Source organism: Hypanus sabinus, unplaced genomic scaffold, assembly GCF_030144855.1.
Source record: "Hypanus sabinus isolate sHypSab1 unplaced genomic scaffold, sHypSab1.hap1 scaffold_47, whole genome shotgun sequence".
In the NCBI taxonomy this organism is placed as follows: domain Eukaryota; kingdom Metazoa; phylum Chordata; class Chondrichthyes; order Myliobatiformes; family Dasyatidae; genus Hypanus; species Hypanus sabinus.
This window is the reverse complement of record NW_026781341.1, coordinates 730,827-802,915: the sequence shown is the minus strand read 5'-3', so window position 1 is coordinate 802,915 and position 72,089 is coordinate 730,827. Positions and strand designations below refer to the sequence as shown.

Sequence of the window (72,089 nt, the reverse complement as noted above, 5' to 3'; positions counted from 1 at the left end):
GAAGGACAAAAAAATTCAAGGGGCGTATAGTCCGATGGGAGTTCGGGGAGCTGGGTTAAGCACAATAGGGAGCGATTTAAACAGAGAGAGGAGAAATGGACGGAAAATTCTATATCTGAATGCACGGTGTCAGAAATCAGGCGGATGAGCTTGAAGCTCAGGTGCAAATGGGTAACTATGATGTTGTTGGGATAACGGAGACATGGCTGCAGGGGGATCAAACCTGGGAAATGAATGTACAAGGGTATACGTGCTATCGTCGGGACAGAAATGTGGGCAGAGGGGGTGGGGTGGCCCTGTTGGTGAGGACTGAGATTCAGTCCTTTGCAAGGGGGGACATAGGATCAGGAGAAGTAGAGTCTGTGCGGATTGAACTGAGGAACAGTAAGGGCAAGAAGACCCTTATGGGTGTTGTCTACAGGCCCCCAAACAGTAGCATGGATATTGGGTGCAAGTTGAATATGGAGTTAACATTGGCATGCGGCAAAGGTAATGTCGCAGTAGTTATGGGGGATTTCAACATGCAGGTGAACTGGGAGAATCAGGTTGGTGCTGGACCACAGGATAGGGAGTTTGTAGAGTGCCTAAGGGATGCATTCTTGGAACAGCTTGTACGAGAGCAGACCAGGCACGAGGCTATTCTGGATTTAGTGTTATGTAATGAATAGGATTTAATAAACGATCTTAAAATAAATGAGCCCTCAGGAGGTAGTGACCATGACATGATAAGTTTTTATCTGCAATTTGAGAGGTGTCAGTGTTGCAGTTGATCAAAGGAGACTATGGAGCCACGAGGGAGGAGCTGGCCAAAGTTAAATGGACATATATCCTAGCAGAAAAGACAGTGGAAGAGCAATGGCAGGTATTCTTGGGAATAATGCACAAGGTGCAAAATCAGTTCATCCCCCGGAGAAGGAAGGATTCAAAGGGGGGAAAGGGGCCACAGTGGTTGACAACGGAAGTCAGAGACTGCATAGCATTAAAAAAAAGAAGTATGATAGAGCTAAGTTGAGTGGGAAGACAGAGGATTGGGATTTTTTTAAGAAACAACAGAACTTAACTAAAAAGGCAATACGGGGGGAAAACATGAGATACGAACGCAAGCTAGCCAGAAATATAAAGGAAGATAGCAAAAGCATTTTTAGGTATGTGAGGAGAAAGAAGATAGTTAAGAACAATGTTGGGCCCTTGAAGAATGAATTGGGTGAAATTGTTATGGGAAGCAGAGAAATGGCAGAAAAAATTAATGAGTACTTTAGATCTGTCTTCACAAGGGAAGACACAAGCAATCTCCCAGATGTATGGATGGGCCAAGGACATAGGGTAACAGAGGAACTGAAACAGATTGACATTAGAAAGGAAACGGTGATGAGTAGACTGGTAGGACTGAAGGCTAACAAATCCCGAGGTCCAGATGGTCTGTATTCTAGTGTACTAAAGGAGGTAGCTCTGGAAATTGCGGATGCATTGATAATCATTTCCCAATGTTCCTTAGATTCAGGATCAGTTCATAAGGATTGGAGAATGGCTAATGTTATCCCACTTTTTAAGGTAGGAGGGAGGGAAAAAACAGAGAACTAACTAACTATGTTAGTCTAACATCAGTAGTGGGGAAGATGCTAGAGTCCACTATTAAAGATGAAATAGTGGCATATGTAGATAGCATTGATAGGACTGGGCCGAACCAGCATGGATTTACCAAGGGTAAATTATGCTTGACTAATATATTGGAGTTTTTCGAGGATGTAACCAGGAAGTTAGACAAGGGAGATCCAGTGGATGTAGTGTACCGCGATTTTCAGAAGGCATTTGATAAAGTCACTCAGAGGAGATTGGTGGGTAAAATCAGAGCTCATGGCTTTGGGGAGAAGACATTGACATGGATAGAAAACTGGTTGGCACATAGAAAGCAAAAGCTTGCGGTGAATGGGTGTTTCTCGGAATGGCAAGTGGTGACTAGCGGGGGGCCTTAGGGCTCGGTATTGGGACCACAGCTGTTTACGATTTACATCAACAATTTAGATGAAGGCATGGAGAATAACATCAGCAATCACAGCTGGGTGGCAGTGTGACATGCGATGAAGATGCTAGGAGAATTCAGGGTGACTTGGATAGGCTGGGTGAGTGGGCAGATAATTTGCAGATGACATTTAATGTGAAGAAGTGTGAGGTTATCCACTTTGGGATATTATTATCCCAAGGCAGATTATTATCTGAACAGTGTAGAGTTAGGTAAGGGAGAAATACAAAGAGATCTAGGAGTCCTTGTTCATCAGTCACTGAAGGTGAATGAGCAAGTGCAGCAGGCAGTGAAGAAGACTGATGGAAAGTTGGCCTTTATTACAAATGGAATGCAGGACAAGAGCAAGGAAATCCTTTTGCATTTGTACAGGGCCCTGGTGAGACCACACCTGGAATATTGTGTACAGTTTTGGTTTCCAGGTTTACGGAAGGACATCCTGGCTGTAGAGGATGTGCAGTGTAGATTCACAAGGTTAATTCATGGGATGTCCGGACTGTCTTACTCAGAGTGGTTAGAGAGACTGGGCTTGTACACGCTGGAATTAAGGAGATTGAGAGGGGATATGATTGCAACATATAAGATTATTAAGGGACTGGACAAGATAGAGGCAGGAAATATGTTCCAGATGCTGGGAGAGTCCAGTACCAGAGGGCACGGTTTAAGAATAAGGGGTAGGTCAGTTAGGACAGAGTTAAGGAAAAACTTCTTCTCCCATAGAGTTGTGGAGGTGTGGAATGCACTGCGTCAGAAAGCAGTGGAGGCCAACTCTCTGGATGCTTTCAAGAAGGAGCTAGATAAGTGTCTTATGAATAGTGAAATCAAGGGATATGGGGACAAGGCAGGAACTGGGTATTGATAGTAGATGATCAGCCATGGTCTCAGCATGGCGGTGTAGGCTAGAAGAGCCGAATGGTCTTCTTCTGCACCTATTATCTATTGTCTATTGTCCATTGAAAATAACCTATAATCTACATTAAGAATGGATATTGTTCTAAATGACCTGCATTCTATTTTATCCTTGCCCTCTTTCGGTATAGTTGAGATTATCGCTTACTTCCAACTGGGTGGCATTTGTGCCTTTCTTAGAGCCCAGTTCAGTGTGTGGAGTAAAACAGGAATTAACTCATTTTTAAATTCTTTGTACCGCTCTGCCATATACCCATCTAATCCTGGTGACTTGCTTAATTTAAGCCTACTAATTGGAGCTTTTAATTCAACTTCAGTTATTTTAGCAGTCATCGTTCTATTTTGTTCTTCGCTTAAGTGGGTAACTCTAGAGAATTCAAGAAGGTGTAAATTTGGGTTATGCATCCCCCTGGAACTTTGTAACATAAGAGATTTGTAAAACACTTCAAGAGCTTCTTGAATTTCGCTTAGCTTTTTTTTTATCATTTTCGTTGTTGGGTCCCTAATTCTATGAATTGTATTTTCTGCTATTTTTTTTTCAGTTTCCACGCCAGTATTTTCAAAGGCTTTGATCCACTTTCATAATGTTTCTGTTTCAGAAACATTAAATTTTTCCTGATTTCTTGCGTAGCCAAACTATTAATTCCATTCCTATTTTTTAAAATTTCCACTAATGTATCCTGTGCCAAATTCTATTTGTGTTTTTTCTCTAGTTCCTTCAGCCTATTTTGTAATTCCTCTAATGTTTTATTCCTTATTTTTTCTCCTATGAAGATATCGCTACAAATTTCCTTCTTAAGGCAGACTTCAGTATCCCATAAAATGAGAGACGAAACCTCTCCATTATCATTAAATTCTAAGTAGACACCAATTTCTTTTTTAATTTGTTTCTTAAAGTACAGATCATTGAGTAGTCTTGAATTTAGTTTCCAAATAGTATTCTTTAGTTGTAGGTCAAAATCTACAGATAAATATGTAGGTGCATGGTCACTTACATCTATTGCCCCAATTTCTCATGTGTTTACCTTGTCTTTGTCTTTTACAAATGTTATAAAATTATCTATTCTTGTATATACAGAATGGGGAGCAGAAAAATGAGTGTAATCCCTTCTGTCAGGGAAAAGGTCCCTCCATATATCAATTAAACCAACATCCTCAGAAGGTGTTTTAACTTTCTTATGTAAGGATTTTATTTCGAAGGGTTTTCTATTAAAGGAGTCTAAATTAGTCTGTAATTATAAATTTAAGTCTCCCCCACATATGAGGAGACCTTCTGTTTCTGCTACCATAATATCAGTAATTTTCTGAAAGAAACCGATATCACTTCCCAGGGGTAAATGTATGTTCAATAGAGTAACTTAATATCCGTCTATATTCCCCCTTACCAGAATATATCTGCCCTCTTTATCTCTGTTATGCCCGCAGCCCCCTCCTTTGTGAGAATCGCAAGAGCATTAGCTGGGGGGGGGGGGGGTCAGTAGACCCAGGAAATGGGAGAGAGACGTGCCGGATGCCTCGTTCCCCAGCGATGCAAAATAATGCGACATTGACCATTGTCTCCTGGAGACCACGTTTGTGGATTGGGGACTATGCTACGTGCAAGCCCTCGGGCAAAGTGGGCTGGTTGAGAGAGAGATTGCATCATCCCAGCCTGATTGACATCTGAGACCCCGTGAGGAAGTATAAAAGAGGGTCTGGGGGAACAACCCCTTTAAACGCACCAGAAGAAACGCTAACAATCCCGTAGTAACGGGAAGCCATTTGAAGGAAGCCACGTGCGTTCGATTCCGTGGCTGGAATCGGTGGCTGGAACCACGGCAAACAGCGTTTAGCTAACAACGGGGAAGCCCGCTCCCCTGACTCAACGGATTTGCTTCATAAAAAAACCCGGGCAAGTTTCTTTTCTCACAAATTTCTCTCTCTCTTCAACAAGTGAATCCCCAGCAGTCCCCAAAGGGTGAAGCGTGCAGGAACTGAGTGCCTTTTATATTTCCATCGGACAATATATTATCCCCTAGTCAAAAGATCGAGCTGTTTCTTATTGATGGGTATTATTAGACCCGCGCTTTTAGATTGAGTAGTGACGACGTATGTTATCTAAATGTTTATATTAATCTTATTTTTGTGCCCCTTTATAAATAAAGACTTTTAAAAATAGTACCATCAGACTTCAACGGACCTCTCTATCTTTGCTGGTAAATGACCTAGTTACGGGGTACGTAACAACTTGAGGATCCCGTCTCGTGATTTGATACCAAATTGTAGGGCCAGTGAATCGGGATTGTAAGTCCAAACTTGGATCTGGTACGCGGGTAGCCAGACGGGAAACCAGCAAAAATGTATGTGGATGAATTTATAGGAAACCCGACTCTGGGGGCGCTAGAGGCGGCCACCAAATCAGACGGTACATTTGTCGAAGGGATTAAACCTCGCAGAGGTGAGGTCGTCAATGAAAAAGCGGGATGTGCGAAGGGCAATAACTCAGTATTACATTGAGAAGGAGCTGTTTGCACCTGAGGTATTGGAAAATATCCCTAAAAAGGTACCAGCTAGAGGGGCGGCTCAGTTAGAGTTGGAGAAATTAAGGTGGGAACATGAAATTAATTTAAAACAGCTGGAAATAGAGAAGGAAAGGGCCGCGTGAGAGAGAGAGAGAGGGCCGAGAAAGAAAGAGAGCATGAATTTCAGCTAAAAGAGCTGGAAGCAGCTGAGAAGGAGAAGGAAAGGGCCGAGAAGGAGAAGGAAAGGGTCGAGAAGGAGAAGGAGGCAGAGAGACACAGGAAACATGACTTGGAGATGGAGAAATTAAAGCAAGAGCAACGAAGTCAGTGTTCGGACCGAGAGGAGCGGTTTGATGTCAGTCGGGTGTTGAGGTTAGTACCCCCGTTCGAGGAGACGGATGTTGATAGTTATTTCTTGCTTTTTGAAAAGGTGGCAGTGAATCAGAAGTGGCCCAGACAGCAGTGGGTGGCGTTGTTACAAAGTGTGTTAAGAGTGAAGGCCCAGCGGGCATATGCGGCGTTGTCCACGGAGGGGGAAGGGGAAGAGAAATATGACCAAGTAAAGGCGGCCATTCTCCGGGGTTACGAGCTAGTAGCTGAAGCACATAGACAAAAGTTCAGAAATCTACGAAAAGGGTGGAATCAGACGTATACCGAGTTTGCCCCTGAGAAGGGTGTGCTCTTGGACCAAAGGTGCACCGCGGAAAAAGTGGACGAGGATTATGGGCATCTCAGGGAGTTACTTTTGATTGAGGAATTTAAAGGTTGTGTTTCGGAGGACATCTGGATGTATTTGAATGAGACGCCGAATTTAAGAATTTAAGAATTTAAGACCCATTTAAGAATTTGCTAGGTTCGCGGATGAATATGCCCTAACCCACAAGACAAACTTTTCCTCGAATAAAAGTTCCCAGAGAGACAGTGGGAACGATCGAGAAAGACCGACGAGTAAGGCAGAGGTCCCACCAGGAGCTAGCGGTAAGGTTGAGGGGGAAAGGTAAGACGGCCTGAGGTTTCCGGGCTTGACCTGTTTTAATTGTGGAAAGGGAGGGCATATTGCATCTCGATGCTTTGCTCCGAGGAAAGAGATAGGAAAAGGGAAAGCTGCAGTCCCTATCGGGTGTGCCGTGGTAATCAGTAAATCGACAAGAGAGCACCGGGTAGACAGAGTACGAGAAGGATCTGAGACATGTCTGACACACGGAAGCGTGACTTTGAGGAAGGGGGAACCACCAATTCCCGTAGGAATCTGGAGAGACTCGGGGGCTGAGCTGTCGTTGATCAGCAGTAAGGTACTAGAATTTGGTTGAAAAACGGGCATGGTAGCGGTGAAGGGAATCAGTAAAAAGATAGAAATGGTGCCTTTACATGAGGTCATTATGGATTGTGAGCTGGTGTCTGGACCCTTTGAAATAGGGGTGCCATCAGAGTTCCCGAGAACTGACGCGGACGTCCTTCTCGGTAACGATTTAGCCGGTGGTAAGGTTTGGGCAGCCACGATACCGACCCGTCGACCGGCGAGTGCGGTGGCCCCGCCCCTAGAGTCCCAGATCTATCCCGCATGCGCTGTCACTCGCAGCCTGTCGAGAAAGGCAGCTGAGAACAAGAGCAGTTTAAATCTGGCCAGTTTTGATTTGTCCGAGATGTTTCTACCGACCCTGTACCACGAGGGTTTAGAGCGTGGTAAAACGAAGAGTAGTAAAGTGAAAGAGGGTAAGGGAGCAGAGGTAGATCTGCCGTTAGTGAGGAGAAAGTTCCTAGAGGCAGAAAATAAAGATGAGGAACCGATGGAGCGGTTAAGAGGTCCAGAGTTGGACAAGGATGATCTGTCTGGTGTGGCAGAACTGTTTGAGGAAGTTAAAACATCTAAAGGTGTTCCCGATAATGAAATGAGGGCAGCCCTATATGAAAAGTGTGCCCTTACCTCGAAGAAGTCTGCTGGGTTGGCAGATGAGTTTGTTTCAGCCCGCAGGGTTGAGTTTACTCCGGAAGGGAGTTGCCCAGAGAGTACCTGGGAGAAACGGGGGAACTTAGAATTTTAAAAGGGTACGGGTATTGAAAGCCTGGAAGAGGCCAATGTCCCGTTTGAGTGTGTCTAAGATGGGGATGCACGTGGTACTGAACCGAGTAACGGAGCTCAGAAGAAGTCTGAGCAATTTGATTCAGTGGAACGGGGCTGCCGTCCTTGTGGGTCAGATAGACTTGGTTCAGTGCAAAAAGGGTTAACCTTGGTAACCGTGGGAAGTATGAGTCCCCGCTGTTTGTACTCGAAGGTGGGTTCAAAGTTAATGCAGAATTTAAGAATAGGGAGATGAGGATTATTATTGAAGGAAACTGAAATTCTGTAGTTCCCAAGTCGAATGAAGAAATTTTAAACCCGGCAGAACGCTTACAGAGTGAGCCTGGAGATAGCGGGACCCCCCACTCTATTTTTATGCCAGGATGGAGTGTGAAGAGGCCGATTTCGAAATGCTACTTGAACGAAGAGTTCGAATTAAAAATCAATAGCCTGAAGGGTCCTGACAGAAGGGCTAGCCACCTGGGTAAAATTAAAGAATTGGGTGGAAATGGTCTAAGTTTGGGAACCGGTGTTGATGAAATAACTCCTATGAAAGAGGTGGGCGGGAGTTTACCACGCCAAATTACTCAAGTCGGGGGAACTCACCGGAAAAGAGGCGACGGTTAATGGCGATGCCGTTTTAAACAGCAAAGCAGGTTGTACGGTATTGCGCCAAAGCCTGTGAATAATAAAGACAGCCCCCTTGGAAACCTGCTGGTTAAGTGAAACGACCGAAACGATTAGTATTCACATAAACTTTTGTAGATGCACATAAGCGAAGATCACAACTCCTTAGTTTTGTTGCTGAAAAAAAAAGGTGGTTATTAAGTTGAAGTCTGATGCTACGAGACTTTAGTGAGGTACAAGTTGTTACAATATTAAAGGAAATGCCACTGCAATCGTTAACCGTTTGGATGTTGAATTAAATGCATACCTGTATTGCTCTGTAGTGAAAAGAAAAGCTTGTGTATTGTGTTAGATTCTAAAATCCTGTAAGACTCTGTACGACTCCGTTTTTAACCGCTGGTAAAAAATGCTGTTAAGAGGGGAGGTGTTATGCCCGCAGCCCCCTCCTTTGTGAGAATCGCAAGAGCACTAGTTGGGGAGGAGGGTCAGTAGACCCAGGAAATGGGAGAGAGACGTGCCGGACGCCTCGTTCCCCAGCGATGCAAAATAATGCGACATTGACCATTGTCTCCTGGAGACCACGTTTGTGGATTGGGGACTATGCTACGTGCAAGCCCTCGGGCAAAGTGGGCTGGTTGAGAGAGAGATTGCATCATCCCAGCCTGATTGACATCTGAGACCCCGTGAGGAAGTATAAAAGAGGGTCTGGGGGAACAACCCCTTTAAACGCACCAGAAGAAACGCTAACAATCCCGTAGTAACGGGAAGCCATTTGAAGGAAGTCACGTGCGTTCGATTCCGTGGCTGCAATCGGTGGCTGGAACCACGGAAAACAGCTTTTAGCTAACAACAGGGAAGCCCGCTCCACTGATTCAACGGATTTGCTTCATAAAAGACCCAGGCAAGTTTCTTTCCTCAGCACTTTCTCTCTCTCCAACAAGTGAAAACCCAGCAGTCCCCAAAGGGTGAAGCCTGCAGGAACTGAGTGACTTTTATATTTCCATTGGACAATATATTATCCCCTAGACAAACGATCGAGCTGTTTCTTATTGATGGTTATTATTAGACCCGCGTATTTAGATTGAGTAGTGACGACGTATGTTATCTGAATGTTTATATTAATCTTAGTTTTGTGCCCCTTTATAAATAGACTTTTAAAAATATTACCATCAGACTTCAACGGACCTCTCTATCTTTGCTGGTAAATGACCTAGTTACAGGGTACGTAACAATCTCCAACTTCGAATTTTTTTTTCAAAATTTAGCTTACTCGAGATAAGAATAGCAACTCCTCTCCTATGTCCTGATTTATATGAGGAGAAAAATAAACTAGTGAAACCCATTCTCTTTAGTTTTTCTTTATGCTCATTATCACTTAAATGAGTTTCCTGTAAATATACTAGATGGGCTTGTTCATTTTTTTTTATTTCAGATAAAATTCCCTTATGTTTGATTGGATATAATAGCCCACTGACATGAAAAGAAATGTATTTTACTTTGTCCTTAGACATCTGTATTTCTCTGTCAATGTATCATTGAAATTAGCAGAATAAAACTTGATCGATCTACTCCCTGAACAAATAAGAACCAAGAAATGCAAATATTAACAAAAATGGCAACGAATGTGTCACTCCAAGGCTGAGGTCTCTGGTAAGTGACCCTGCGTTGAGCTAACGAGCGAATAAAAAAGAATAACTGAGTAATATGAAATCCACATTATAATATGTATTTCTCGAGATAGGGATATCACCGTCTAATTTTGCTTCCGTTTAGCTTCTCAGCATTTTAAAAGTTAGCCAAACGTTATGGCTCTTCTGGAGGGGGTGAGGGCTGTCTTTGCAAAACTCCCAGTCTCTTCCTGATCCTCTTCTCTTGGCCTCCTCCCGTCTCCTGCCTTCTCGATTCTCGCACTATTTCCCAAGCGGAGCAGAATAATTCCTCTGCCAGGCTTTCCCTCGGTTTGATCACTCTGACGGACAGCCCTCTGGTCTTCATCTCTGTAGTCGCCTCTTCCACTGTCTGATATAGTCGGATCCCATCTTGATAAAACACTCGGAAGTTTAGCAGTTTACGGAGTTTGAAATCTAATCGTTTCTTGCTGTAGTATTCGGTCTGCTTCAGAGCATTCTTTATGTTTCTGCAGGACCCCGGGGGGCGGGGGTAACCTTAGTGGAAATATATTAATTTATCATCTGAAAACACCCTCTTCTTACCTCAGGCCCTTTATAGAATCTCCGCCTTGGTACTGTATCGAAGGAATTTAATTATTATTGAGCGTGGCTTATCTGCTCTATCGCGGGTAGGTTTCGGGACAAGCGCACGATGCGCTCTCTCAAATTCCAGCTCCATTTCAATCTCCAGTTCGAGAACATTCCCGAACGTTCTCCTTCGGGAACGTTGTAGATTCAGATATTTTTCCGCCGTGATCTTCCCTCCAGGTCAAGCATTTTACCTTCTCGTTGATTTAATATTTTTATCATACTACTTAGTATCCGTGCCACGTTTTGAACGCGATCTTCCACCTTCTCAATTCGAATCTCTGACACTGCTAATTTTTGATTGACGTTGGCGAGCTTTGACTTAATATCATGTAGTTGCTGTTTTATATCTTTCTGTAACTCCCGTATCTCTTTCAGAATTTCGATCATATTCGCCACTTCGCTTGAACGAGGCCCAGCGTCTGCCTCGCTAGCACGCGGTCGAGTTGGAGAGCTGCTCGCTGCACTCCTCTCGGGCGCAGGCTCCACAGGGTCGTTTTTTTAAATTTCTATTATTTTTCCCCATTCTTTCCCCCTTATCAGTTCAAATACATCCGAGAAACACTATTTTTTGTGTTAACGGGGCTTCATACGCATTTTCCGGAGCAGATAGTGACTTAAGCTGCCATTCTCGATGATGACATTACTGGAACCACAATATCTGCAAATTTACTTCCCTTTTTGTTATCAGTACTGTATCATCTGCATTGCAGAGGTTGGTGAAATTGTATCCTCCTATACTTATTCCACGTAGGTCTTGTATGGTTCTCATCATGTTTTCACCGTACAGGGAGAACAGGTCTGGTGATAGAACACAACCCTGTCTGACTCTTCGCTTTATTGCCTGATATTTACCAATCTCGTCTACCCGTATGGCTGAACTTTGTTGCCAGCAGAGATCCCTGCTTATTCTTGGATCTTTTCCGTCGATATTAATTTCTCTAAGCATTTCCAAGATTACCTGGTGTTTCACTGTGTCAAAGGCTTTTGTGTCATCAAAGAAGCAGAAGTATAAATCTTGTTGTACTTCTATTGGTATTTCGATAATATTCCTGAGAATATAAGTGGCGTTTGATTTTCCTTTGTCTTCGACAAAGCTGCTCAGTTCTTTTTTGATCTCTGGTATAATTTTGTTTCTTATTCTTTGCATGATGATTCTAAGTAGAATTTTTGTGAGTTGGCTCATTAAACTAATTTTTCTGTATTGCCCACACTCCATTGCACCTGTTTTTTTTGGCAGTGTAATGAACATTGTCTTTAAAAGATCTGGTACTTTGCCACTGTTGTATATTCTATTCAATAAGGTTTTTAATTACTCTGCACCAAAATCCTTCAGCGCTTCATACAGTTCAACCAGAATGTGATCTGGTCCGGATGATTGACCCTTTCGCATTTTGTTCATAGCATGTTCCGCTTCTTCTTTCAGTACTGGCAACAACGGTGATGTGTATTCGATTCTTTATTAGCAATTAGCAAGCATACAAACGCGAAACAATTAAACTGAAGTGTAGCCAACATTTAGTTCAACGTATTTGAATGGATAATAATAAAAGATACGACATCCGTCAATCCCCAGCTGTGTACCGCACAGAACAAAGCACAAATATGTAACTCACATAGTTTACCAAACACCGACTGATGCGACTTGTTACCATAAAAAAGCATCATAAATACACAATGCAGAAGACAATGCTGATAGAGAACAGATACATGCACACAGGCACAGCTCTGATACAGGTTCGTCCACCTGAAATATTAACATACTCTCTGTCTTGTTGAATAATTTCAGCACTTTTATTATTTTAAAGATTTTTTACCAGATGCTGCTTTGGATGTGTGGCGCCTACATTGTGTTTAACAAGGGACCATGTAACTATCCGATAATAGCCAGGTGATATGCTCAAAAACATCTTGACACATCACTCCCAGACCAAGACACAAAATTGATTCCTAAAAGTGAACTTCCTGCCATATAGCGAGTAGATACCCTGGAAATTCCTGGTCCAGTGTACAATCCATGGAGAGATCGGAAATGGACATTGTGTGACTGTGGGTGGATGGGTGCAGGTGGATCCGGCCATGTCAAGGCTTCAGTGGACAGGCCCAAGATGTTTGGAAGTGTTTGCCTCAGTTTAAAAACAAAACAGTGTTTTACTTTATACCCAATGAATGTTTGACCCTCCTGTTATTTTTTTTTTTGTTACAGAACTACAAAAACTAATTTCACCTGTCCTCAAAATGGGTCAATGTTTCAGCAGTGGAAAAGTTCCAGTGGCGTCAACATCAAGAAAGGACCCGGGTATGTTGGCGATGTATTTTAATTTATAAATACTCTGCTGACTCTGCGTCTGGGTTTAACTCAATACCGGCAATTCACAAAATATTTGTGAAAAATAAGCAGAGAGATCAGAGAGAGAGTTAACACCTCTGGGGGAAACACAGTCACATGTGGAAGGAGAATATTTACTGTCTGCTCCTGCTCCTCGAGCAGATTGTGATGCACATTAAAATAGAAAGTTACTCCAGAAGACAAGACCTTCTGCAGATGCTGAAAGTTTTGGGCAACAAAAAGACACAGAAAATATTGGCAGAACTCAGCAGGTCAGGCAGCATCCAAGGAGAGGAATAAACATTTGACGTTTTGGATCAGGACCACACAGCATAGAAAGTAATGTAACAATATCTAGAATTTCTGTCCCCTCATTTTCAGTCCGATGAAGGGCCTTGGCCCCAGTCGTTGATTGTTTATTCTCTTCCATAGATGCTGCCTGACCTGCTGAGTACCTCCAGCATTTTGTGAGATATCCCAGAGATTTGCCGAGGAAGGGGTTGACCAGGCAGGCAGACCGTAACCCAGAGCAAAGCGGAGGTGATGGGCAGTACCAGGAGAGTGATGGGTTACTATATTCTCAGGTCCTTTCCAAACACAGAGGTATATTCTTCAGGGTAAAAAAGAGCCCCCTTCAGCAGATGGAACTATAACCCCTCCCACACACCTCCCCCACCCCCCAGCCCAAGCACATTTCTCTCCTCCCCCCATGTTGTGACCCCAGGCCGGGAATTCATCTCCGATCCCCGTCCAGACAAAGCTTCCTCTGGTTACTGATCTGTCACGGGTTGGTTCAAAAGTGTTAATTTTTAAACTGGGAATAGCTGAGACTCTGAAGTTCATCCGTGGCAGCGATGAGTCCTGGGCCATGGGTTATAATCCTGTGGTGGGGATCCAGGAATATAGTATGTGTGGTGTTTGGCGTTCGTCTGAGCTTATTACAACTACAGATGGCACTGGACGTCCCTCCTTCCCCAATAAAGTAAACGTTTTGGACATATAGGAATGGGTCGCGTGGAATTCTATGTGAGACGTGCGAAGATGTGCGAATCTCTCGGGGTAGATTGGTACCCCGTGAATTCGGGTCCCGGGCTATCACATGGGTTTTGACCCAGATATAATGGACTATTGATCAAGCTGTCCGGGCGTATGAAGTGATGAGTTAGTATTTATGTTCTGTGGTCAGATGTTTGGTTCTGCAGTTCCTTTGGAAGCAAAGAAGAAAGTGAGTTGCCTTTCCTTCCCTCAGCGTGAGAGGCTGTGAGTTAGTGGGCTGTTCCGAGTTTGCAGCAGTAAATATGGACTGGGGTTTAGTGTTCAATCCGTGTTTGGAAAGCCTCTCTCACTGCCCCCTGTCTGTCAGATAGTGGGAGTCAAATAGTAATTGCAGAAGGAGAAGCTAAAGACAGACGTATCGATATTACAGTGGTGTAAGGTGAACTATAGAAGCATGAGAGAGGAATTAGCCAGAAGTGACTGGAAAAGAGATCACAGTGGAGCAACAATTTGTGGTAAGATGGAGGATTGGTAAGGTTGTAAAAACGAACAGAAGGCAACAAAAAGTCATTAAAAATGTAAAGGTGAAATACCAAGGGGAATGAATCAATAATATTACAGATGTTACTAAACATTTCTTCATATATATAAAGTCCAAAAGAGCGGCACGACTGGATATCAGAACATTGGAAAAAGACACTGGAGAGGTAGTAAAGTGGGACATGTAATGGCGGCCGAACTGAATCAATATTTTACACCAGTCTTTATTGAGGAAGGCACTAGCAGTATACTGGAAGTTCCAGGTGTCAGCGTGCATGAAGTGTGTGAAGTTACGATAACTAGAGAGAGATTTCTTTAGTATCTGAAAGGTCTGAAGTTCGCTATGTCACCTGGACTGGATGGCGTGTACCCCAGAATTCTAAAAGTGGTCGCTAAAGAGCTTGTGAGACATTAATAATGTTCTTTCAAGAATTCTTAGCTTCTGTAATGGTTCCGGGAGACTGGAAAATTTCGAATGTCACTTCATTCTTCAAGAAAGGAATGGGGCAGAAGAAAACCCATATGCCAGTTTGTCTGACCTCAGTGTTTGGGAAGATACAGGAGTTGATAATTAAGGATGTCATCCCAGGGCACTTGAAGAGTCTTGCCTGACAAATCTGATGGAGTTTCTGGATGAAGAAATTACAAGCATAATAGACAAAGGAGAAACTGTTGATATTGTGTATTTGGATTTTCAGAAGGTCTTTGTTACGCTGCAACACATAAGGTTGCTAAACAAGCTACGAAATCATGGTATTACAAGAAAGAATATGTCAAGGATAATGTGGTAGTTGATTTATAAAGGGGTAAAGCGTGGGGATACAAGAAACCTTTTCTGTATTGCTCCCAGTTACAAGTGATATTACACAGGGATCTGTGTTGGGACCGATTCCATTTTACGCTCTATGTTCAAGATTTGGGAGATGGAGTTGATGGATTTGTTGCAAGGTTTGCAGACGGAGTGAAGATAGGTGGAGGGGCATGTGGTCTTGAGGTATTAGAAAGGATACAGAAGGACATAGATTAGGAAACTGGGCAAAGAAACGGAATGCCATATAACCATATAACAATCACAGCACGGAAACAGGCCATCTCGGCCCTCCTAGTCCGTGCCGAACTCTTAATCTCACCTAGTCCCACCTACCCGCACTCAGCCCATACCCTCCACTCCTTTCCTGTCCATATACCTATCCAATTATACCTTAAATGACACAACTGAACTGGCCTCTACTACTTCTACAGGAAGCTCATTCCACACAGCTATCACTCTCTAAGTAAAGAAATACCCCCTCGTGTTTCCCTTAAACTTCTGCACCCTAAATCTCAAATCATGTCTCGTTTGAATCTCCCGTACTCTCAATGGAAACAACCTATTCACGTCAACTCTCTCCATCCCTCTCAAAATTTTAAATACCTCGATCAAATCCCCCCTCAACCTTCTACGCTCCAATGAATAGAGACCTAACTTGTTCAGCCTTTCTCTGTAACTTAAGTGCTGAAACCCAGGTAACATCCTAGTAAATCGTCTCTGCACTCTCTCTAATTTATTGATATCTTTCCTGTAATTCGGAGACCAGAACTGTACACAATATTCTAAATTTGGCCTTACCAATGCCTTGTACAATTTTAACATTACATCCCAACTTCTGTACACAATGGTTTGATTTATAAAGGCCAGCATTCCAAAAGACTTCTTCACCACCCTATCTACATGAGACTCCACCTTCAGGGATCTATGCACTGTTATTCCTAGATCTCTCTGTTCTTCTGCATTCCTCAATGCCCTACCATTTATCCCGTATGTTCTATTTGGATTATTCCTGCCAAAATGTAGAACCTTACACTTCTCAGCATTAAACTCCATCTGCCAACGTTCAGCCCATTCTTCTAACCGGCATAAATCTCCCTGCAAGCTTTGAAAACCAACCTCATTATCCACAACACCTCCTACCTTAGTATCATCGACATACTTACTAATCCAATTTACCACCCCATCATCCAGATCATTTATGTATATTACAAACAACATTGGGCCCAAAACAGATCCCTGAGGCACCCCGCTAGTCACCGGACTCCATCCCGATAAACAACTATCCACCACTACTCTCTGGCATCTCCCATCTAGCCACTGTTGAATCCATTTTATTACTCCAGCATTAATACCTAACGACTGAACCTTCTTAACTAACCTTCCATGTGGAACTTTGTCAAAGGCTTTGCTGAAGTCCATATAGACTACATCCACTGCCTTACCCTCGTCAACATTCCTCGTAACTTCTTCAAAAAACTCAATAAGGTTTGTCAAACATGACCTTCCACGCACAAATCCATGCTGGCTACTCCTAATCAGATCCTGTCTATCCAGATAATTATTAATACTATCTCTAAGAATAATTTGCATTAATTTACCCAACACTGATGTCAAACTGACAGGTCTATAATTACTAGGCTTACTTCTAGAACCCTTTTTAAACAATGGAACCACGTGAGCAATACGTCAATCCTCCGGCACAATCCCCGTTTCTAATGACATCTTAAAGATCTCCGTCAGAGCTCTTGCTATTTCAGCACAAACTTCCCTCAAGTTCCTGGGGAATATCCTGTCAGGATCCGGAGCTTTATCCACTTTTAAATGTCTTAAAAGCACCAGTACTTCCACCAATTGTCATAGGTTCCATAACGTCCTTACTTGTTTCCCACACCTTACACAATTCAATGTCCTTCTCCTTAGTGAATACCGAAGAGAAGAAATTGTTCAAAATCTCTCCCATCTCCCTCGGCTCCACACACAGCTGACCACTCTGATTCTCTAAGGGGCCAATTTTATCCCTCACTATCCTCTGGCTTTTAATATAACTGTAAATTAATATATTGCTTTTAATATATTGTTTTTAATACAATTTTGAGAATTGTATGGTCACGCACTTTAGTAGATAAAATGAAAGGTTTAGCTATTTTTGAAATACAAAAGAAAACGGACGTGCAAAGTGACATGGTGGTCCTTGTGCAGGATTCCCTAAAAATTGCTTTGAAGGTTGAGTAAGTGATGACGAAGGCAAATGCAATGTTAGCATTCATCTGATGACGCCTAGAATGTAATATGCAAGGATGTAATATTGAAACTTTATAAAGCACTGGAGTATTCTGAGCACGTTGACAGACAGACAGAGAGACAGACAGACATACTTTATTAATCCCGAGGGAAATTGGGTTTCGTTACAGCCGCACCAACCAAGAATAATGTAGAAATATAGCAATATAAATCCATAAATAATTAAATAATAATAAGTTAATCATGCCAAGTGGAAATAGGTCCAGGACCAGCCTATTGGCTCAGGGTGTCTGACACTCTGAGGGAGGAGTTGTAAAGTTTGATGGCCACAGGTAGGAATGACTTCCTGTGACGCTCAGTGTTACATCTCGGTGGAATGATTCTCTGGCTGAATGTACTCCTGTGCCTAACCAGTACATTACGGAGTGGATGGTAGTCATTGTCCAAGATGGCTTGCAACTTGGACAGCATCCTCTTTTCAGATTTCACCATCAAACAGTCCAGTTCCACCCGCACAACAGCACTGGCGTTACGAATGAGTTTGCTGATTCTGTTGGTGTCTGCAACCCTCAGCCTGCTGCCCCAGCGCACAACAGCAAACATGATAGCACTGGTCACCACAGCCTCAAAGAACATCCTCAGATTCGTCCGGCAGATGTTAAAGGATCTCAGTTTCCTCAGGAAGTAGAGACGGCTGTAACCCTTCTTGTAGACGGCCTCAGTGTTCTTTGACCAGTCCAGTTTATTGTCAATTCATATCCCCAGGTATTTGTAATCCACCACCATGTCCACACTGACCCTTTGGATGGAAACAGGGGTCACCGGTGCCTTAGCCCTCCTCAGGTCCACCACCAGCTCCTTTGTCTTTTTCACATTAAGCTGCAGATGATTCCACTCGCACCATGTGACAAAGTTTCCCACCGTAGACCTGTACTCAGCTTCATCTCCCTTGCTGATGCATCCAACTATGGCAGAGTCATCAGAAAACCTCTGAAGATGGCAAGACTCTGTGTTGCAGTTGAAGTCCAAAGTGCATACATTGAAGAGAAAGGGAGACAGGACAGTCCCCTGTGGAGCCCCAGTGCTGCTGACCACTCTTTCTGATATACAGTGTTGCAAGCGCATGTACTGTGGTCTGCTAGTCAGGTAATCAATAATCCATGACACCAGGGAAGCATCCGCCTGCATCACTGTCAGCTTCTCACCCAGCAGAGCAGGGCGGACGGTGTTGAACGCACTGGAGAAGTCAAAAAACATGACCCTCACAGTGCTCGCCGGCTTGTCCAGGTGGGCGTAGACACGGTTCAGGATCGACCTCTTATCTTCGAAGGCAATGTGCTGTAACTGTACAGGGTTCAAAGGCTGTTCATGGAAATTATTCGACGATTGAATGGCTTGTCATATGAACAGTGCTTCATGGCTCTGCGCCTGTATTCACTGGAATTCAGGACAATGAGGAGTGACCTTACTAAACCCTATCGAATAGTGAAAAGACTTGATAGAGTGGATGCAGAGATGATGGTTCCTCTGGTGGGATTGTCTACAAGCAGGTGATCCTACTTCAGATTAGAGGGACACCCTATTAGAACTACCAAATAACCATCAAGTCCAGGAGCTTTAAATGATTGTTTGGACAGCATAGCTTTCTGAATTTCATGCTCAGTACTTGGAGCATCAGGCATCTGTTGATCTTCAACAGTAATTTGAGGAAATTTAATCGTATGTAAAAAAAAAAACATTCATTTTTGAGGAATCTGCAGGAAATTGAGATTTATAAAGATCAGAATAAAAATCCAGAAAAGTATTATTAATGTTTTCATGGTTACTTACTTATATCCCTATTATCTTTATGAATCTTTAAAATTTGTCTTTTAGCTGTCCTTATTTTTATCTCCAAAAATATAAACTGACTTTCAATTTAAGCAAATATCCTTCAATAGGATAAGTTAATAATAAATTATATTGCGATTGTAATTCCACTCTTCTTTTAAACAAATCAATATTTGGAGAGGTTGCATTGATGTTATCTAAATCTTTAATTTGTTTAGAAGTTTTATCTAATTCCATTTTTTTCTTTTCAAATATTTTCATAATTTTTTTCAAGAATAGCACAAGTACTTCGAAGTAACACTTACAATGCCTCATAAAAGAAGAAATTATCTTAGGGTTGAAAATTTTTGTGAATAAAAAAAACCCTACTAAGTAAGAAAAGTGAGGGTAAAAAAGAAACACATTGGGGGTGCAAACCTGGAGCCATGCGTCATACAAAAAGCTTCTAAAAATAAACATCAAACCACCAACAAGAATATAAGAGGTATCAAAAAATACATTTAGACCATGGAGGAAATCTATCAGTTAACTAAAATGACAATAACGAGCAAATGAGATCCTTCTCTTCTCAAAATCATATAAAGGTTCAAAGGTTCGACTTCTAATTTTCTCCAAGCTAAGACACAGCATCATTTGAGAGAACCATTGTGACAAGGTAGGAGCTGATATATCCTTCCATTTCAGCAAAATGGCTCTCCTAGCTATCAATGTAACAAACGCAATAACATGTTGGTCAGATACAGAAATACCATGGATATTTTGAGGAATTATTCCAAAAAGCACAGTCAATTTATTAGGTTGTAAATTGATTCTGAGTGCTTTAGAAATTGTCAAAAAAACTGACTTCCAAAACTGTTTAAATGTAGAACGTGAACAGAACATGTGTGTCGATGTAGCTATCTCAGTTTTACATCTATCACAATACTTGTCAACGTTGGGAAATATTTTGGAAAGTCTCTCCTTCGTCAAATGGTAACGATTTACAATTTTAAATGGAATCAGTGAATGACTAGCAGAGATCGAAGAAGAGTTAACCAGCTTCAGAATCTGTGTGCAATCCTCCCATATGAAAGTCAAATTGAGTTCCTTCTCCCAATCCTGTTTAATCTTAAGTAAAGGATGCTTGTCCCGTTGTAATAGTAAATTGTAAATTCTTCCAACAAATTCTTCCATTTTGTCTGTTTATTCAGTTTAGCTGTATACGAAATAATCTGACTATATAAATAAGCTTTTAGTGTATCCCAAATCACTAACTTTGAAATATTTCCTGTATTAGTAAAGAGAAAAACAACCTTTTATCTGAGTTTCAATAAACTCAACAAATTCTGAACTGTGTAACAAATGTTCTGGAAAATGCCATAGTGGTCTTGTAGAAGCAACATCTTTCAGTTCAAATATTAGGTCTAAAGGGGCGTGATCAGAGTTAACAGATCCTCGAATATTTATTATGAACATGTGAAAAGAAGGAACATTCTCTATCACTAGAATGCATATGTTTCCAAGTTTCAATTATGCCATAATCTATTAAAAAGGAATTAAATAAGGAATAAAAATAAGGAATTAATAAGTGATGCAAAATGATTAGGTAGTTGATGTTTGGGTGATGACTTATCCATTAGAGGATTTAAACAAGTATTAAAATCACCACCCATTAATAGTATATTTAGATCAGGTAATACAGCTAAAACAGCTTTAAAAATGAGGGATCATCAACATTTGGTCCATATATATTAACCAAAACCATTTTCCTGTTGTAACTTTTTCCTTTAAGAATCAAAAATCTACCATTAATATCAGCTGTAATATCTTCCTGGTTGAAATGAATATTGGAATCAATAAAAATAGAAACACCTCTAATTTTACTTTGAGAACTTGCCTGAAACTGAGGACCCTCCCAAAATTTAAAAGAGCGGTTTATAACACATAACCTGATATGTGTCTCTTGTGCAAAGATTATATCAGGTTGGAATCGATTAATAGCTTTAAATGTTTTCTTGCACTTAATAGGATGATTCCAATTTAAAATGTTTAACTATTTAAATATCATCATGAAACTTTATATCTGAAGATGTAGTTAGACGCATGTCAGGATAAGGTAGTCGAGAATGGCGGAGATAAACAACAATAATAATCATTTGTGTACGCTCCGGAATTCCATAATGGGGATAAAAATAAGAAAAGGAAAAAGGAAAAATAAAGAACACCCAAAATACAAAGCCTAGAAATAAGTCGATATCAATTGACGTAAGCCGCAAAGAATGCATAAAATGCAATTATAAACTCCATCTGCCTGAATAAAAGATAAAAATGAAAAACGTAACCTCTGGCGCCCTCTCCCGGATATAGAACTCATTACATTCGATATACAGTTCATTTTAACCGAGCAAAAGAAAACAGTCATTAGATATGACCTTCAGTTTTGAAAATAGCCTACATAATATTAGATAAGGAGAAAAAGCAAGTCCAAAAAAATCTTGAAGTATTTGCTCAGAACAAAAACAATCATCATCTTTAAAATATCAAATCCATCTTGAAAGCATAAAGAAACCCAGATAATTACTTAAAAGTTCTTAACAAAAGCATATGAAGCAAAAAAAAAAGAAAAAAAATCTAGATGGTTCAAAGTTATCTACTGTCTTTCAACAGTTTCCTCACGATGACTACTAAGGTTAAAACCACAAAACCAATCTATTTCAGAGATAAAAGTACATTTTCAGGTAAAGACTTTCTATAGCCATCAAATCTTCCGATTTCATCACTCCTTACATCGTAAGGCAACCAAACTGTTGTAAATCATTCAGCTTTAGGTTTCGGACTCATCAGGGAGAGAATTAATAAAACGCAATGCTTCAGCTGCATCATCAAAAAGACAAACCCCAGAATTTTTGACGAAAAGCCTTAATTTAGCTGGGGATTGAACAGATGGATACAACTGTCTTTGATAAGCCGTACGCCTTACAGCAGTGAATCCAGAACGTTACTGAACAACTTCATGTGAAAAATCTTGGAAGAAGTGAATTTCAGAGCTTTGCAATTGAAACAACCTTTGTTTTCGAGCCAGCTTAATAATGCGGTCTTTGTCTCTGAAATGAAGAAAATGCACAACCACATGCCGGTCTTTACTTTGACCCAAGGATTTTAAGGAGCCGATTCTCTGAGCCATTTCGATCTCCTGGGGTTGCGGGAAAGCCTCCGGAAATAAAGATTGAAACATGTTAGCAAAATAATCCAGTGTGTCGGCAGATACTGATTTCTCTTTTAATCCAACAATTTGAATATTGTTCCGAGGAGAGCGAGCCTCCAAATCCAGGATCCGTTGTTGAGCATTTTCCAAACGAGAAGAAATATCAGCCGCATTTCGACTAACCTCTTGAAGATCAATGCTCAGAGTCATTTTTTTCCTCCAAAGGGAGAAATCTTTCTTTTAGTTGAGTTATATCAGCAGCGGTATAGCTGATCTGAGACTCTAATCTATTTACCCTGGTTGGCTCCTCTGAAGTCTCCTTGGCCTTCTTAAGCTTACCGTTACCGACGTCGGGATTCTTTTTAGAGCTTCTTAGGTTAGACATAACTATAACTATCGCTCTACAGGATCCGACTGAATAAAGTTGAAATTTCTGAGTTTAAGTCGGAAAAGGGAGAGACTGATAAAAGAAACTGTGTCTTACATGTCCACAAGCCGGATACTTTCTGCGGAGCATTGATAAAGCTTGTAGAGTGGAAAAGGACATATACCGAAGATCTCATTGCTTGTTTTGGCTTTGTTATCAATGTAACCCCCAGGTCGCCTCAGGCTCGCTCAGCTCGTTCTCGTCTAGGGGGAGCAGCCTTCGGCCCAGCCAAACTGGGTAATCAGCTGGTGTGGATGCTGTGTGATGTCCCCGCCTCACCCAAAAATAGACAGTACACCATATGCGATTAAATGAGTACAATTTATAAAGGTTACTATAACTAAGTGATTAATAACGATACAGTATACATGAAGAGAAAAAATAAAGAAAAGGCGCCAAACTTGTCAAAGTCCAAACCACTTCGTGCACAGCCGTTGGAGCTCAATTACTGAAGTCTTCTGTCCACCATTCGATCCCCTCCGAACTCCTCGACTCGCAGCTCAGGACCCTCCGAACTCCTCGACTCGCAGCTCAGGACCCTCCGAGTGGTCAACAAAGCACATCTAGCTTCATCCCCCCTCCTCGGAGTACCTCCTGGCCTCGGACCCCCCCCGCTTGGGGTCCGTTCCTCGCCCAGCTTACAGCATCGCGTCCTCTCTTTCAACCCCCTCGCGCCGATCTCCCCAAAAGCCCGTCAACAAAAGCTTACAGACTCAGAAGAAAGAACATTAATCCCCTTTTGGATCACAAAGGAATACAATTCTCCCAGCACTCTCTCGCAACAAAGAAGCATTCCTGCTAGTTAACAAAACAAAAGAAGCACTTTTGATTACATACACAGAAACAAAGAAAAAAGAAGAAATCCCCTTTACACCTATTAGCGTGTACTATTATTTCAGTATCTGTATTACTGGACGACCATCAGAGAGTGCACTTGATTTATTCTCCCACCTGGTTCCATCTGTTCATTCCCTGCCCATCTTGTTCAACCTGTCCAGTCCGTATCCCACCACCTCATGATATATATCAACCAGCTTTTTCAACCTCTGTCCAGTCTGTATGCCATCACCTCAATGATATATATCAACCATCTTGTTCAACCTCTGTCCAGTCCGTATCCCACCACCTCAATGATATATATCAACCAGCTTGTTCAACCTCTGTCCAGTCTGTATGCCACTACCTCAATAATATATATCAACCATCTTGTTCAAACTCTGTCCAGTCTGTATGCCATCACCTCAATTATATATATCAACCATCTTGTTCAAACTCTGTCCAGAATGTATCCAACCACCTCAATGATATATATCAACCATCTTGTTCAAACACTGTCCAGTCTGCATGCCACTACCTCAATGATATATATCAACTATCTTTTTTAAACAATTTTTGGACTGTATCCCAGTGAGATATTTCAGTAATCTTTCTTCCAAACTTTGTCTTCATTGTGAAGTTTTGTTTTGTTTTGCACCTTTTCCAGGATAGGTTTTTTAGATCTCTAGGAATACCAGAGTTTTAATCGAATAGAGTTTGTGGCGGGGAGAAAAGCAGCCATTACAATTTTCCTTCCCTGTTACAAAATGGCTGCAGTGTTAATCTTTGTCATAATGGAATCCATAGCATTTGATGTTGAGTTTGCTATTTCCTTTTTGGTTAAATTCAGAGAGCCATTTCCTCCGTTTCCAGGGTAGGAACCCGGCAGAGCTGTAAGAAGAGATGCACATGTTTATCGCTCTGTAATCATCACCTGGCAGGGTAGAGACAGTGGCCTCAGGGGCAAATACAACAGAGTGATAGTGGAAGGAAAGGATGCTGTGAGTATTGACTGTATGGGATGTGTTACATCAGGGTCTGAATAAACTCAGAACGAACAAACTGGGTGGGGTGGCTTTTACAGTTCAGGGTGGCAATCAGTTACGATCTGTATATTAAAATGAAGAGGTGGAGTAAAGCTATAGTTGTAGGAAATTTAATGTAAGAAGAGGAAAATAATGGAAATGCCCAGCAGAACGACAGCACCTATAACAGACCCATTTCAGTTATTGGGTCTTCCACCATTTCTCCTTTCAGAGATGTAGCTTGATGTACTGAGTTTCCAGCATTTTCAATTTTGTAATATTACATTAGGAACGTTTTTTCCTGCTACTCTGTGGGAAACATGGCAACAAATTGTGCTGGGCAAAATCCCACACAGCAGGAAGATTGTGATCAAATGTGCTCGGTTTAGCTGCTGGGGTCCGGCTGAAGTGTATCCGCATCCTCTATACAGACCGGGGAACCAGCCTGAGCACCGGCCCCGGCAGTGTGTCATTAGGTTCCAATTCCGCCTTAGTCACGGCAAATTGCCGGCACCAAAGCATCTTTGTATGGGTGATGATATTGGGCTGGTGAGTCTGAGGATATGGAACTGGCAGTATACGGGCTTCTGTCCAGGTTGGTAATTCGACAGCTGGGATCGGAATTTTCTCAGTCTGCGGTGAAGCTGAAATCCAGGGATGTTGGACATTGGTTATCGGAAGATCACCGTCTAAATTGCCCACTAGGACATCATATCAGTCAAGTATTTTGGAGATTATTTAAGAGTTAACTAGGGAGTTGGGTGAAGTTGCGCAGTGATGTTGTTTGTCTGAACTTTGGTGAAGTCTGTAACAAGTTCCTGAATGGCAGCTGATCGGGAAGGTTCGGTCACGTGGGATTCACGGGGAGCTGGCGATGGGATTCACACCGGGCTCCAGGACAAGAAGCAGAGGGAGATGATTGAAGACGGTTTTAGCGAAAGGAGGCCTGTGACAAGTGGGATGAGTGTGTCAGTGTCCAGACCTCTGTAATTCATTATTCATGCCATTGATTTTTATAGGGATATACATGGCACGGCTAGCAAGTTTGATACTAAATTTGGGAGTCTGGTTGATATTGCAACAGGTCACAATGAATTTGAAAGGCAACTTGATTAGTTATGAAGCAAACACGAGGAAATCTGCAGATGCTGGAAATTCAAGCAACACACACACAATGCCGGTGGAATGCAGCAGGCCAGGCAGCATCTATAGGAAGAAGCATTGTGGACATTTTGTGTAGAGACCGTTCGTCAGGACTAACTGAACAGAAAGATAGTAAGAGATTTGAAAGTAGGAGGGTGAGGGCAAATGCGAAATAATAGGAGAGGAGCGGAGGGGGTGGGGTGAAGCTAAGAGCTGAAGGGGTGATTGGCAAAAGGGATACTGAGCTGGAGAAGGGATCATGGGATGGGAGGGGAGAACCAGAGGGAGATAAACAACAGGCAGAGTGATCTGCAAAGAGAAAACAAGAAAGGGAGGGGTGAAAGTAAGTAAATCAGGAATGGGGTAAGAAGGGGAGGAGGGGTATTAACGAAAGTTAGAGAAGTCAACGTTCATGCCATCAGGTTGGAGGTTACCCAGCTGGTATATAAGGTGTTGTTCCTGCAACCTGAGTGTCTCTTCATCTTGACAGTAGAGGAGGCCATGGATAGACATATCAGAATGGGAATGGGACGTGGAATTAAAATGTGTGGCCACTGGGAGATCCTGCTTTCTCTGGCGGACAGAGCATAGGTGTTCAGCAAAATGGTCTCCCAGTCTGCGTTGGTTGTTTATGAAAATGGTCTGAGTAATGGCGAATGGTTTTCAACTTGAACAAGTGAAAGTTGGTGCATTTGGACAGTCAGTCCAGGGTGGGGCTGGGATGGTGAATGGGAGAGCACGGAGTGTTTTGGAACAGACTGTGAAACAAAAAAAAAATCATTCATATGCAATGCAGAATACAATGCTGATAGAGAGCAGATACATGGCTCCTACATATAGGTTCAGCTCTGATACAGGGTCTTCCACCTGAAATATTAACATGTTGAATAATTCCAGCACTTTGTTTTATTTATTTTAAATATTTTTCACCAGATGCTGTTTTGGATGTGTGGATTGTGTTTTACAAGGGGCCATGTAACTATCTGATAATAGCCAGGTGATATGCTCAAAGAAATCTTGACACATCACTCCCATTCCAAGACACAAGATTGGTTCCTAAAACGGAATTGCCTGCCATATAGCGTGTAGATACCCCAGAAAATCCTGGCCCATTGTACAATGCATGTAGAGCGGAAATGGACATTGTGTGACTGTGGGTGGATTGGTTCAGGTGGATCCGGCCACGTCAAGGCTTCAGTGGATTGGCCCAAGATGATTGGAACTGTTTGCCTCCGTTTAAAAACAAAACAGTGTTTTCCTTTATACCCAAATAATGTTTGACCCTCCTGTTATTTTTTTTTGTCACAGAGCAGAAAAAACTGAAAAAACCTCTCCACAAAATGGATCAAGTTTCGAGCAGTGGAGAAGATCCAGTGGCGTCAACATCGGGAAAGAACCGGGGTATGTTGGCGAAGTATTTAAATTTTTAAATACTCTGCTGATTCTGTGCCTGGGTTTAATTCAATATCAACAATTTACGAAGTATTTGTGAGCAGAGAGATGAGAGAGAGAGAGTTGACATCTCTGGGGGAAATACAGTCACACGTGGAAGGAGTAGAGTTACTGTCTGCTCCTGCTCATCTAACAGATTGTGATGCACATTAAAATAGCGAGTTACTCCAGAAGACAAGACAAGACATTCTGCAGATGCTGAAAGTTTTGGGCAATAAAAAGACACACAAAATATTGGCAGAACTCAGCCGGTCAGGCAGCAACCGTGGAGACGGATAAGACGAACCAGCCCCAACGCTCGAAACCTGGGCCACATAATTCCCAGTAACCAGATCGAGCATCAGGTGCCTATGATTAAGCCCCACTGAAAGAAGGGACAGCTGGAAGACCCAGAGTCCGGATTCCACGGACCGGACCGTGAACCGGGACGGGGACTTCACCGACTGGACAATAACATATACAGTATTTATTTTGGGCAGTTTTTGGTGATCTTTAGATTCCAGAGAGAAAGATACTGCCCATTATGGGGTCAATAACTTCTTTAATGCTCCCCATTTTCCCCACAGGTCCAAGCTCAGAGATCACCGAGCTCCTGGCAAGCTGGAACGATTTCCAGCTGCTGCAGTTGACGGACTTCTACCGGGACAGGCTGGAGCAGGCGATGGAAGGAGGGGTGTCCGGAGTGAGCCTGGCGTTAACGGCCGAGAATCAGTTCAGTGGAGAGGAACATCGGGTGAGTGGGAGGGAGAATGGGTTTGAATTTTCACACATCACAGGACTGATGGGTGTCATAACTCTCACTCATCGGATATTAAATTAGATAAAAGAATGACTGGGAAATAAATACTGTACCTGCAATCACAAACATGTGAATCTGAACCAGTGATAGAAAGGGGTGAAAAGACCCAGCGGACTGGTGGGTGGCTGCTCAATGTTCAGAGTGAGTTGAGCAGGTAACAGTTGTGTGGGCTTAGAGTATTAAATGGAAATATGACAGGAGGTTTGGGTTTCGGAAAACTGTGCAGCGTGACAGAAGGATGTCAGTGAGAACCGGGACATTATCAGTGGGTGCCACAGGAGCTCGAGTGTGTTCTGTTCTGGGTGGAGATGATTGTTTTACAATCTGTCGCTGCAAACGTGTGAATCGGGGAATATTGCCATGTTGTAATGTGTGATCACTGAATAACCCTCCACTGGAAAAGGCAAAGGAAAGGCATCAGGTGTCAGCCGGTAATCCACTGTCATGTTGGACACTGGCGGACTGAGGAGATGAATCACATCATCTTTTCCGCAACTCTCCAAGACTGCTCTGTCTGTTATAAAAACCCTCCTGACGTCTTTATTCATCTGTGCTCATTATTTTCTGATTTCTGTTTTACACGTGAAATCCAGTGAGGAATTATTTATGTATTTGGAGCCACGTCAATGAAGCGGGTACAGACCAGCCAGGATCTCACAGACTGGTGGACCAGGTTCACGGTGAATGTCCCTCCGTGTGCTCTGCACTCAGAATGTACAGTCCATGTCCAGACAGGATCAGCACCCGTCCGGGTGACTGCTCAGTGCGATCCCGTTACAGAGCACATCATTTACTACTCATTCTCTGTGTGAATCTGTCAGTCCCCAATATGTTCAACGTTACTCTTCACAGAAAATCTCTGATCTCGCTGATAAGGGAGAGTGGGCGGATAGTTCTAAACTCCTCCTGAGCCTGGTGATGGAGAAAGGCTCCCGCGCCCGGAGGGTGATGTGGGAAACCTTTGTGAAAATGCGGATTGGTGTCCCAAAGTTGGACAAAATACTGAAAGAAATACAGGAACATGGTATGATAGTATCAGAGATTAATTTAATTTTGGAATCAAACATTACGTACTTATAATTTGAGGAATTGAAACGTGTCAAATTGTTTAAATCTGAACAGGTTGTGTACCGGTCCATCAACCCTTACCGGAGATTCCCAGGGAGCTGAAAGGTAAGTGAAGAAACCGCTGTTTCCACCGAAGGTTGATGTTGTGTAGGACCATGTCGTTGTTGAGCCTCGGGGATTTGACCAGGTAAATGTTCCACCGTGACACAGCGCACAGTGAGACACAGGGAAAAATATTTGCTGGAGGGAGAGTTTTCACAGGACAGCATGAGGAACAACGCAGAGAGTTGGTGAGTTTGCTGAAAGGGATCACTGCTCTCTGGGTCCTGCAACTACAGATCCCTCCACCGGGGTTAGACTGGAGAAGAGGGTCATTTGAGGAGTCTTACTCCGAAAGGTGAAATCATTTCCCTACATACACCCAACCCCCGGTACATCCTAAATTTCTTTTCTAAACTCCCTCAGATCCTACAGGTCATCATTTTTAGAATTATGAGTCCATTGAAGTTCTCATCACAGAATAAAAAGGATAATTTAATAAGAAAATCAGGTAACACCCAACTGCTCTGTTCAACCCCAAAGCAGCATATGAATTCAGCTGAGTCCACAGAAGCTGAAATTCATGTGTGCCGCTTTGTGTGATGGACACTGTGGAAGGGTGAGAGATGGGAATTCTGACAGGGAAACCGAGGGTTGAGGGATTGCGGCAATTAGCCTGCAAACTTGTTCTTCACTGCTCTTCATGCTGTTTGCCGAGGAAACAGACACGGCAGTGACATTCCCACACCCAGTTCTGTAAACGAAAGATTCTCTTCCTGATTCAATGTTTTCCTATCTCACTCAAATTATATTGAGTAGTTTGCCCACACTCTCGCAGCAGGGTCCTGACACCTTGTGAGGGCCTACACATACCTAACGGGGTCCTGACACACTGTGAGACCCCACACATCCCTAGCAGCGTCATGACACGCCATGAGACCCCACACAACGTGACAGGGTCCTGACACACTGTGAGATCCCACACACATCCTTGGAAGAGTCCTGACATGTTGAGATCCTGCACACTCCTGACAGGTCTTTCAAACTCTGTGTAATCCTTCACACACTTGGCAGAGTCCTAACATACTTTTACACATCCTTTCAAAAGTTTGTGTTCAGTTGTAGTGTAACTGCAATTAACTGTTTCCACAACTCATCCAGACCCTGTCGTGCATTGACATCTGTCCTCCACTAATTCAGGACCTCAATACTCGGGACATCGCCATCCCTCTCCATAACTGAGATCCACAGTCTTTATGTCCAGAATATTCTCCCACTGACAATCCAAACTCTTGCCCAGCTACATTTTCTCCTGCATAGCCGGGTTGACGGAAGATACAGATTAAGCTAATAAACCTCGTTGTAAGGCCGGCTGGGTCATGCAAATGAATATGATGGGATGGTTGGTTCTGAAGATGTTAGTTCAGTGGAGAGTGTATTGTGTATCAAGTAGTTGGTCCTCGAGAGAGGATCAGCACATGGAAGTGTGAGGTTGCGGCCTATATGAAGACTTGATCGAGAGAGACAGAATTGGCAGTTCGATATTCCAGAATTCCGATATTTCAGTTTTAAGGGTGAAGTAAACTGGTTGGGGTGGTTTAATAACTGATCTGGGGAATTTCATAGCTGCACTCAGAAAGGGCATACTGGGGATTTCAAGCCTGGGGCAACATGGTGAGAGCACAACAATAGGACAGATACAATCACTGATGGGTTGTTTACTAAGCATCTCCCAGTAGTCATCATGAGATAGAGGAACTAATATATCGGCAAATTCTGGAAAAAAGCAAAAGAAGCAAGTTTGTTGTAGTAAGTAATTTTAACTTTCCCAGTGTTGATGATGGCATTACATTTTCTGCCTTGTGTTCCTTACGGCAAGAATATTTTAGGAATCTCTGGTGGTGGGATGTGGTCAGAGAATAATGTGTGTAACGTGTGAACTAGAGGAGAGGACATACTGCAGCTGCTATTTGGATGAAAGCCTACAAGTTGCTCAGGTTCCAGTGGTGGCACCTTTGGTAACAGTGAACACAACTCCTGTTCACAAATTTATGAATAAGGAGAGGTCTGCAGCTTTTAGAAACGTAGAAGACATACAGGTCAGTACAGGCTCTTCGGCCCACAATTCTGTGCCGTACATGTAATTATTTTAGAAATTACCTAGTGTTACCCATAGCCCTCTATTTTTCTGAGCTCCATGTATCTATCCAGGAGTTTCTTAAAAGACCCTGTTATATCCACCTCCACCACCGTCACCGGCAGCCCATTCCACACAGTGACCACTCTCTGCGTAAAAAACCTACCCCTGACATCACCTCTGTACATACTTCCAAGCACCTTGTTACGTACCCTTTAACTGGGTTTACAGACCAGCAGAAATAGAAGAATCCCTTGGTGTCTGGTGTTACCGAAAACTAAAGGTTTTCGTAAAAAAAAGCAATACAATATCAAAAATACAAATATATATATATAAAACAGGTTAGCAATAATAAACATAGGAGTGTAGGAATAATAATCAATAATAGTAAACAAGCTCAATGTCTAGGGGTAAATGAATTGTCATTGAAGAATATAAAGTTCAGTTCAGTTCATGTGTGCTGAGGTAGTTGCGGTTGTTGTGTTGTAATTGTTGGAGAGAGAGAAAGAGCAAGCAAGAGATTGAGCAGCTGCAGCCAGCAAACCTTCTGTTGTATTCTGATACCATTGCACCATTGTGGTCATTCGGTTATGAACCTCCGTTCTCGGTCAGACCGTTCTTCTGTGGTGGACTCGTCACTCTGGCATGAGTGGACACACACACAAGTCCCCACCGGCCCTGCCGTCACTCTGTGAGCTTTGTTGACTGATGTCCTGATTCGGTCCTCGAAGCCTTCACCTTCCTGTAGGTGCACAACACTCGGTCAGTGTCCACTGGTCTGTCTGAGGGGTGTCTCCCCACACCTGTCTTTTATCCCCACTGACGGGGTATCAGCCATTCATCAGCTCAAAATGACAATGTCCATCAAATCAGGCCACTCCTGCTGTCTCCTTAGGAACGTTAACGAGCAAAGTAACTTCCTTGTAGCGAAAGGTAAATAATCCTGGAAGAAGCCATAATACATAAATCAATTATGTCTCTCTCTCCCTCTCTCTTATCTGTAGCAGATGTCTCTGCCTCTGTGCTTCATCTCTCTCTCATTAGCAGCATATCAATAGTAATGGTCCATAGCTCTCAAAGGGGGGCGGGGATGGTTAACTCTGCACCCCATTTCCATCAGGTCTGTTCAGCACTCCTAACAACCTTAAAATGTATCCTCTTGTGCTAGCCATTTTTCAGCCCTGGAAACAAAAATCTTCTGACTATCCACACGACCAATACCTCGCATCATTTTATACACCTCTATAAGTTCACCTCTCTTACTCCGTCGCTCCAAGGAAAAAAAGTCCAAGTTCATTCAACCCATTCTCATAAGGCATGCTCCACAATCCAGGCAACATCCTTGTAAATCTCCCCTGCACTCTTTCTATGGTTTCCACATTCTACCTGTAGTGAGGCGACCAGAACTAAGAACAGTACTCCAAGTGGGGTCTGACCACGGTCCTATATAGCTGCAACATTACCTCTCAGCTGCTAAACTCAATCCCAGGTTGATGAAGGCCAATACACTGTATGCCTTCTTACCCAGAGTCAACTTGTGTAGCAGCTTTGAGAGTCCTCTGGACTCGGACCACAAATTCCCTCTGATCCTCCAGACTGCCAAGAGTGGGGTGTGCAGTATTCGGTGTGGGAAAAGTAACTTGGGGGAAAGCAGATATAATGGCAAAGGGTTAGATTGGGAGAAACTCTTGTTGGACAAATCTCCAACTGGCATGATTAAATGTTAGCTGAGAAGAATTTGTCCGGCATGTTCCAAAGGGGATTAAAGTCAGTGACGGCAGCATCTGTGGATTTTGATGGGAGATGTCATAGTGGTAGATGGAGTTCAACTCGGAGAAGTATGAGGAGGTACAGTTTGGAAGGACAAACTCCAAGGCAGAGAACAAAGTAAATGGCAGGATACATGGTAGGGTGGAGGAGCAGAGGGATCTGGTGGTACATGTCCACAGATCCGTGAAAGTTGTCTCACAGGTAGATAGGGTAGTTAAGAAAGCTTATTGTGTGTTAGCTTTCATAAGTTGAGGGATAGAGTTTAAGAGTCGCTATGTAATGATGCAGCTCTATAAAACTCTAGTTAGACCACTCTTGGAGTACTGTGTCCAGTTCTACTCGCCTCACTATAGGAAAGATGTGGTAGCATTGGAAAGGGTACAGAGGATATTTACCAGGATACTGCCTGGTATAGAGAGTATGGATTATGATCAGAGATTAAGAGAGCTAGGGCTTTACTGATTGGAGAGAAGGAGGATGAGAGGAGACATGATAGAGGTATACAAGAGGAATAGATAGAGTGGAGAGCCAGCGCCTCTTCCTCAGGGCACCACTGCTCAGTACAGGAGGACATGGCTTTAAGGTAAGGGGAGAGAAGTTCAAGGGGGATATTACAGGAAGGAGTTTTTACTCAGAAAGTGGCTGGTGTGTGGAATGCACCGCTTGAGTCAGTAGTGGAGGCAGATATACTAGTGAAATTTAAGAGACTACTAAACAAGTATATAGAGGAAATTAACGTGTGGGGATTATATGGGAGGCAGGGTTTAAGGGTCGGCACAACATTGTGGGCCGAAGGGCCTGTACTGTTCTATATTCTATGTCTGGAGGGATCTTGATATCCATGTCCATAGCTCCGGAGATAGGTGGGATGAGTTTATGGGGACATCAGGCTGGCACCAGTGTTATGAGCTGGAGGTCCTATTTCTGTGCTGTTCCATGCAGAACCTGCGACAGCTGAAATCCTGGACCATCAAAATTCCTCCATCTCTGCTCTCTTCTTCACCAACCAACCTGTTACAGACCAGTAGCATCTCCCATTTCTCCGCTTTCCACAGACGTTGTCTGACCTGTACTCACATCTACACTCCCGTCCTTGTTCAGCTGTGCTGCAGAGGGCAGGCCAACACGCTGCATAACAGCGGCGGACTGGAGGCCTCTGCAACGGGCAGTCAAAACTGCCCAACGCATCACCGGCACCCATAGCCTACCTTTCGTCAGGGTCGTATATACAGAAAGGTTCCAGAAAAGGGACAGGAGCCTCAAGAAGAATCCCTCCTTTCCTGCCTATGGGCTGTTTGCCGCTCTCCCATGAGGGAGGAAGCTACGTTCCATCCACAGCAGGACCACCAGACTCAAAATGGCATTGTCCTGTCTGGCAATTTCCCATCTTGCTATTACCTCTTTAATTGTGCCTTAATCCCCTCGTCTGATTTCCAATCATTCCCAGTTCTGCTAATTACAGCACACCTGGTTCCCATTAAAGAACATGGGATAAAACTCCTGCGTCACAACCATGCTTTTCCAGTTCGTTGGTCGGCTCTAGTGTGAGTAAACCTCGTTTCTTGATTCCTTAGGGCTGTCAGTAGCAAGCTCCGCACCATTTCCTGGATAGTCTATGTAAACCTTGTCTCCGTGTAAAGACTCTCCTGGATACCGGTTCCCTGTTCGCGATGGTGCTAACGCCTCATGACTCTGCCTCCGTGCACTGGGGTTCGTCCCCAGCCTCGTCCTTGCTACACAAAATCAGTTACTTTCCCCAAGCAGTAAGACTGATCAACACTTCTAATGACTAAGCCACCCCTCCACAACAAAAAAAAACCCACCCGACCACCAGCACGGTTTGAAAATTTTCTGTCAGAACCACCGGACGTCAGAGTGACTCCTTTACCGTATATATTTATGTTTATTGTGTTTTTCTTCGCGTTTTTTTGTGCTACATCAGATCTGGAATAACAATTATTTCCTTCTCTTTTATGCTTATTTATTTTGAATCTGTTGAGTATTTTAACACATACTCTTTCAGAGACACGTGACTGCAGATCTGCCGTCTCAAGCCATTTTCTGGAGGAAAGTGAGCTGAGCAGCGTCTGTGATGATGGATTGGGGGGGGGGATTGTCTGTGTTCTGTGTCAAAATGCTGACTTTCTCAATCTCCTGAACAACACACTGACATTTTCTCCCCCAGCATCCCCCACACACAGTGCACGTGCCAGTGAAAAAATATACTTTGTATTTTGAATCAGTCACGGTGGGACTCTTCTCTATCCCCATATGCCACATCCACATTGGGCTTTCAACGTTCTTCCTCAGGAACAATGACAGCTGTGACAGAAGTGGGAGTTTGTCCAGCACGGGACAGTCGGGGGTCAGTAAACTACCAGGGTAATACACACCTTCAAAGCACAGTTAATGTGGAAATGTGATGATCTGGTGTTTATCTGGACCAGGCGCCTCTGTCCAGATTGGGGTCTGTTAATTGACTTTACAAACATCAATTAGTACAATACCTTTGAGCTAACTCTTGTGTACTTAAATACTGAGTTCTGAGCTGAGGCATCTAACCGTTTGTCCACTGTCTGTTTCCATGGAAGAACTTCAGCAGAAACACAAGGAGAGTCTGCGGGAACAACCTGAAACACTGAGAGTGAACACGATCCTGATGAGGGAGAAGGTGAAGGTTTTCCAGCTGGTTGATCGATACGCTGAGCTCACGGTGATTACTACTGTTCGAGACCGGAGACTGGTGGAACATGAGCTGCTGGCAAGAGGCAGAGACCACGAGGAGTGGAGACACAAACATCTGTGTGACCAGCTGGAAATACTCCGGAGTGATCAGTTGTTCCTGAGAAGATTTTCACGGAATAAATCCACATCTGCGATTTTGGCAGCAGTAGCCGGAGTCGCGGGGATCGGGAAAACAACAATGGTACAAAAGATTGTACATGACTGGGCCACGGGGAAAATATACCAACAGTTCCAGTTTGTCTTCAGTTTCAAATTCCGAGATTTAAACTCCATTAACTGCAGAATAAACCTGAGGGAACTGATCCTGGATCAGTATCCTTACTTTGGGAATTTCCTGAGAGAGATCTGGAAGAACCCAGAGGGATTGCTCTTGATATTCGATGGTTTGGATGAATTCAAAGACAAAATTGATTTTGCTGACAGTCAGAGAGACACAGAACCTCAGCCCACAGGCACAGATCCTGAATTCAAGTGCAAGGTGTCTGACATTGTGTACAGTTTAATCCAGGGCAAGCTGCTCCCAGGGTGTTCAGTGCTGGTGACCACCCGTCCGACTGCGTTACATTTATTGGAAAAGGCAGAGATCAGTATCTGGGCTGAAATCCTGGGATTTACTGATGAGGAACGGAAGGAATATTTCATCAGACATTTTAAAGATCAGACTGTGGCGGAAGCTGTTTTCAAACACGTGAAGGAGAACGAGATCCTGTACACCATGAGCTACAACCCCTCCTACTGCTGGATCCTCGCTCTGGCACTGGGCCCCTTCTTCACACAAAGAGTCAGGGACCCGCAGCGAGTTCCCAAGACCATCACCCAACTGTACTCCTACTATATTTACAACATCCTGAAAAACCACGGCCGTGAGATTGAGAACCCCCGTGATGTGTTACTCAGAGTTGGTCAGTTGGCCTTCAGAGGAGTGTCCGAGAAGAAGATTGTGTTCACAGATCGAGATTTGATCAAGTACAATCTGCAGCCTTCCCAGTTCCTATCCGGGTTCCTGATGGAGCTTTTGGAGAGAGAGGATTCTGCCCGGAGCGTGGTGTACACATTCCCGCACCTCACCATCCAAGAGTTTGTAGCTGCAGTCGCACAATTCCTGAATCCCCATCCCGGGGATATCCTGATATTACTCACTGAAGCCCAGAACATGACAGATGGGCGATTTGAGGTATTTCTCCGTTTTGTTGCTGGTCTCTCCTCCCCAATGACAGCTTGGGGCCTAGAGGAGTTTCTGTGTCCACCTCTACATCAAACAACCTACCGAGTGATTGACTGGATGAGGGAGGAGGTTAAACGTCAGAGTGGAAACACATGTAGTGAAGCTGGTAAAAGGAGCCTCCTGAACACATTGCACTACCTGTTTGAGTCTCAGAATCGTGGACTGGCTCAGGCCGCACTGGGATCTGTGGAAACACTTTCATTCAGTGGAATGCCACTGACCCCGATTGACTGCGCGGTCCTGTCTCATGTCATCGGACACTGTGATACAATAAAACACCTCGACCTGGAGAACTGCCACATTCAGTGTGAAGGAATCCAGCAGCTGGTACCCGGGCTGCACAAGTGCCTGGAGTTGCGGTAGTGTTATTTATCTCTCACTCTGAACTGTGAAACTGTTCCATTCTGTTATTTCAATGTGAAGGGAATTGGGTAAATCTGGTAAATCAGACAGTGAGCAATTGTGACAAATGCCCAGGGGATCGGTCAGTAATTCCCCAAGAACGGGAGTGTTCTGTAGTTCCTTGTGAACAGATTCTGGAGAGTTCATCAGATCAGTGAACAACGACCATTGGTTTAATGGTAGTAAATAACAGGAATGGCCGTGTTTATCACTGCCTGTGACACGTCCATTGACAATGTTCTTTCTCACTGTTACTGACACCCAGACCGACACTGACTGCAGCAGGTGGGTCAGAGATTCACACCCCCTTCCCAGTGAGGGACAAGAGACCGTCAGCAGACTGTCCCAGTGAGGGAAAGAAATACCATTGTGAGATTGTCCTCCCCTGCCCTTCCCCGTGTGCGACTATCACGATCAGTCCACCTGTGTGACTGTGCTGATTACTAGATACCCAGACCCCATGGGCGGATCTCCTCTCCCGATTGTGGGCAATCTATTTCTGCATCCTTTTGTCTTGTGGGATTATCTTTTCCCTGCTGTGGGACCTCTCATCCCCGTCCTCCCTCTATTGAGACCCCTCCTCCGTCCTTCTGTGGGATAATTCTTCCTCAATCACCTTCCTCCTGCAAGATTTTCCTATCCCTTTGTGGGATAGGTGGGTTCACTTCCAATATATCCCATTGACACTTTCCCACTTACAAATTTTCCTCACTATGGGACTAAATTCTGACATTCGGTAAATACACTGGAGCTGGGCAGTGATGGACATTGGCAGTGATGGGAACTCCAATCAGTGATTTACTGAAGTGTTTAATGTTTCCTGAAATATCCGAGTGAGAGAAATCCCCTCAGACCCACGGTTTGAATCACTTTGTTCATCAATCTGTCATTTTGTGTTTAGACTTGGGCTTAATGACCTGGGAGATTTAGGAGTGAATCTGGTGTCTGCGGCTCTGATGAACCCGGAGTGTAAAATACAGAAAATGTGGTAAGTACCAGACAGTGGGAGATTGTGTTTACACTCACTGGATGTCTGGCACTGAACATTAATGTGATCAGTAATTGTGTTACTGATGAACACTGGGGATTTGTATCATCTCTTGTCTCTCTGTGTCCTTCACCCTCACTCTCTCTCATCTCCAGGCTGGACAATGTCAAGCTCACAGATTCTGGTGCCAAGGATCTCGCCTCCGCTCTCAGTACAAACCCATCACTGACGGAGCTGAACCTGACTGACAATGAACTGAGAGATTCAGGAGTTAAACTGGTGTCTGCGGCTCTGAGGAACCAGGAGTGTAAAATACAGAAACTGTGGTAAGTACCAGACTGTGGGAGATTGTGTTTACAGTCACTGGGTGTCTGACACAGAACATTAATGTGCTCAGTAATTGTGTTACTGATAAACATTGGGGATTTGTACCGTCTCCTGTCTCTCTGTGTACTTCACCCTCACTCTCTCTCATCTCCAGGCTGAGGAATGTCGGTCTCACAGATTCTGGTGCCGAGGATCTCGCCTCTGCTCTCAGTACAAAACCATCACTGACGGAGCTGGACCTGAGTGAGAATGAACTGGGAGATTCAGGAGTTAAACTGGTGTCTGCAGCTCTGAGGAACCAGGAGTGTAAAATACAGAAACTGTGGTAAGTACCAGACTGTGGGAAAAATGTGTTTACAGTCACTGGGTGTCCGACAGTGAACATTAATGTGATCAGTAGAAACAAAAAAAAATCGAAAACCTGCAGCACAATACAGGCCCTTTGGCCCACAAAACTGTGCCGAACATGTCCCTACCTAGGCTATTTCCTTAGCCCTCTATTTTTCTGAGCTGCATGTAGCCATCTAGGAGTCTCTTAAAAACCCTGTTGTTTCCACCTCCACCACCGCTGCACTAAGTACGCTCTGCGTAAAAAACTTACTCAGACATCTCCACTGCACCTAATTCCAAGCACCTTAAAAATATGCCCTCTCGTGCTAGCCATTTCAGTCCTGGGGAAAAGCATCTGACTAACCACATGATCAATGCCTCTCATTATCTTGTACACCTCTATCAGGTCACCTCTCATCCTCTACCACTCCAAGAGAAAAGGCCGAGTCCACTCAACCTATTTTCATCAGGCATGCTCCCCGATCCAGGCAACATCCTTGTAAATCTCCTCTGCACACTTTCTATGATTTCCACATCCTTCCTACAGTGAGGCAACCAGAACTGAGCACAGTATTCCAAGTGGGGTCAGACCAGGGTCCTATATAGCTGCAGCATTACATCTCAGCTCTTAAACTCAATCCCACGGTTGATGAAGACCAATACACCATTTGCCTTCTTAACTACAGGGTCAACCTGCGTTGCAGCTTTGGGTGACCTATGGACTCAGGCCCCAAGTTCCTCTGATCCTCCACTCTGTCAAGAGTCTTACCATTAATATTATATTCTGCCATCATATTTGACCTACCAAAATGAACCACTTCACACTTACCTGGGTTGAACTTCATCTGCCACTTCTCAGCACAGTTTGGCATTCTATCAATGTCCCGTTGTAACCTCTGACAGACCTCCACACTATCCACAACACCCCCATCCTTTGTGTCATCAGCAAGCATACCAACCCATCCCTCCACTTCATTATCCAGGTCATTTATAAAAATCACAAAGAATGGGTGTCCCAGAACAGATCACTGAGGCACTCCACTGGTCACTGGCCTCAATGAAGAATATGACCCATCTAAAACTACACTTTGCCTTCCGTGGGCAAGCCGGTTCTGGATCCACAAAGCAATGTCCCCTTGGATCACATGCCTCCTTACTTCTCAATAAGCCTTGCATAGGGCACCTTATCAAATGCCTTACTGAAATCCATATTCAGCACCTCTACTGCTCTACCTTCTTCAATGTGTTTAGTCACATCCTCAAAAAATTCAATCAGGCTCGTAAGGCACGACCTGTCTGTGACAAAGTCATGCTGTCTATTCCTAATCATATTTTGCCTTTCCAGATATTCATAAATCCTACCTCTCAGGATCTTCTCCATCAACTTACCAACCACTGAAGTAAGACTCACTGGCCTATAATTTCCAGGGCTATCCCGACTCCTTTCTTGAACAAGGGAACAACATTCACTGCCCTACAATTCTCCATAGACTCTCCTGTCCTCATTGATGATGCAAAGATCTTTGCCAGAGGCTCAGCAATCTCCTCCCTCGTTTCACGCAGTAGTCTGGGGTACATCCCGTCATTTCCCGGTGACTTATCCACTTGATGCTTTCCAAAAGTTCCTAAATATCTACATTCTCAAACTTTTCAGTCTGCTGCAAGTCAACCCTACAATCGGCAAGATCCTTTTCCGTCATGAAGACTGAAGCAAATGCTTCATTAAGTACCTCCGCTATATCTTCCTGTTCCATACGCACTTTTCCATTGTCACACTTGATTGGTCCTATTCTCTCTCGTCTTATCCTCTTGCTCTTCACATACTTGCAGAATGCCTTGGGGTTTTCCTTAATCCTATCCGCCAAGGCCTTCTCATGGCCCCTTCTAGCTCTCCTGATTTCATTCTTAAGCTCCTTCCTGCCAGTCTTATAATCTTCCAGATTTAAATCATTACCTAGTTTTTTGAACCTTTACTTCTTGACTAGATTTACAACAGCCTTTGTGCACCACGGATCTTGTACCCTACCATCCTTTCCATGTCTCATTGCAACGTACCTACTCAGATCTCCACACAAATATCCCCTGAACATTTTCTACATTTCTTCGGTACATTTCCCTGAGAACATCTGTTTCCAATTTATGCTTACAAGTTCCAACCTGACAGCTTCATAGTTCCCCTTACTCCAATTAAAGGCTTCCCTAACTTGACTGCTCCTACCTCTGTCTAATGCTATGGTAAATGAGGTAGAATTGTGATCACTATCTCCAAAATGCTGTTCCACTGACAGACCTGACACCTGACCAGGCTAATTTCCCAAAACCAGATCAAGTACAACCTCTCCTCCTGTAGGCTTATCTACATTGAGTCAAGAAACCTTCCTGAACAGAGCTAACATACTCTACCACATCTAAACCCCTCACTCTAGTGAAATGCCAATCAATAGTTGGGAAATTAAAATCTCACACTTCAACAACCCTGCTATTATTACTCCTTTCCAGAATCTGCCTCTGTATCTGCTCCTCAATGCCCCTTTTACTGTTGGGTGGTCTGTACAAAATACCCAGTGGAGTTATTGACCCCTTCCTGTTCCAAACTTCCACCCACAGAGACTCTGTAGACAATCCCTCCATGTCTACCTCTTTTTCTGCAGCCGTGACGCTATCTCTGATCAACAGTGCCACGCCCCCACCTCTTTTGCCTCCCTCCCTGTCCTTTCTGAAACATCTAAAGTCTGGCACTCAAAATAGACATTCCTACCCCTGAGCCATCCTAGTCTCTGTATGGCCACCACATCCTATCTCCAAGTGCTGATCCATTCTCTCTCATCCGTTTTATTCATCATACTCCTTGCATTAAAATAGACACATCTCAAACCATCGAACTGAGCACCTCCCTTCTCTATCACCTGCGTATCCTCATTTTCACACTGTCTCCAAATTTTCTCTATTTGTGAGCCAACCTACCTTTCCTCCATCATTTCATTTTGGTTCCCACCCCACAGCAATTCTAGTTTATACTCTCCCCAATAGCTTTAGCAAACCTCCCCGCCAGGATATTGGTCGCCCTGGGATTCAAGTGCAACCCGTCCTTTTTGTACAGGTCACACCCGCCACAAAAGCAGTCCCAGTGATCCAGAAATCTGAATCCCTGCCTCTTGCTCCAATCCCTCAGCCATGCATTTATCCTCCACCTCATCCTATTCCTATTCTCACTGTTTTGTGGCACATGCAGTAATTCCGAGATTACTACCTTTGAGGTCCTGCTTCTCAACTTCCTTCCGAACTCCCTGCAGTCTTTTTTCAGGACCTCTTCCCTTTTCCTACCTATGTCATTGGTACAAATATGTACCACAAACTCTGGCTGTTCTCCCTTCCACTGCAGGATATCTTGGACGCGATCTGAAATATCCCAGACCCTGGCACCTGGGAGGCAAACAACGATCTGCGCTTCTTTGCTGCGTCCACAGAATGGCCTATCTGACCCCCTAATCTAGGGTCCCCTATCACTACTGCCTTGCTGTTGCTTTCCCTGCCCTTCTGAGCCACAGGTCTGGACATTGTGCCAAAGGTGTAGCCATTGTTGCTCCCCCATCCCCACATAGACTGCACCCCCCCAGCAGTACTCGATCAGGAGTACTGATTGTCAAGGGGTACAGACACAGGAGTACTCCCTAGTACCTGCTTCTTGCCCTTCCCTCTCCTGACTGTGACCCAGTTCCTCGGTCTCCCGTGGCCCCGGTGTGACCACCTGCCTGTAACTCCTCTCTGTCACCTCCTTGCTCTCCCTGACCAGACGAAGGTCATCGAGCTGCATCTCCAGTTCCCTAACTCGGTCCCTAAGGAGCTGCAGCTCGACACTCCGGGTGCAGATGTTGCCGTCCGGGAGGCTGGGAGTCTCCAGGATCTCCCACATCTGACACCGAGCACAGAAACACAGCCTCACACACATACTCTCTGTCTGTATTGTAAACAGATAACCTACTTCGCCTCGACCCTTTATCGCCGAAGCCCAGTTGACCCAAAGCCTTCCTACTCTGTCTCCCGCTCCTCTGACGCTCGCTCTGTGAATCTGTCTTCCTTTTAAACTCTTCTCGCTGTTCTCACTGGCCGACTTGCACAGTCGTGCTGAAGAAAAAAATCAGTAATTGTGTTACTGATAAACACTGGGGATTTGTACCGTCTCCTGTCTCTCTGTGTCCTTCACCCTCACTCTCTCTCATCTCCAGGCTGAGGAATGTCGGTCTCACAGATTCTGGTGCAGGCGACCTCGCCTCTGCTCTCAGTACAAACCCATCAATGACGGAGCTGGGCCTCGGCTGTAATAAACTGGGAGATTCAGGAGTGAAACTGGTGTCTGCGGCTTTGAGGAGCCTGGAGTGTAAAATACAGAAACTGTGGTGAGTACCAGACTGTGGGAAAATGTGTTTGCAGTCAGTGAATGTCTGACAGTGAACATTAATGTGATCAGTAGAAACAAAAAAAACATCGAAAACCTGCAGCACAATACAGGCCCTTCGGCCCACAAAACTGTGCCGAACATGTCCCTACCTAGGCTATTCCCTTAGCCCTCTATTTTTCTGAGCTCCATGTAGCCATCCAGGAGTCTATTAAAGCCTGTTGTTTCCGCCTCTACCACCGCTGCTGCCAGCAGACCATTCCACGCACTCTCTGTGTTCAAAAACCTTACTCCTGCCAACTCCTCTGTACCAACTTCCAAGCACATTAAAATATGTCCTCTCATGCTAACCATTTCAGTCCTGGGGAAAAGCCTCTGACTAACCACATGATTAATGCCTCTCATTATCTTGTACACCTCTATCAGGTCACTTCTCATCCTCTGCCACTTCAAGAGAAAAGTTGAGTTCACTCAACCTATTCTCATAAGGCAAGCTCCCCGATCCAGGCAACATCCTTGTAAATCTCCTCTGCATCCTTTCTATGGTTTCCATGTGAGGTGACCAGAATTGAGCACAGTTCTTGAATTGGGGTCTGACCAGGGTCCTATATAGCTGCAACATTACCTCTTGGCTCTTAAACTCAATCCCACGATCGATGAAGCCCAATGCACTGTTATGTCTTCTTAAACACAGAGTCAACGTGTGTAGCAGCTTTGAGTGTCCTATGGACTCTGACCCCAAGATCCGTCTGATCATCCACATTGCCAAGAGTCTTACCATTAATACTAATTTCTGCTATCATATTTGACCAACCAAAATTAACCACCTCACAGTTATCTGGGTTGAACTCCATCTGCCACTTCTCAGACCAGTTTTGCATTCTATGCATGTCCCGTTGTAACCTCTGACAGCCCTCCACACTATCCACAACAGCCCCATCCTGTGTGTCATCAGCAAACTTAATAACCCATCGCTCCACTTTCAACAGGTCATTTATTAAAATCACAAAGACTGCAGGTCCCAGGACAGATCCTTGGGGTACAGCACTGGTTACCGACCTCCATGCAGAATATGACCCGTTTACAGCCACTCTATGCCTTCTGTGGGCAAGCCAGTTCTGTATTCACAAAGCAATGTCCCCTTGGATCCCATGCCTCCTTACTTTCTCAATAAGCCTTGTATGGGGTACCTTATCAAATGCCTTGCTGAAATCCATATACACTACATCTACTGCTCTACCTTCATCAAAGTGTTTAGTCGCATCCTCAAAAAATTCAGTCAGGCTGCTAAGGCACGACTTGCCTTTGACAAAGCCATGCTGACTATTCCTATTTTGCCTCTCCGGATGTTCATAAATCCTACCTCTAAGGATCTTCTCCATCAATTTACCAACCACTGAAGAGAGACTCACTGGTCTATAGTTTCCAGGGCTATCTCTACTACCTTTCTTGAATAAGGGAACAACATCTGCAAACATCCAATCCTCCACATCCTCTCCTGTCCTCATTGATGATGCAAAGATCATTGCCAGAGTCTCAGCAATCTCCTCCCTCACTTCCCACAGTAGCCTGGGGTACATCCCGTCATGTCCCGGTGACTTATCCGAATAGATACTTCCCAAAAGCACCAGCACATCCTCTTTCTTAATATCTACATTCTCAAGCTTTTCAGTCTGCTGCAAGTCATCCCACCGATCGCCTTTTCCGTCATGAGTTCTGAAGCAAATGATTCATTAAATACCTCCGCTATATCCTCTGTCCCATACGCAGTTTTGCATTGTCACACTTGATTGGTCCTATTCTCTCTCATCTTATCCTCTTGCTCTTCACATACTTGCAGAATGCCTTGGGGTTTTCCTTAATCCTGTCCGCCAAGGCCTTCTCATGGCCCCTTCCAGCTCTCCTGATTTCATTCTTAAGCTCCTTCCTGCTAGCCTTATAATCTTCCAGATTCATATCATTACCTCGTTTTTTGAACCTTTCGTAAGCTGTTCTTTTTTGCTTGACCAAATTTACAACAGCCTTTGTGCACCACAGATCTTGTACCCTACCATCCTTTCCATGTCTCATTGCTACGTACCTACTCAGAAATCCCACGCAAATATCCCCTGAACATTTTCTACATTTCTTTGGTACGTTTCCTTGAGGACATACGTTTCCAATTTATGCTTTCATTTCCCAGCCTGATAAACTGATAGTTCCCCTTACACCAAGTAAAGGTTTCCCTAACTTCTGTGTTCCTATCCCTCTCCAATGCCATGGTAAAAGAGATAGAGTTGTGATCATTTATCTCCAAAATGCTCCCTCACTGAGAGACCTGACACCAGGCCAGGTTCATTCCCAATGCCAGATCAAGTACAGTCTCTCCTCTTGTAGGCTTATCTACATATTGCGTCAAGAAACCTTCCTTAAAACACCTAACAAACTCCACCTCAACTGGACCACTCACTCTAGGGAGATGCTAATCTTTAGTTGCAAAATTAAAATCTCCCACTTCAACAACCCTGTTATTGTTACTCCTTTCCAGAATCGGTCTCCCTATCTGCTCCTCGATGTCCCTGTTACTGTTGGGTGGTCTATACAATACACCCAGTAGAGTTATTGACCCCCTTCCTGTACCTAACTTTCACCCACAGACACTCCATAGACAAACCCTCCATGACTTTCTCCTTTTCTGCAGACATGACACTATATCTGATCAACAGTGCCAGGTCCCAACCTCTTTTGCCTCCCTCCCTGTCTTTTCTGAAACATCTAAAGCCTGTCACTCAAAATAGACATTCCTGCGCCTGCACAATCTAAGTCTCTGTAATAGGCTCCACGTCATATATCCAAGTGCTGATCCATGCTCTAAGGTCATCCGCTTTTTTCATAATACTCCTTGCATTAAAATAGACACATCTCAAACCATCAGACTGAGTGTCTCCCTTCTCTATCACCTGCCTATCCTCCCTCTCGCACTGTCTCCATGTTTTCTCTATTTGTGAGTCAAGTTCCCTTTCCTCCATCACTTCATTTTGGCTTCCACCCCCTAACAATTCTAGTTTAAACTCTCCCCAATAGCTTTAGCAAATCTTCCCACCAGGATATTGTCCCCTGGGATTCAAGTGCAACCTGTCCTTTTTGAGCAGGTCACACCTGCTCCAAAATTACCTCACACAGAGGGTGGTGAAACTGTGGAATTCTCTGCCACAGGAAACAGTTGAGGCCGGTTCATTATGAGGAAGTTAGATATGACCCTTGTGGCTAAAGGGATCAAGGGCTATGGAGAGAAAGCAGGTTCAGGGTTCTGAGTTGGATGATCAGCCATGATCGTACTGAATGGTGCTGCAGGCTCCAAGTGCCGAATGCCCTACTCCGGCACCTATTTTCTATGTTCCTAAAAATCTGAATCCCTGCCTCCTGCTCCAATCCCTCAGCCATACATTTATCCTCCATCTCATTCTATTCCTATTCTCACTGTTGTGTGGCACAGGCAGTAGTCCTGAGATTCCTACCTTTGAGGTCCTGCTTCTCAACTTCCTTCCTAACTCTCTGTTGTCTTTTTTCAGGAACTCTTCCTTTTCCTACCAATGTCACTGGTACCAATATGTACCACGACTTCTGTCTGTTCTCCCTCCCACTGCAGGTTATCATGGACGTGATTAGAAACATCCCGGACCCTGGGAGGCAAACTACCATCCGAGTTTCTTTCCTGTGTCCAAAGAATCGCCTGTTTGACCCCCTAACTGTCGAGTCACCAATGACTACTGCCATTCTCATCATTTCCCCACCCTCTTGAGCCACAGGGGCAGGCTCTGTGCCAGAGGCACTGTTGCTTCCCCCCCCCCCACCGTGGGCCATCACCCCCTCCACCGTGAGCAGTCACCCCCTCCAGCAGTGCTCTCTGGTATCTGCTTCTTGTCCTTCCCTCTCCTGACTGTGACCCACTTCGTCAGTCTCCCGTGGCCCCAGTGTGACCCCCTGCCTGTAACTCCTCTCTATCACCTCCTCACTCTCCCTGACCAGAAAAAGGTCATCGAGCTGCATCTCCAGTTCCCTAACTCGGTCCCTAAGGAGCTGCAGCTCGACACACCGGGTGCAGATGTTGCCTTCCGGGAGGCTGGGAGTATCCAGGATCTCCCACACCTGACACCGAGCACAGAAAACCAGCCTCACACACATGCTCTCTGTTCGTATTGTAAACAGATAACCTACCTCGCCTCGACCCTTTATCACCGAAGCCCCGTTGAGCCAAAGCCTTCCTACTCTGTCTCCTGCTCCTCTGATGCTCGCTCTGTAAATCTGTCTTCCTTTTAAACTCTTCTCGCTGTTCTCACTGGCCGACCTACCCAGTCGTGCTGAAGAAAAAAAAAATCAGTAATTGTGTTGCTGATAAACACTGGGGATTTGTACCGTCTCCTGTCTCTCTGTGTCCTTCACCCTCACTCTGTCTCATCTCCAGGCTGGACAGTGCCGATCTCACAGATTCTGGTGTCGAGGATCTCTTCTCCGTCCTCAGTATAAACCCATCACTGACGGAGCTGGACCTGAATGGTAATAAACTGGGAGATTCAGGAGTGAAACTGGCGTCTGCGGCTCTGAGGAACGCAGAGTGTAAAATACAGAAACTGGGGTAAGTACCAGACTGTGGGAGATTGTGTTTACAGTCACTGGGTTGTCTGACACTGAACATTAATGTGATCAGTAATTGTGTTACTGATAAACACTGGGGATTTGTACCGTCTCCTGTCTCTCTGTGTCCTTCACCCTCACTCTCTCTCATCTCCAGACTGTGGGAGATTCTGTTTACAGTCACTGGGTGTCTGACAATGAACATTAATGTGATCAGTAATTGTGTTACTGATAAACACTGGGGATTTGTACCGTCTCCTGTCTCTCTGTGTCCTTCACCCTCACTCTCTCTCATCTCCAGGCTGGAGCGTGTCGGTCTCACAGATTCTGGTGCCGAGGATCTCGTCTCCGCTCTCAGTACATACCCATCACTGACGGGGCTGAAACTGGGACTAAACTCGCTGACAGACGGATCAGTCCCCGCTCTCCGCCGCCTCATACTGAACCACCAGAGGCTGAAGTGGATCGAGTGAGAGTGTTAATGTTCAATGTGATAAAATTCCAGCAGTTCCGCGGGTTTTCTGGTGATATTTGTCTGTTGGTGTTGTTGAAATATTAACCCCTATCCACTGTTACTGACACTGTTGTGTAATCTGTTTACTTCATATAACCATTTAACCATATAACAATTACAGCACAGAAACAGGCCATCATGGTCCTTCTAGTTCGTGCCAAAAGCTTACACTCACCTAGTTCCACTGGCCCGCACTCCATTCCATTCCTTTCCTGTCCATGTATCTATCTAATTTTACTTTAAATGACAATACCGAACCTGCCTATACCACTTCTACTGGAAGCTCGTTCCACACAGCTACCACTCTCTGAGTAGTAGCTGTTACCCTTAAACTTGTGTTACCCTTAAACTTTTCCCCCCTAACTCTCAACTCATGTCCTCTTGTTTTAATATCCCCTAATCTCAATGGAAAAAGCCTATCCACGTGAACTCTATCTATCCCCCTCATAATTCTAAATACCTCTATCGTCCCCCCTCAACCTTCTACGCTCCAAAGAATAAAGACCTAACTTGCTCAATCTTTCCCTGTAACTTAGGTGCTGAAACCCAGATAACATTCTAGTAAATCTTTTCTGTATTCCCTCTATTTTGCTGACATATTTCCTATAATTTGGTGACGAGAAATATACACAATACTCCAAATTCGGCTGTACCAATACCTTGTACAATTTTAGCATTACATACCAACTCCTATACTCAATGCTCTGATTTATAAAGGCCAGCATCCCAAAAGCTTTCTTCACCAACCTATCCACATGAGATTCTACCTTCAGGGAACTATGCACCATTATTCCTAGATTACTCTGTTCTATTGCATTTCACAATGCCCTCCCATTTACCATTTATGCCCTATTTGGATTATTCCTACCAAAATATGGCACCTCACATTTATCAGCTTTAAACACCGTTCGCCATCTTTCAGCCCACTCTTCTAACTGTCCGACATTTCTCTGCAAGCTTTAAAAACATACTTCATTATCCACAACACCATCTGCATAAAGTATCATCTGCTTACTTACTAATCCAATTTACCACCCCATCATCCAGATCATTAATTTATTTGACAAACAACACTGGACCCAGTACAGATCCTTGAGGCACACCACTAGTCACCGGCGTCCAACCTGACAAACAGTTATTCATACTACTCTCTGGCATCTCCCATCCAGCCACTGTTGAATGCATTCATCTCTATTCTTCCATCTGTTTCAGGTTGCTGAAGAATAAGTTCAGTGAGACCGGGGAGAAGGAACTGAGACCTCTGCGGGGAGTCAGACCCGGACTGACAGTGGCCGTGTGAACATCTGAATGAGTGAACACCCCCACCCATGGGATGGCAACATTTTGTCCGATTCGCCGCCCTCCCCTTTAACTCCCGCCCTTAACTTAATTGAGGCACACCGGGGGTAATTCCCAACAGTTTTAACGGAACCTGCTCCAGTCTTGAGCTCGGTGACATCGGAAGCGGTCCATCGTGACGTATATCTGCCTGTTGTCCGGCGGAACAGCTTCGGCCGGATGTGCGGGCTCGAGACTTCGCCACTTGAGATTCTGGGGAATCACACAGACAGGAAGAGCCCGGGATCCGGGACTCAGTCTGGAATAGCGGTGTCCCGGGGTGGGATTACCCCGGGAGAGAATCCTTTTGCTCCCTTTGCTGAGGACGGTGCATTCGGCAGTCTGGCCGATATAATGAGGTTAAATGGACAATTACCTCGGCAGTGACACTGGATCTGCAGCGATATCGGACACGACCCTGAAGTGTGATTTTATAATCATCGGTTCCCCGATGCAGAGTGACGGTGAGAAACGGGACTGATTATTCAAACTGTCACTCGTTGTCGCCAGTCAGTTAATTGTGTTTGACTGTGAGTGAGTCGATTTACATTTGTCGTGACGAAATCAATAAACCGCTGTAACTTCCTGTCTTGGTGTCGGACTCGAGTCTCATTAGAGGAGGAAGAGTGATCTGGGATTACTGCTGACCCCCGCACCCGGATAACTGCAATAATGGTTCTGAGCTCCTCACACTAGTACAGCAGCGTCTCAGAGTCTGAGTACCCAGGATCTAATCTCCACCCTACCCCCATCGTGGCTAACTGCCCCCGCCGACAGTTAAAATCGACTGTAATGTCAGAGGTGATTTAATTGACCCCCCAAGTACGAAAGGTAAGAAGGATGGAATACCGGCATTCAGCACAGAGTGAAGATCCAACTGCATCGTCCCATCACAGACTCCTGGTGTCAGACACAGAGTGAAAAAAAAGGTCTGTAGTGTGAGATATATCAACCGCGTTCTCGAGTTGAAACAGATTACAGAGGAGACTCTCATTGTGTTCACCATGGAACTGCAGCGCAGGGAACCACAGACACACGAGATGAATATACGTGGAGACGGAGAGCGATTCAATATGCACAGACAAGGAGAGGGTGGGAGGGGGAACAGACAGCAGGGCAGTAGACGGGAATCATAAACATAGCGGTTAACAATCATATTTGACTTCGAGGGTCGAGAAGTAGCCCAGGATGAAATCGAAGTTGAGGATAATTTTGCAAAGCGGGTATCCACCCCTTCCCGTCCCTCTCCCACGGTCCGCACTCCTCACAGGGCGCCGTCCCTTTCCGTCCACTCACAAGGAACGCAATCCCGATCAAATGCCATTCTTTCCCATTCATTCACAGCATCCGCACTCCCAATGACCCCACCTATTCCCATTCACTCCCACTGTTTGCCTCCCAGTGGACCCCACCCTTTCCCATTTACCCCCACCGTCTGCACCGCTTCCCATTCACTCCTATTGTACGGTCACCCAGTGGGATTTGGCCCTTCCCACCATCTGACTCCCAATGGGACAATTTTCAGTTGTTTCCAACGGAAATGTAATCCTGGAAATTGGCGGGGACGCCTGAATTCTGTATTTGACAGAACTCGGAGCGGGGTTTACGAATTTGTCGGGAACGCCAGTGAGTTTATTAGTTACACGGAAAGTCGAGGGTCGTGTAGATGTTGACGACTTTGTAACACTAACGGTGGATACGATCGGACGGAAGGATGGGGAGGGGGCGTAGAGTGCGGGTGTGAGAGAGGTTTATGGTTTCCGAGTCCCCAAGCCGGGAGATTCATTGCGCCCGGTTCCCGGTGTCCTCATAACACACAGGAAGTTATACAGGGCACGGTTCCAAGTCTCCATATCCCAAACTGCGAATTTTGCCAGGCACGGTTCCCGATCTCTGTCTACACACCGGGAGTTTTACCGCCCACGGTGTCGGGTCTCTGTATCGACACCGGGAATATTACCGCACACGTTTCCTGGTGTCTGTATCCTCCTCTCTCTACGACACTCGGAGTGATGACGCACAGGATCCGGAGATGAGGATGTCGTATCGGTCTCTATTGTTTGCGGTATATTTATTGTTTGTGATAAACAGTCTGCGCAATCGAGTGGAGGGTGGTCGAGTGTGTCTGTCCTGCGAGGGGCTCCTGAATGAAAATGGTGAATAGGGAGGGAACGACAGAAGGATTTAGAATGGTCACTAGAGAGGGAGTGAAAGGTTGACTGAAAATGTTCTCCGGGGAGAAAGTGATGGCCTGAGTGACAATGGGTGCCAGGGAGGAGGCGATGGGCGGAATTAAGATGCCGTGATCACCTTGTTTCTCATGACCGGCAAGGAGGGAGTGATAAACCGACAAGAGAATGAGAGTGACAGGCAGAGTTATAATGACCGACAGGGTGGGGATTGTGCACTGACTGAAAATTTTCATCGGGGAGCGAGGGAGGGATGTGCTGATTAAAAATAGTATTTTTATAGGATATCCAGAATATAAAATTATCACCGGGAGAGAGTGACGCACTCACTGAAAATAGTCCCAGGGAGAGAGGGATGCACCGAGGGAAAATCGACGCCAGGAAGGGAGCAACATACTGATAAGTCAAAGGAAGTGGCGGCCCGACTTGAAATAGTCCCTGATTCCTTCGTTAAAATGGCCGACAGGGAGAGAGTGATGGACAGACTTTAAATGGCCAACAGGGAGGGAAAGACGCACCGGGTAAAATGGCCGAAATGGAGACTGAGGTACATTGAGAAGAGAGAGGCGGTAATGGCTCGATGTAAAATGATTTAATGGGAGAGAGTGACGCTCTAACATAAAATAGTCGCTGCTTCACTTATAATGTCTGACCGGGCAGTTTAGGGTTTGTGATACCTTGTTTAACGTGAGCGCCGGGAAGGCAGTGGGTGAGACTCCGATTTAAAACGGCCGTCACCATCCTTAATTTTGTTGAGGAAAAGGGAGAGATGTGGTGACTGAAGGAGACCCCGCTCGGCCGGGTCGAAAGGGGACCAAGGAGGGAGCGACGCCTTGGTTAATGTGAGCAGCAGAGATGGAGTGAAGGACACGTTGACTTCAAATGGCCGACGCTTCATTTGAAATGGCCGCTGGGGAGGGAATGACGGCTTCGGTAGAAGTGAGCACAAGAGAGGGAGGGACGCGCTGATTTAAAATGGGCGAATCCTTGGTTAATGTGGCCGCCAGGGATGGAGTGAGACGCTAATTTATAATGGCCGCTGTCGCACAAATAATTCATGGCGAAGGAACATGCGGTGCCCATGGATACAATCCCGGGATAGAGTGTGTTATCGATTGCAAAATAACAGTATTTTAATTTGTGCTTTATATCGTTTTCGGCATTGTATATATGTTTTAAGTCCAATAATTTTGTCATTAAATAAACTAATGTATATATCAGATATTCACACATACACATATACATGTGGGTTTTGGGGAGGAGGGGTGAGGGGTTTGGGAGGAAGAGGAGTGACGGGACGAGGAGTGGACTGAGGAGACGGTGAGCGTGGCGAAGTCACTGACTCAATAGGGGACGGAAAGGGGAGGGGCGAAAGTCCCTGACACAAACTGGTGGCCGACATGGAGAAGATAAACACGGGGTGAGGAGGAGTGAAACGACAGGAAGGGAGAGGGAGTGATGAGACGGAGAGGGAGGGAAGTAATGGGACTGGGAGAGAGTGGTCTGCTGGGACAGGGTGGGGAGGAACGGGGTGGGAAGTGTGGGGGAGTGACTTAATAGTGGAGGAAAGGTGGCTGGTGACATTTCCTTCGCAAATAAGACAAGCTGCAAGAAAGGGGAGGGGTGTGCTCGAGGGGTAAACGAGGAGCGGGGGGTCTGTGTCGCGGTCACGGCTGATGGACGGAGAGTCGGTTGTCGCAACGGAGAGGGGATCGACTCACTGAACGACGGAGAGAAGGGATTGGATGGGGAACCGAAATTTCTGCTCAGAAAATGCCGGGTAAAAGGGCAAGGGGACAGAGAGGGGAGGGTGTCGGGAGTGATGGCGTGAGTAGGGAAGTGACTCACTGGGAAACAGAGAAAGAAAGAGGGCAATGAAGAGAGGCGAAAATTGGCATCGTTAAAATGGCAGCCAATCAGCATACGATGCAGAACATCGAGGTGGTGGGGAGAGGAAAGCGGGGGGGAGGGGTGAGGGAAGGGTTTTGCGAGTGATGAGATAGGAAAGGGGTTGACCAGATGGTGAGTGTGAGGGAGTGACACACTTAATGGTGGAGGAAGTGAAAGGGAGGGTCACACACTGTCACAAAATGGCTGTTGGCAGAAGATTAAATGGAGAGTCTGGAGAGAGGGCACCAAGGGAGAGGAGAGGAGGGATGGGGAGTGGAGATTGAATAAACAGGGAGAAAAGTCAGTGGAAGGTGAGGAAAAGGGTGTGCCCCATTTTATGTTGCTGGGAGAGCAGTGGTCAATGGTAAACATCACAAAATGGCCGCCAGCCTGGATGAGACGGGCGGTGATAGAGGGGAGAGCGACGGAACAGAGAGTGGAGTCTCTCAGTAGTGACGGGATGCCGAGGATGGGAGAGGGGGAATTCGTAACAAGGGAGCTGGAACACTAAAGGGTGCCTTTGGGGAAGAATGTAGCAACGGGAAGAGCTGGGCACCGTTACCAACCACACCCATCTCTAAAATACTGCCTTGATGTCTCCTTCCACTCCTCGGGTCGCTCAGACTTTCAGGCTGTCCCATGGAGTGTGGACCGTATCGTCACTGAGGCCCGCCAGAGGCAGGAGTGGGCGCGGGCTTGCTGGAGAAGATGGAGGCCGGGTCTGTCGGTGCGGACTGGTTAGCGGGGGCGGCGTGAGAGGGAGGGATCAGATTGAGGAGGAGAGGGGTGAAAGAAAATGTGCGGAGAGGAGACGAGATGAGTAAAACCATCATCGCCTTTGCGTCGTCCATTATCCACTCCCTCAGCCTCCTTTTCCCTCACTCCCCTCTCTTCCCCGTCCCTTTTCCCCTCTCCATTGCTCCCCCCACATCTCTGCCACCATCCACCCAGTCCTCTAGCCCCTCTCACTACCCTTATTTCCGTTCTCCCCTGTGCCCAAATCTCTCTACCCCCCTCCCGCGCTCTTGCTCCCACCCGTCTCTACCTGCCCTCTTTTACTCTCTAGGACCCTGGTCACTCTACCCTCTGCACGCTACCTCGGCCCATCTCGATATCCCCGGTCTCACCCCGGCTGCTCGCTCATCTACGATTTCTCTCCATTTCCTCCTGGTCTATCTCCCGGCTTGGTCGCTCCCTCTCCCTCACTGGCCTTTCACCTCGTCTCACTCTCCACCCTCCCTAGTCGTTCTCTCTCTGCCCTCCCAGATTCCCGCTTTCCAACACTCTCTTACAAACTTAAAAACAAATTTATTATGAAAGTACATGAATGTCACTAAATACAGCTCTGATAATCAGTATAGGAACTTAGAACGTAGAAACATATAGGAAACCCACAGCACAAAACAAGCCCGTCGACCCACAAGGCTGTGCCGCACATGACATTTTCTTGCAGGCATACACAAAAAGAACATCACATAATAACCATCATAGTATCAATGAAACATATCTTCTGATGGAAATTAGGCAGTGTTTTCTTCCTCCAGGGTCCTTCTCCACTCACTCCTCACCCCAGTCTGTCTGCCTCAGACTCTCAGTCCCTTTCCAGACTCCCTACCCCAGAGTTTTATCTCTCCCCTATCTCTCTCTCTCTGCCATCTCCCTCTCTTTCCCCCCATCACCTCAAAGGTGACGTGGAGTGTGAGTTGTGTGGTGAGGGCAAATCTCTCTGTCTCTCTCTTTCTCCGCCGCCCCATTCCTCCCTGATGTCGCAGTCCCTTTCTCTCAAAACCAAAGCCCAGACTCCCCCATGGGAGGAAGTGCGAGGAGAGAGAGAAGGCTTTTCATAGAGAAAGATTTAGAAGCAGTGAGAACAAAAAGAGAGAGGGACACTCAGATAGGCAGACAAAAACTGGAGAGGGACAGAGAAAAATAAACAGAAAGCAAACCCAAGGGAGAGAGTGAGACAGTATGTCCGAGAGAGCAATGAGTAAAACCGAGAGAGGGAGAGAGAGGGAGAGAGACAGGGACACGGAAAAAGAGAGAGACAGACTGACAAACACAGACAGACAGAGACAGGCAGAGAAATCAAGTGAATGGGGGAGGGAGAGAGAGAGAGAGAGAGACCGAGGCCGAGAGGAAGAGTAAGAGAGTGATAGTTAAAGAGAGAGTGAGGGAGAGATACAGAGAGAGACAGTGAGTGTCAGGATCAGTGTCAATCGGAGACGAGATTCGGACACGGAACTGCGACGCGTGAAAGGCTCCATTCAGAGCAGCTGAAACTCGCACCGCAGCTCGGGAACAGGAGGAACTGGCAAACGGAGCGAGAATGGGAAACCTCAGACCCCTCCCATGGTGCTACCTTGGTTACTGTGTTTGTGTCAGACAAAATGGAACTTCCCAATCCCCTGTCTAAGTGTGTGTAGCTCCCTCACTATCTTCTCTCCCCGTCCACGATCCTCACCTCCTCCATCCCTCCATCCTCCTCACCCGTCACCATCCTCACACCGCAGTATGTCAGTAAATCTCCAGAAAAGCTCAATACTAAACACAATTAGAATAGTCGGAAAGTTCTAAGCAATTGAGAAATGAATGTGCCTGGACCTCTTGTTTTATCAGCTTGAACCGAGAGAAACAAAATAATATATATTGACGTGTATAACACACATATCACATAATATCCCGCTCTGAAACCGATCTGGAAATCTTACAAAGGAAAATAAGGACTGAAATTAGGAATTTTAGAAAACACCATGTCCACTCGAATCTATCCGTATCAACTTCACCTAAGAAAGAAGGATAAACAGAATAAGACATAAATATTTTACACAACAGTCAGATAAAACTTCCAAGGATATATTTTCATTAATGGAAACATGATTAACCACTCCAACGAACATAGACTATTCTGATAAGAAGTACACGAAACGGAAATTAAATGAAAACACAAGGATGAAAAATGAAGGAAGTATCACGACAGTAGACACTGTTAACCAGTGGATTAGCATGAACTCCAGACCCGGCAACATCCTTGTAAATTTCCTCAAAAATGTATCACACTACTTCAGCGTGACATCCCATCCCCTGTACTTAACTCATTGATACATGAAGACCAGTTGTGCCCAAAGTTTTCGTTACGACCCTATCTACCTGTGACGCCACTTTCAACAGATTCTGGACCTGTATTCCCCGCTCCCTTTGTTCTACCGCACTCCTCAGTGCCCGACCGTTCAACCTCCCCTGGTTAGTTCTACCGAAGAGCAACACCTCGCATTTGTCTGCGTTAAATCCCTTCAGCCATTTCAGCTCATTGCTCCAGCTGGTGCGGATCCCGCTGTAAGTCATTACAGCCTTCCTCGCTGTCCACTACACCTCCAATCAGGTTGTCACCCGCAGATTTCCAGTAAACCACATGATAGAGATGAATGATAGAGACGAGAAACAAAAACGTACCCAGCACTGCTCTGTACGGCACTGTCAGAGTCACAGGCCTCCAGTCAGAGATGCGACAATCTCCCTCCACTCTCTGGCTTTCACGACAAAGCCGATGTCTGATCCCATTTGCTACCTCATCGTGAATGCCGAGCGACTGAAACTTCGTGACCAGCCTCCCGTGCGGGAGCTTCTCATCTGGTTACTTACACGGGCACAATAACGAGGTAAACATCATTCACCAAAATGTTGCTTTAAATGGCAAACCTATAAAAGGTGCCATACATTACTATAAATACAATCCGCGTCCTGTTTTAGAGCCAGAGGCCGACAATAACATGACGAGCGATCCATTATTGCGGGTCGGGCAATCCATAATACCTGGGACAGCACACCGGGACACCCGGTCGTCAGCAGGAAGTAGAGGTCAAAATACGTGTGGAATTCGGAGATAGGTGTACGAATAATAATCGCTATAATAGCAATAATAATAGAAGTAGTAGTAATACTTGAAGAATTCCTTCCAAATATTGCCCGAGACTGCCGAAGTGCCACCAATGTAGATCGGGTCAAATGTGTTATGTGCCTCCGGGACCGCTTTGAGAAGTGAAATGAAGACGATACTGAGAGTCAGAGCGTTACATTCGATCACTTGTGAGGGGACGAGACGTTTTACGTCGCTCCAGTGTCAGTGGGGAATTCGTTCGTGACGAATGACCATCACTCCACTAGTTTCCAGGTTGTTAGAGAGAAGAGAGAGAACAGACATTTCAGTCACAAACTTCATAGGTGTGAACCCGACTTTCGGTGGCATAAGGAAGGAGCAATGGGATCAACATGCACGAAACAGCGCCCCCTAATGCCTTCACCGGCGTTTTGGGGGATGTTAACCAGGTCAGTCTGAAAAATATCACCAAGCAATTATTATCAACAGATCGCTTGTGGTACCAGAGGAAACCACACACTGGACCACTCTTACACCACCAACTACCGTGTGGTCCCACTCCCTCACTTCGGGAAGTCTGATCACCTGGCTGTACTTCCGCTCCCTGAGTATAGGCCGAGACTGAAGACCGCAGCGCCAGTAGTGAGGACCAAGGACGTTTGGTCCAGGGAAGCGCAGGAACGCCCAGAGGACGGCTTTGAATCGGAGGGCTGGACTGTATCCACGATTCATCTTCCAACCTGGATGAGTATGGTGTAGTTCTTACGGACTCCATTAAAACCTGTGTGGATGAGTATGTTCCTACAGAATTACTGTACAATCCCAAACCAAAGGCCGTGGATGAACCAGAGAGTACGTCGTCTGCTGAAGTCTAGATCTGTGGCATTTAATTCTGGCGACCGGGGCCTGTACCAGAAAACCAGGTATGATTTGCGGAGGGCGAAGCGACAATTTCGAAGGAGGTTGGAGGCGACATCGGATGTACGACAACTCCGTCAGGGTTTACAAGACATGACTTCCTACAAAGCGAAACCCGGAAGTACGAATGGCTGCGACATTTCACTGCCAAATATACCCAACGCCTTCTCTGAGCGCATTGAAAGGGAGAATATAACTACAGCTGTGAAGATCCTTGTTGCACCCGGTGACGCTGTGATCTTCGTCTCAGAGGCCGACGTTAGGCTGTCTTCAAAGAGAGTGAATCCTCGCAAGGGGAAAGGTTCGATGGAATTCCTGGTAAGGTTGTGAAAGTCTGTGTCAACCAACTGGTGGGCGTAGTCAAGGACATTTTCAACCTCTCACTGCTACGGGCGGAAATTCCCACTGCTTCAATAAACCAACAACAACAAATATACCAGTGCCTAAGAAGAATAATATGAGCTGCCTTAATGACTAACGCCCGGTAGCACTCACATCGAGAGTGATGAAAAGCTTTGAGAGGTTGTTCATGACCAGGGTTATCTCCTGCCTCAGCAAGGACCTGGACCCAGTGCAATTTGCCTATCGCCACAACAAGTCAACGTCAGATGCAATCCTAATGGCTATTCATACGGCTTTAGACCACCTGGACAATGCAAACACCTGTGCAGGATGCTGTTTGGTGACAATAGCTCAGCATTCACACCATCATTTCGCAATCCTGATTAAGAAGTTACAGAACCTGGGCCTCTGTGCCTCCGTCTGCAATTGGATCCTCGACTTCCTAACTGGAAGACGAAAACCTGCGCGGAATGGTGAAAATGTCTCCTCCACGCTGAAGATCAACTTTGGTGCACCTCTGGGCTGTGTGCTTAGCCCACTGCTCTACTCTCTGTACACCCATGACTGTGTGGTTAGACGTGGTTCATATACTATCTATAACTTTACTGACGATGCAACCATTGTTGGTAGAATACGAGATGGAGACGAGAGGGCGCACGGGAACGGATATACCAACTAGTGGAGTGACGCCTCAGCAACAACCTGGCACTCAACGTCAGTAAGACGAAAGAGCTGATTGTGGACTTCAGGAACGGCGACACATAGGATCAGATACCGATCCTCACAGAGGGATCAGAAGTGGAGAGAGGACTAGTTTCAAGTTCCTGGGTGTCTGTTTATCTGAGGACCTAACCTGGTGCCAACATATCGATGCAGCAATTAAGACGACAAGACAGAGACTATACATCATTTTTAGTTTGAAGAGATTTGGTATGGAGGGTTGTTGGGGGGTGGGGTGGAATGCGGTGCTACTGCACAGGACCGAAAGAAGCTGCAGAGTGTCGGAAGTTTAGGCAGCTCCATCTTGGGTAATAGCCTCTAAACTTCCCCGGACATCATCTTGGAAAGTGTCACCGTCCATTATTTAGGACCCCTATAACCCAGGGCATACCTTCTTCCCATTGCTACCATCAGGGAGGAGGTACAGGAGACTGAAGCACACACTCAACGATTCAGGAACAGCTTCTTCCCTTCTGTCATCCGATTCCTAAATGGACATTGAGCAGGTGCTTACTATCTCACATTTTTATCATGTATTATTTCTGTTTTGCAAGTTTTTTAAATTCACTCTACACCCAATGTAATTAGTTTACTTATTTATCTACTTTTGCTATGTTATGGTTTGCTTTGACCTGCTGCTGCTAAGTTAACAAATTTCACGGCACATGCCGGTGTTAATAAACGTGATTTTGATCATGAGAATATCTATTTGCGTCCGGTACTGCAACGCTCCGCGGAGAGCGAAGGACATGTCAAGACACAGATTAATTCATGGTTCTTCACTGGAACCAAGAAAGTGGTCAGTTTGTGCCACGGGACACGGACTCCTGAGGTCAAAAGAGTGGAACTGTCCCAATGCAAAAGGTTTTGCAATTCAGAAACTCTCCCCCATATGTTTCATGGACATTCTACTGTATTATGATGATATGAAAATTGGCCATGAAACACTTGAAAAGGAGCAGAAAGACGGACGGCAAGGAATAATAATGCTCTTCGCTCGCTCGCTCGCTCTCTCTCTCTCTCTCTCTCTCTCTCTCTCTCTCTCTCTCTCTCTCTCTCTCTCTCTCTCTCTCTCTCTCTCTCTCTTTATCTCTCGCTCTCTGTCTCTCTCTCACTTTCACCTCTCTCCTTCTCTCCCTCCCTCTGTCAGTCTCTTACTGTCTCTCTCTGACTGTTTCTCTCAGTCTCTCTCTCTCTCTCTCTCCTCCCCCGGCTCTTCCGCTTCTGTCCCTCTCTCGCTCTCACTTTCTCTCTCTTTAAGCCAAATACTGTGTACGTTCTATGTTCTATGTACTCATGCCAGCCTGCTTTTCGATCACAATATTCAAAAGTCAGCTTTTGAAACATATAGCGCTTTTCTTTAAATGAGCTTAATGATAGAATCTGCACGTTTTGTTCTAACCTTATCTTCGAATTTTACTCTCAGTATTTTTAAGAAATCTACTGAATATTTTATAAATAAATTGTGAACATTTAAAACTTCATACATCGATATTATTTGACAACACCTCCCCACACCTGCTACTCAGGTACTATGCAAAAAGGGTTAACTGCTTGTGTCATTTCATTAAATGCCGATATCGTCATTTCCACGGAGGGTTTCAGCGTCACAAGGGAGTTTCCCTCTCCTATTAATAAGCATCTGAATCACTGAGCTCTCTCTGAACAGCCGCTCCGGCACTCACAGTGATTCGCCGATCCACACAGCGGGACAGAGAGAGCACGCTGCAGAAGGAAGGTTTGCTGGTTCCGGAATGGATCAGAGTCCGGGAACAGCAGAGTGGAGAGTGATAGAAATTCCGAAGAATGTCTTCTGGGCTGCTCAGTTTATCATTGCTAATTATGAATGGATGACCCTAGACCATCGAATTACGTATGCATTAATAATAATTCAAATGATTTACTTCCCTGTCCTCGCTATCATTACTCTTCCCGATAAGTCTCTCTCTGAAGCTCAACTATGCAACACTATTAAACTGTTTTCTAATGTTTATCGCCCATTTGAAATCATTGCTGCTGTCGCACACTGAGGATAAGACATTTTGATAGATTCAAATTCTGTAGCGATGCTGTTCCCTGTGACTCCCGGCACTGCGCAGGACGATGATGTAACCGGTAAAATCTGTCCAAACGTTGCACACATAATGTCATGACCTTTGATATTTTGCCTCTGAAACGTTGCTTCTTTTCTGTCGCTTCATCTCCCTCAAGAACATCAGCTGCCGAATCAAGTTGCTTCCAGACCTTGTGTTTAAAATGCAAATTAATTTTCCAAACACAAATATTTGGAAATATCATCAGAATCCGCAATATTCTCGCAGCCAACTGCCCTGTTGACTAAGCGCCAGCCACAAATCTACACACTAGCCACAAATCGGACAGATTCTTAACAGAAATCGCTTCCTGATGTGTGTCACTTGAATATTATTTTTCTCCTCCTCGCAGTGAACCTGGTGACGAGTTTAATCCTGTCCAGAGGAACGTGCGGTCTCTCCAGAGTTGTCGCTCTCTACCTGGTTGCCATGGCAGCGGCGGATGTTATGGTCCTTGTCCTGGACCTGATATTGAGCAAGATTCCGTATACTTACGCGCCAATGGAACTTATCCTCTGGCCTATAGATGCACCACTGTGTAAAATCCACGCCGTCCTGCTTTACGCCGTCACCGATTGTTCGGTCTGGTTCACCGTCACTTTCACCTTTGACCGGTTTGTGGCCATTTGTTGCCAGGAGCTGAAAACAAAATATTGCACCGGGAAAACTGCGGCTGTGATTCTGGGGACAGTGACTGTGATCAGCTGTTTAAAGAACATTTACTGGTACTTTCGGCTCTCAAGCCATTATACATGGATAATTGCTCCTTTTATTTGTATGGACAACGTGTATTATTTGTCTTTTTCTGTATCAATGCCAATAGACTTATTTTATTACCTTCTCACCCTGTAATCCCATTCCTGCTGGTTCTCCTGACGAATGCATTAACCGTCCGGCATGTTTTAGTCACCAGCAGAGGGCGAAGGAGACTCCGGTGTGCTGACAAGGGACAGGGTGCCGGGGACCCGGAGATGGAGAGCCGCAGGAAATCCCTCGTTTTACTGCTGATCATCTCTGGCAATTTCGTCCTGCTGTGGGCACCGTTCACTTTGTATTCTTTGTGGACCCGACTGTCTGTTGCCTCTGCGGCGAATCTTCCTCCGGATTCTCTGCGAGAACTGGGCTCGATGCTGCAGCTTCTGAGCTGCTGCACAAACACGGCTCTTTACGCGGTCACCCAGACCAAGTTCAGGGAGCAACTGAAGGACGCGATAAAGTATCCCCTGGCTCTCATTGCTGGTAGGATATCATGAAGTAATGATGTTTCCCTGCCTGGTTCTACTAATTCACCACTCATTGCAGGCAAACTCTGCACCAAAGGGGACCCGTGTAAATACGTGTTCGTCTCATTTGTCACTCGCTTTACTATCGCGCATGATTCCTCACTCCAGCTCAACTGACGACCCTTTGAATCGTTTTATTTTCTGCATTCACCAGTGTATATTCCCCTCTCTTCCCGAGTGGAACGACCTACGTTTGTCAGTGTATATAGCGCCGCCCTGGTGACCCACAGTTCTGTCTTGCAAGTCCCACCGTCCACCTGGTGCGGATGCACTGCCCCACTCCAGCGTGAGATTCTGTGTTCCCGAAACCTCTCCTATTCAGCGGTCCAGTTCTCCCAGTTCGCAGTTCGAGACTGGAGATCGTGTCCCGGGTATCGGTGACCGAGACCAAGGATTCCGGAAACATCTTGCAATCTCAGTGTCAACGGGAGCTTGAAAAGTCGGTGTTAGCTTGGTGGAAATGCGAACGTCAGTCCGCAATGAGGGGTGCAATTGCTGTAGTTTTTTTATAAAGCCTCAGTTTGGTCGAGGGGGAAGGCGGGGACAGACACGTCGCCGGATTCCAATGTGAAAGAAACGCGGGGGAAATACAGCGCACATACTTTGGTGTTTTATCTATAGGGATCGAGAGACTGAAAACTCTGGAACTGCGTGTTCCTTCAGACTTAACGCAGTCCTAATGCTATTGGCGTGTCTTCCAAACTTACCTGACTCCCCCAAATCTATCAAAGTCATTCAGAGTCATTGGACCAGCCGGTAAAATGGGCTGAGAAGTGGTCGATGTAATTTCATTCAGGGAACTGCGAGCTGTTGAGTTAGGAGGATTCACACGTTGAATGTTGGGGCAGCGATGAGTGCAGCGGAACAGGGGGATCGGGTAATGGAGATCCATAAACTCTCGAAAGCCGCATCACAGGTCGACAGGGCCGTAAAGAGGGTATTTGGTACATCGACCTTCATAAGTTAAGGTATTGGGTATCGGTGATGAAATGTTATGTTGACATTTTATGACGCCGGTGACGGCGGTTTAGGAGTATTGTATGCAGATCTGGTCACCTTTCTGAAGGAACGATATCAAAAAGATTGAATGAGTTCATAGAGATTTTACGAGACTGTTGCGGGGTGCTGAGGACAGAGCTATAAGGATAGCTTGAATAGGTTATCACTTTATTCCCTGAATCAGAGGAGAAAAACGAGTGATCTGACCCATCACTTCAACATGGAGTAAACAGAGCGATCACGACTGCTGGTGACGCATCACTGACGCTCTGGTATTGTCACTGTGTATTCAGACTGGTCACTGACCACACGGACGAGGCTTCTCCCTCAATATCGGCAATCGTGTTAGAAATGTTTCTATCAGGTCCATGAATATTCGCACAGATCATGTCATTGCTCATTCAGAACTTCCCTCACTAAACTAACACTGACGTTACATTTCCTGTCCCAACTCGGACACAGCAATGACGTTCATATTTAAACTCGTCAATAATAATACCCCTTAATCATCGACCACGGACTGTGACTGAATATCCGAGCACAATTGTACATTTAATTCTAAATACCCAACCCCAATTCTGCATACTAAATTGTGAATTTTCCATCAAGAGCCAAAGTGTACAATCACGGGATGAACTTCTCAGTTGTGCGATTGCGCAAAATCAAATTAAGATGATTTATTGAACGAACTCCAATTAAAACACGAATCCCTATGTTATTCCAATCTCAGGATACTTTAGAAATCACCGGTTCAAAGTGAGTCTATCATCAAAATCCGTATATGTTACCATATCCTGTCTCAAGATCTTTTTCTTTTCTGGCTGTTACAGGAGGGTGTGGAAGAAAACTAAACTATTTCCCCCCAAGTGCTACACATATGCCGATAGCCGCTGCCAAACAACTGAGAAGGTGCGTTTTAAAAATTTCTGAATGTGAGTCGGTACGCAGCAGGGAATCAAATCGAGGCAAATCTGCAGACGGAGAAGGAAGTGAATCAGTTCCGATGGGATCGGCACAAACTCTCCACTCGGCATGTCTGTGACTTCCCGGAGGGACACGACCAGGACTGAAGAGGACCAGCAGAGACGAACACAAACTGAATGTTATGCCAACATTTTAAAGTCATCAAAGCCGAAATATGGACTTTCAAAAAGACAATTCAGTTCAATAAACAGAAGAGTCTGTGTTTTATAGACCTGCAGAAAGACACTTCAGTTCATAAACCGAACAGTCTGCGTTTTTATAGACCTGCAGAAAGACACTTCACTTAAAACAGAAGAGTTTGTGTTTTTATCGACGTTCAGAAAGACACTTCAGTTCAATAAACAGAACAGTCTGTGTTTTTATAGACCTTCAGAAAGACACTTCAGTTCAATAAACAGAAGAGTCTGTGTTTTATAGACCTGCAGAAAGACACCTCAGTTCATAAACCGAACAGTCTGCGTTTTTATAGACCTGCAGAAAGACACTTCACTTAAAACAGAATAGTCTGTGTTTTTATAGGCCTTCTGAAAGACACTTGTTCAATAAACAGAACAGTCTGTGCGTATATAGACCTTCAGAAAGACACTTCAGTTCAATCAACAGTGCAGTCTGTGTTTTTATAGGCCTTCTGAAAGACACTTCCGTTCAATAAACTGAGCAGTCAGTGCTTTTATAGCCCTTCAGTAAGACGCAGCAGTTGAATAAACAGAAGCCTGTGCTTTTATAGACCTTCAGAATGACACTTCAGTTCAATCAACAGAGCAGTCTGTGTTTTAGAGACCTTCAGAAAGACAATTCAGTTCAATGAACAGAACAGTCTGTGCGCTTATAGACGTTCTGAAAGACACTTCAGTTCAATAAACAGAACAGTCTGTGTTTTTATAGGCCTTCTGAAAGACACTTCCGTTCAATAAACAGAGCAGTCAGTGCTTTTATAGCCCTTCAGTAAGACGCAGCAGTTGAATAAACAGAAGCCTGTGCTTTTATAGACCTTCAGAAAGACACTTCAGTTCAATGAACAGAACAGTCTGTGCGCTTACAGACGTTCAGAAAGACACTTCAGTTCAATAAACAGAACAGTCTGTGCGCTTACAGACGTTCTGAAAGACACTTCAGTTCAATAAACAGAACAGTCTGTGCGCTTATAGACGTTCTGAAAGACACTTCAGTTCAATGAACAGAACAGTCTGTGCGCTTACAGACGTTCAGAAAGACACTTCAGTTCAATAAACAGAACAGTCTGTGCGCTTACAGACGTTCTGAAAGACACTTCAGTTCAATAAACAGAACAGTCTGTGCGCTAATAGACGTTCTGAAAGACACTTCAGTTCAATAAACAGAACAGTCTGTGCGCTTATAGACGTTCTGAAAGACACTTCGGTTCAATGAACAGAACAGTCTGTGCGCTTATAGACGTTCTGAAAGACACTTCAGTTCAATGAACAGAACAGTCTGTGCGCTTATAGACGTTCTGAAAGACACTTCAGTTCAATAAACAGTGCAGTCTGTGTTTTTATAGACCTTCTGAAATACACTTCAGTTCAATAAACAGAACAGTCTGTGCTTTCATAGACCTTCAGAAAGACACTTCAGTTCAATAAACAGAACAGTCTGTGCGCTTACAGACGTTCAGAAAGACACTTCCGTTCAATAAACAGAACAGTTTGTGTTTTATAGACCTTCAGAAAGACACTTCAGTTCAATAAACAGTGCAGTCTGTGTTTTTATAGACCTTCTGAAATACACCAGTTCAATAAACAGAACAGTCTGTGCTTTCATAGACCTTCAGAAAGACACTTCAGTTCAATAAACAGAACAGTCTGTGCGCTTATAGACGTTCTGAAAGACACTTCAGTTCAATAAACAGAACAGTCTGTGCGCTTATTGACGTTCTGAAAGACACTTCAGTTCAATGAACAGAACAGTCTGTGCGCTTATAGACGTTCTGAAAGACACTTCAGTTCAATGAACAGAACAGTCTGTGCGCTTATAGACGTTCTGAAAGACACTTCAGTTCAATAAACAGAACAGTCTGTGCGCTTACAGACGTTCAGAAAGACACTTCAGTTCAATGAACAGAACAGTCTGTGCGCTTATAGACGTTCAGAAAGACACTTCCGTTCAATAAACAGAACAGTTTGTGTTTTATAGACCTTCAGAAAGACACTTCAGTTCAATAAACAGTGCAGTCTGTGTTTTTATAGACCTTCTGAAATACACTTCAGTTCAATAAACAGAACAGTCTGTGCTTTCATAGACCTTCAGAAAGACACTTCAGTTCAATAAACAGAACAGTCTGTGCGCTTACAGACGTTCAGAAAGACACTTCAGTTCAATAAACAGAACAGTCTGTGCGCTTACAGACGTTCTGAAAGACACTTCAGTTCAATAAACAGAACGGTCTGTGCGCTTATAGACGTTCTGAAAGACACTTCAGTTCAATAAACAGAACAGTCTGTGCGCTTATTGACGTTCTGAAAGACACTTCAGTTCAATGAACAGAACAGTCTGTGCGCTTATAGACGTTCTGAAAGACACTTCAGTTCAATGAACAGAACAGTCTGTGCGCTTATAGACGTTCTGAAAGACACTTCAGTTCAATAAACAGAACAGTCTGTGCGCTTACAGACGTTCAGAAAGACACTTCAGTTCAATGAACAGAACAGTCTGTGCGCTTATAGACGTTCAGAAAGACACTTCAGTTCAATAAACAGAACAGTCTGTGCGCTTATAGACGTTCTGAAAGACACTTCAGTTCAATAAACAGAACAGTCTGTGCTTTCATAGACCTTCAGAAAGACACTTCAGTTCAATAAACAGAACAGTCTGTGCTTTCATAGACCTTCAGAAAGACACTTCAGTTCAATAAACAGAACAGTCTGTGCGCTTATAGACGTTCAGAAAGACACTTCCGTTCAATAAACAGAACAGTTTGTGTTTTATAGACCTTCAGAAAGACACTTCAGTTCAATAAACAGTGCAGTCTGTGTTTTTATAGACCTTCAGAAAGACACTTCAGTTCAATAAACAGTGCAGTCTGTGTTTTTATAGACCTTCTGAAATACACTTCAGTTCAATAAACAGAACAGTCTGTGCTTTCATAGACCTTCAGAAAGACACTTCAGTTCAATAAACAGAACAGTCTGTGCGCTTATAGACGTTCTGAAATACACTTCAGTTCAATAAACAGAACAGTCTGTGTTTTTATAGACCTTCAGAAAGACACTTCAGTTCAATAAACAGAACAGTCTGTGCTTTCATAGACCTTCAGAAAGACACTTCAGTTCAATAAACAGAACAGTCTGTGCTTTCATAGACCTTCAGAAAGACACTTCAGTTCAATAAACAGAACAGTCTGTGTTTTCATAGACCTTCAGAAAGACACTTCAGTTCAATAAACAGAACAGTCTGTGCTTTCATAGACCTTCAGAAAGACACTTCCGTTCAATCAACAGAGCAGTCTGTCCTTTTATAGACACCTCAGCGCTGCTGTGGGGAATAATGGGGACACGATTTTTTTCTTTCATCCCGCCCCTCCCCCGCTTAATTTGCTTTATCTATCGCCTTCTGTCTTTTATCACCTCCATCTTCATATTCTAGCTCGATTCCCCATCATTTCCTGTGTGATCAGACCATTATATACAGCAGGAGGAGTCCCCTCGGCCGATCGAGTTTGCTCCGCCATTCTGTCATGGCTTACTTATATCTACCCTCAAACCCATTCTCCCTCCATCTCCCCATGACATTGCATCCAGACTCACCAGGAGCCAACCAACCAACGCTTTAGTACACGCAGTGCTTTGGCCTCTACAGCCGTCGATGGCACTGAATTACACAGGTTCAACACCATCTGGCTGAGCGATTTCCTTCTTATCTCTGTTCTAAATAGTTATTCTTCTGTACTGACGCTGTGCCCTCTGGTCATGCTTCTACAGTTTCTCCATCGAGTCCTTCGAGTATTCGATAGATTTCCATAAATCCACCCTCCTTGTTCTGAACTCAGGCGAGTACAGGTTCAGAACCTTCAAATTCTCCTCATACGCTCAGCCTTGTATTCCCGGAATCATTCCCGTGTACCTCCTCTGGACGCTTCCCAATATTAGCACAGCCTTTCTTACTGACGTGTCCCAGACCGATCACAATACTCTGTGCCGACTGATGAACGCGGTGAAACTCTCCTCCTACGCTCAGCCGTGCATTCCCGGGATCATTCCCGTGAGCCTCCTCTGGACGCTTCCCAATACCAGCACCACCTTTCTTACTGAGGTGTCCCAGACCGATCACAATACTCCGTGCGGTCTGATGAACGCGGAGAAACACCCGCTGAAACGGTTATCTACATTCGTTAAAACATAGAGCGACCAGTCGGTTTCTGCAGTAGAATTAAGTCAAACGCCATGTTTCCTCCATAAGCTATCCACCTGCCGATATGTGGAATCACGGTTAACAACTGAGCTCTCTGAAGTACACATGCATTTAGTGATGATATATTTCACTCGCCGTCTACTCCGTACAGGTGAAATTTGCCCTTCATCAGATATGTAATATAACAGGATCAGCTCAGCTGTAATTCAACCCGATGGACTCTCTGTAGAACACGGGAACTGCCGGGGATGGTTCACTCATGTCACGCCCGTTTTTTTCAAATTTTCATCCTCTCCGTTCGGTCTCATTCTTCTGTCTGGTGACGTTCACGATGTTTTACTCCGGGAGTGTCCAGTTAGAGTGGATCAGCTCCCTTTTCCCCATCCTCATCGCTGTTCCTCATTCTCCTATTTAATGATGATCCCGGTGTTTTACTCCGGGCTGGTCCAGTCAGAGTGGATCAGCTCCCTTTTCTCCATCCTCCTCGCTGTTTCTCATTTTCCTGTTTAGTGATGTTCACGGTGTTTTACACCGGGCTGGACCAGTCAGAGTGGATCAGCTCCCTTTTCTCCATCCTCCTCTCTGTTTCTCATTCTCCTATTTAGTGATGCTCACGGTGTTTTTCTCCGGGCTGTTCCAGTCAGTGTGGACCAGCTCCCTTTTCTCCATCCTCCTCGCTGTTTCTCATTTTCCTGTTTAGTGATGTTCCTGGTGTTTTACTCCGGGCTGGTCCAGTCAGAGTGGATCAGCTCCCTTTTCTCCATCCTCCTCGCTGTTTCTCATTCTCCTATTTAGTGATGCTCACGGTGTTTTTCTCCGGGCTGTTCCAGTCAGTGTGGACCAGCTCCCTTTTCTCCATCCTCCTCGCTGTTTCTCATTTTCCTGTTTAGTGATGTTCCTGGTGTTTTACTCCGGGCTGGTCCAGTCAGAGTGGATCAGCTCCCTTTTCTCCATCCTCCTCGCTGTTTCTCATTTTCCTATTTAGTGATGTTCACGGTGTTTTTCTTCAGATTTCGATCCCGATCCTCCGAATGCTTCCCCGCTTATGTCTTCTCACTCGCCGGTATACAAATTTAGATTGGTGAGTTGCCGCATGAGAAATCATTATCGGACCTTCACACAGTGGAGTCGTGTGTTTTCTTTTCTTTTTCAACACTCTGTCCATCTCCGGACTGCTCTCTCTTTGTTCTTTCATATCTCCGTCTTTATCTCTCTTCACATCCCGAGGATTCGTGACAATTTGCTTCCTCACTTCTCCCTCTGTTCTCTGTTTCTCTCTGTCCACACGTCCGGTCCGCTACTGAGCAAGGTACATCTCATTGTAGCATTTCGGAGCATATACTTACACTGATCATAAATGTACGTAGCACTTTAAATAGCTTTCAAAGACACCGGCAAAAAAGACGTCATTTGATCTTTTTCCGTCCCTCTCTCTCTCTCTCTCTCTCTGCAACTAACTGGACTTTAACTTGCAATGTAATCGATTTTTTTAAAAAAGAGAAGAACATTTGATGCTGGAAATCACAATTAAAACAGAAATTGCAGAAAACGCTCAGCTGATAATGTAGGTCTTTTAAAAATAATAATTGATATTTGAATTGTCTCTAGTCACTGTTCACCACAAGGAGAAACAACGTACCTCGTGTCTGTGGGTTCGAACACGGGTATCTTGTCACATTCATCATCTGATGGGTCTTCCACCCGATCGGAGTTTCACCACAAGGAGAAACACCACCGTACCTCGTGTCTGTGGATTCGAACACGGGTATCTTGTCACATTCATCATCTGATGGGTCTTCCACCCGATCGGAGTTTCATCACAAGGACAAACACCACCGTACCTCGTGTCTGTGGATTCGAACACGGGTATCTTGTCACATTCATCATCTGATGGGTCTTCCACCCGATCGGAGTTTCATCACAAGGTGAAACATCACCGTACCTCGTGTCTGTGGATTCGAACACGGTATCCTCTTCCATTCATCATCTGATGGGTCTTCCACCCGATCGGAGTTTCACCACAAGGAGAAACATCACCGTACCTCGTGTCTTTGGATTCGAACACGGGTATCTTGTCACATTCATCATCTGATGGGTCTTCCACCCGATCGGAGTTTTACAACACCATTGACGTAGGGGTTGGGACGACGGGTAACCTCCGAGCGCGAAGCGATTCATGCCACCACTTTGTCCATTCTCTTTACCAGTCTCTGTCCTCCTGCACCCGCCCTCCTTAAAACAACACTTGCTGCTCCTCCACCTGTCTACGCTTAGTCCGCAGTCTTCACTGCAGCGCCATCAATTTCATCATCGTTAAAAAAGCGGTCCTGACACGCCCTTGTGGAACACTCCTAGTCATCGGTAGACAACCCGAAACCCATCCCTTTGCTTTGTTCCCACGATTTCCCTGTTGTCAACCAGGCAATGCTCTATGTATGCTTGTGCCTTTCATGTAATACACTGGGCAGATTCATGTGCGGAATCTTGTCAAAGACCTTCTGAAAATCGAAGTGCACAACATCCATCCATTCTCATTTGTCCATCCTGTTGTTATTTGCTCAAATAATTCCAA

General features: G+C 44.9%; 1 protein-coding gene across 1 annotated transcript; it reads left to right on the top strand.

Moving 5' to 3' along the window:
- The first annotated feature begins 12,584 nt into the window (after nt 1-12,584).
- On the top strand, nt 12,585-50,448 carry LOC132389061 (NACHT, LRR and PYD domains-containing protein 3-like). The gene is made up of 13 exons (XM_059961474.1): nt 12,585-12,673; nt 27,025-27,117; nt 27,735-27,901; nt 28,820-28,991; nt 29,090-29,140; nt 35,573-37,310; nt 38,255-38,341; nt 38,497-38,667; nt 38,823-38,993; nt 43,225-43,395; nt 47,839-48,009; nt 48,310-48,477; nt 49,735-50,448. Exons 1-13 carry the CDS (start codon nt 12,613-12,615, stop codon nt 49,820-49,822), a joined length of 3,309 nt encoding a protein of 1,102 aa, XP_059817457.1. The 5' UTR covers nt 12,585-12,612; the 3' UTR covers nt 49,823-50,448.
- Nucleotides 50,449-72,089: the final 21,641 nt, after the last annotated feature.

Bases quoted from the DNA above. Each gene is read 5' to 3' on its own strand.
- LOC132389061 (XM_059961474.1), top strand. From the start codon at position 12,613: ATGGGTCAATGTTTCAGCAGTGGAAAAGTTCCAGTGGCGTCAACATCA. The intron at 38,342-38,496 runs GTAAGTACCAGA...TCTCATCTCCAG, and splicing joins TGTAAAATACAGAAAATGTG to GCTGGACAATGTCAAGCTCA. The intron at 48,010-48,309 runs GTAAGTACCAGA...TCTCATCTCCAG, and splicing joins TGTAAAATACAGAAACTGGG to GCTGGAGCGTGTCGGTCTCA.